General features: G+C 40.5%; 1 protein-coding gene and 1 pseudogene across 5 annotated transcripts; one reads left to right on the top strand and one right to left on the bottom strand.

Annotated features, from left to right (window-relative positions):
* Positions 1-13,354: 13,354 nt before the first annotated feature.
* LOC123388358 lies at positions 13,355-17,698 on the bottom strand (annotated as a pseudogene).
* Positions 17,699-31,283: 13,585 nt separating this feature from the next.
* On the top strand, positions 31,284-62,233 carry SLC30A4 (solute carrier family 30 member 4). 5 transcript variants are annotated; one of them, XM_045067964.1, is made up of 8 exons: positions 31,294-31,575; positions 31,705-32,218; positions 39,637-39,783; positions 52,274-52,427; positions 54,532-54,730; positions 55,687-55,792; positions 56,577-56,711; positions 57,662-62,233. In XM_045067964.1, the coding sequence occupies exons 2-8, from the start codon at positions 31,828-31,830 to the stop codon at positions 57,814-57,816; spliced, it is 1,287 nt and encodes a 428-aa protein (XP_044923899.1). In that variant the 5' UTR covers positions 31,294-31,575; positions 31,705-31,827; the 3' UTR covers positions 57,817-62,233. The 5 variants fall into 5 exon arrangements, with proteins under 5 accessions (XP_044923900.1, XP_044923901.1, XP_044923902.1 ...); XM_004751313.2 differs by lacking the exon at positions 31,294-31,575 and having other exon boundaries at positions 31,584-32,218; XM_045067965.1 differs by lacking the exons at positions 54,532-54,730; positions 57,662-62,233 and having other exon boundaries at positions 31,284-31,575; positions 56,577-56,708.
* The last annotated feature ends 9,532 nt before the right edge of the window (positions 62,234-71,765 follow it).

Genomic DNA, 71,765 nt, shown 5'->3' with positions numbered 1-71,765 from the left:
GAAGAGGCAGAGGGAGAGAATCTCAAGCCGACTCCCCACAGAGTGCAGAGTCAGGGCAGATGGGGCTTGATCCGAGGACCCATGAGATCATGACCCCAGCGGAAACCGAGACTCTGGGCTCAACTGACAGTCATCCAGGTGCCCCATGTGTAGTTTTGGTTTTGTTGTTGTTGCTGCTGTTTTTTGTTTTTAAATCACCATCCTTGCCTCCAGTTCCCATCTCAACCATCCCCCTTCAAGGACTTGGGGCTCTCCCTCGGGGCTTTCTTTTCACTACTCTTGTCTAGCTTCTACCTAATGTAATCATAGTAATTTGTCCTTTGCTTTAGAAGGGAATGTCCCAACGTGCCTACACCACCCAATCTCTAAAACCTACGGGGTGCCTGGGTGGCTCAGTGGGTTGAGCCTCTCCCTTCAGCTCAGGTCATGATCTCGGTCCTGGGATCGAGTCCCACATCGGTCTCTCTGCTCAGCAGGGAGCCTGCTTCCTCCTCTCTCTCTCTCTGCCTGCCTCTCTGCCTACTTGTGATCTCTCTCTGTCCAATAAATAAAATCTTAAAAAAAAAAAAGCAATCACAAGTAGGCAGAGAGGCAGGCAGAGAAGGGGGGTGGGGGTGGGAGAGAGGCAGGCTCCCGGCCGAGCAGACAGCTTGATGCAGGGCTTGATCCCAGGACCCTGGGACCACGACCTGAGGTGAAGACAGAGACTTTAACCCACCGAGCCACCGAGGTGTCCCTAGACACACATCTCTTCACCATCTTCATAACTCACTATGTGTTAGACTCCTCTGAGGACCACTCTGCCCTTTCCTTTATGATAACTGTACACTTTGCTTCTGATAATTTTAGTCCTACCACTTGGCCTCTGTTACGTTCAGATCCCATCATCCCCATGGATATCAGATAGCAAAGTCTTATGATGCCAGAGCTTACAGCTGAAGCCCAGCCTGCAGAAGACAGTCACCACGGAGATTCTCAATGATTCTGGTGCCATTTTTACCAGCACATTCTTTTTTTTTTTTTTTTTTTTTAAAGATTTTATTTATTTATTTGACAGAGAGAAATCACAAGTAGATGGAGAGGCAGGCAGAGAGAGAGAGGGAAGCAGGCTCCCTGCAGAGCAGGGTCCATGCGGGGCTCGATCCCAGGACCCTGAGATCATGACCTGAGCCGAAGGCAGCGGCTTAACCCACTGAGCCACCCAGGCACCCCTTACCAGCACATTCTTTATCATTTTAGAAAATGGATTCTTCTGCAGAACATAGTCAGCAAATGACTTTTTCAGACTTATATAATACATCCACTCTAGAATACACATATCTCTGAGACTTTTAATCCTTTACTATCTCCCAAAGCAGTCTGAATTTCACTTTTTATTTCACTTTTCCAAAGCTTCCTCAAAAACCATTCCTGCAGCAAATTAACACCGTTGCCCAGAGTGTTAAATCCTGTTAGAGAGAATGCTCTCGCAACCATAGATTCTTATTTATCCAACTTTTTATCCCACCCCCATTAACTAAATGTCCTTCGAATCCAGCCCCATGTATACTCTCCCAGCTCCTGCCAATACATGCTGGCTAGACGCTGCAGTTCCTTAGCATGTGGTCCATTTCCTCCCTGAGCAGCTATGGCATGTGCGAGGCTATGTTGTTACTTGACCCCAGCAATTAGTCTGATGGCTAGAAGGCAGGATGGGGGTTGATGTTCATGTTGTCTAATAAGGTAAAGGCCTATACATCATCTTCAAGTAGAGGATGGTAAGTGGCCTTTCATAGGAAGGAAAGGGTCCCTTCCTCAGGCCCAAAGGGTCCAGGGGAATCCAAGCATTCCAGATTTTTAAGTTCATCAATCCAGATGAGATACCCCATCTCCAGTTTCACGGTCCCACTCCTTCCCATTCATGACCCTAACCTTGGGGTAACAGACTTGGCATGGCTGGGAATTCACTCTTCTATGGAGTTTTGCTCCTATTTATAAAGTCCTGGGCTCAATCTTCAACTTTTGCTTCTATCTGGCTGCAGGATTTGAGAGTCTGCTTATATGCTGCCCAGAAGGTCCTCTGGCTTTCGCATTTCATCTTGAATTGGAGGTTAATTGCCCTCCGTATTTCATTGTTTGTTTGTTCTTTTCCTCCAATGCTTTAATAGCAGACAGCAAACATCATTTAATTCCATAGTCCTTGTAAGTACTACTTTTCCCAAACATCTCAAAGAACTGAGTTATTATGCCTCATGTCCCTTCCACTGGAGCCCTATCCCAGTTGTCAGTGAATCTGGGTTATCAGTGACATTTTTTGTCTAATAACTGCACAGCTGTGGCATGCCAGGCACTATCCAAACTCCACCTACCGCCACTGATGTGATCCTCCTTGCTGGCCAGCCAGTGGGCCTCGTTGCTAGGACAGCTTGGGCTCTGCTGTGGATGGGACTGTCTAGGAAATAGATTCTGAGGCACAAATTTGTATGCAGGAGGCTTATTGGAGTGCACTTTCAGAAACAATACCTGTCAGGAAGTGAAAGAATCCACTGCGGGCCATTCCTTCCATCTCACCTCAAACTCAACACATCCAACACAAAATTCCTTTTTTAAAATTTTTCCTTGTTCACTTATTTAAGTAATCTTTACACCCAACATGGGGGCTTGAACGCGCAAGCCCAAGATCAAGCATCACATGCTCCATCAGGAGCCAGCCAGGTAACCCATAACAAAATTCTTTGACATTCAAGCGCCATCACAATCTGGTCCCTACCTAATTGGGTTCTTGCCCTTCTGCACTCACTGATATCCTGCCTTTTCCACTGGTTATTTTCTAGATACACATACTCTTCTTTCTGGCTGGGATGCTCTGTTTAGCTTTCTCTGTTTACCAGAATTCATCGTCCAAATCGCATATTGCATGTCTCTCCATTTAAATCTTTCTTGGGGTGCCTGGGTGGCTCAGTGGGTTAAGCCGCTGCCTTCGGCTCATGTCATGATCTCAGGATCCTGGGATCAAGCCCCGCATCAGGCTCTCTGCTCAACAGGGAGCCTGCTTCCTCCTCTCTCTCTGCCTGCCTTTCTGCCTGATTGTGATCTCTATCAATCAATAAATAAAATCTTTTAAAAATAAATAAATAAATCTTTCTTAATGCTACTATCAGAATTAATCTCTTCCACCAGGTTTTGTTTATACCTCCAATGAAGCAATTACCATAGTCTGCCCTGTATTATGATTAGTGAATTTGTATCTTTCTTTCCCCCTAAGTTGTGAACTGTCTCAGGATTTGTCCGATCAAGTAGTTTCACTCATCTTTAGACATTCATTGCCTAGCTCCGTCTCTTGCCTGTGGTAGGATTTATATTAGCTAGGGTACATAGTCAATTGCTGTAACAAAGACCAAGGTAATATTGGCTCAGGCAAGATAGAAAAAAAGTCTATTTTCATCTCTCTCACACAGGGACATAGGGTTCCTTGTAGCTTATAACTCTGTCACCGCCTGAGTGTTAGCCTCATTTCTATGTCCTAGAGAGCCCCACAAGATAGCTGCTGAGTGGGAAAGAGAAGGAAGAGATTGAGAAGGAAGATAGAGAACCAGAGACTCCTTTTCAGTTGGCATTATCACTAGATGCTGTCAGCTAACTGAGGTCCAGTTCTCTCTCAATATGATGGCCTCTCCTCCCTCGGTAAGAATTTCTTCAAAGTCACTTTGGCCATACAGTGAGATTCACATGTCTGATTTGTGGCAGAAATAAGAAACAACTCAGGACTGACACAGCCAATAATAATTCCAAGTAATAGACACCTCATCTCTTAAGGCTTTTCTCTCTCTCAAATTATTATTTGTCCAAAACTTCTAGAGAAGCTGTGTTTCCCCTTCTATTTAAGGGGAAAAGACGACAGAGAATGGGAAGACAGACTCACAGAAAAGACTTAGGGGAAACTGTTGTCCCTCCTGCTTATACTATATTCTCTGTATTAACCAAATTTAATGGCTAGATTTATTAATGGGACTAGAGGATGTCAAATGTCCCCTCCATAATTCATTCATTTCCCTTTCCCCATCTCTCTTCTTCCTCCCCTACTCTTGTGCTAATTAATTAAAAAAAAACCTGGAGGCCCTAATTGTTATAAAAGTTATGCATATTTCTTATAATGAGGCATACCCCAAAGCTGGAACTAACCCAAATATCCACCAGAAAAGAACAAATAAACAAACTTGTCTATTCACACAGTGGAATCCTAGCAACAGAGAAAGGATAAAATTACTGGTACACACAAGAAAAAATCTTAAATTCATTATGCTGAACAAAAGCATATGGACACAGAAGAGTTCATTTTCTATGATCCCACTTACAATAAGCTGTAGAACTGGCAGAACTAACCCATAGTGATAGAAAGCAGAAAAGTGATTGCATGGCCCTGAGGGGAAGGGGGCTGGCTAATCAGAGGTATGAGGAAACTTCTGGCTTTTCTTTTTCTTTTTTCTTTTTGAAGATTTTATTTATTTATTTGACAGAGAGAGATCACAAGTAGGTAGAGCAGCAGGCAGAGAGAGAGGGAGAAGCAGGCTCCCCGCCGAGGAGAGAGCCCGATGCAGGGCTCAATCCCAGGACCCTGAGATCATGACCTGAGCTGAGGACAGAGGCTTAACCCACTGAGCCACCCAGGTGCCTCAAAATACATATAACATAAAATTTACCCTTTGAACTATTTTCTTTTTTATTTTAAAGGTTTTATTTATTTATTTATTTATTTATTTATTTGAGAGAAACAGCTGGGAGAAGGGGCAGAGGGTTCATCAGGTTCAAGCAGACTCCATGTTGAACATGGAATCCGATGCGGAGCCTGATCACACAGCCTTGAGTCACCACAGGAGCCAAAATAAAGAGCCAGACACTTAACCAACTGAGACACCTGGGTGCCATTTGTGAGTGTGCATTAAGTACATTCACATGGTTTTACAACCATCACCATCTTCATCTTCCCCAACTGAAATTCCATACCCATTAAATACTCTCAGGGCACCTGGGTGGCTCAGTAGGTTAAGCGTCTGCCTTTGGCTGCGGTCATGAGCCCAGAGTCCTGGGATGGAGCCCCACGTCGGGTTCTCTGCTCGGTGGGAAGCTTGCTTCTCCCTCTCCCTGCTGTTCCCCTGTTTGTACTCTCTCTCTGTCAAATAAACAAATAAAACCTAAAAAAAAAAAAGAAAAAGAAAAAAGCAACTAGCTCCCCCTCCCCCTCCCAGCCCCTGATAACTACCATTCTACTTTCTGTCTCTATGAATTTGACTACCCCATGTACCTCATACAAGTATAATCATACAATATTTGTCCACTTGTGATTGGCCTATTTCACTTAGCATAATGTCTTTAAAGTCTGTCATTGTTGTAGCACATATCAGAATTTCCTTCACTTTTAAGGCTAAATAATACCACATTGCATGTGTATTCCACATTTTTTTTTTAATCTACTCATCTGATGATGGGCACTCAGGTTGCTTCCACCTTTTTCTACATGAATAATGCCGCTATGAACATGAGTGTACAAATATTTGTTGAAGTTCCTGCTTTCACTTCTTTTGGGTATATACTCAGAATAGCTGGAGCATATGGTAATTTTAAGTTTAACATTTTGAGGAATTGCCATAACATTTTCCACAAGAGCTGCTCCATTTTACATTCTCACCACTAATGTACAAGGGTTCCAATTTCTCCACATCCTTGCCAACACTTGCTTTCTGTTTTTGTTGTTGTTGTTTTTAAATATTTTATTTATTTATTTGACACAGAGAGAGAGATCAGAAGTAGGCAGAAAGGCAGGCAGAGAGAGAGGGGGAAGCAGGCTCCCTGCTGAGCAGAGAACCCTATGAGGGCTCAATCCCAGGACCCTGAGATCATGACCTGAGCTGAAGGTGGAGGCTTAACCCACTGAGCCACCCAGGTGCCCCTGTTTCCTGGATGTTTGATAATAAGCCTTCCTAATGTATGTGAGGTGGTATTTCATTGTGTTTTTTATTTGAATTTACCTAATTATTAATGATGTTGAGCATCTTTTCATTTGCTTATAAGCTACTTGTAGATCTCCAGAGAAATGTTTAATCCAAGTCCTTTGTCCAATTTTTAATCAGTTTTTTTTTCCTTGTTGTTCTTGAGCCATAAGAGTTCTTTATATATTCTGGATATCAAACCCTTATCAGATATAATTTGTAAATATTTTCTCCCATTCCATTGCTTTTTTCTTTTCTTTTTAAAAAAATTTTTATTTCTTTTTTATTTCTTTTCAGTGTTCCAGAATTCATTGTTTTTGCACCATGGGTTGCTTTTTCACTCTGTTGATAGTGTGCTCTGATGCACAAAAGTTTTAAATTTTGAGAAAGTAGAACTTATGTATTTTCTTTTGTTGCCTGTGCTGTTGGTGTCATATTCAAGAAATCACTGATAAATCCAATATCATGAAGTTTTCCCCCTATGTTTTTATTTACGAGTTTTATAGATTTAGCTCTTACAGTTGTCTTTTTAAAAATATATTATTTATTCATATGAGAGAGAGAATGAGTGAGAAAGAGAGAGAGAGAGTATAAGCAGGGAGGGGCAGAGGGAGAGGGAGAAGCAGACTCTTTCCTAGGACTCCAGGATCATGACCTGAAATAAAGGCACTTAACCAACTGAGTCACCCAGGCACCCCTACATTTAGATCTTTGATCCATATTGACTTGATTTCTGTATATGGTATAAAATAAAGGTCCGATTTTTATTTTTTTTGCATTTGGATATCCAGTTTTCCCAGTACTGATTGTTAAAAAGACCTCCTATTCTCCGTTGTATGATCTTGATGTCCTTGAAAGTTATTTGGCCATATATACAAGGGCTTATTTATGGGCTCCCTATTCTATCCTATTCCATTATTACATATGTCTGTCTTTATGCCAGAATCTAGTTTAGATTACTATAGCTTTGTAGTAAATTTTGAAATTGGGAATTGTGGGACCTCCAATTTTGTTTCTCTTCAGGATTGTTTTGCCTAATCAATGTCTTTGGGGTTCCGTATGAATTTTAGGATAGATTTTTCTGTATCTGCAAAAAATGTTGAAATGTTGGGCCACCTGGGTGGCTCAGTGAATTGAGCATCTGACTCTTGATTTTTTGGCTGAGAGCATGATCTCAGAGTTGTGAGATCGAGCCCTCAAGTCAGTCTGCTTGGTGGGAAGTTTGCTGGAGATTCTCCCTCACCCTCTTCTCCTCCCCCTTCTGGCATGCATGTACACACACTCTCTCTCTCTCAAATAAGTAACTCTTTTTAAAGAATGTTGAAATTTTGATAGAGGTCACATTGAATCTATACATTATTTGGGTCATATTAACATATTAAACAAAAAAATTTGATGATGAAAAATTCTGTATCTTGTGATGATACATCAGTGTATCATTTTCCAAAATTCATAGAACTGTATGAAAATGAGTATATTATATTGCATGTCAATTATACCTCAATAGGGGCACCTGGTGGCTCAGCTGATTAAGCACACAACTCTTGATTTCTGCTCAGGTTACGAGCTCAAGGTTATGAGATCAAGCCCCACATTGGGTTCCCTGCTCAGTGGGGAGTCTGCTTCTCTCCTTCTCTCAAATAAATAAATTTTAAAAATCTTTAAAAATTAAATAAATTAATTAAAATCTTAAAATTATGTCTTGATAAGTTGATTAAAATCTTTTAAAAAATACCATAAACTGAGTGCTGGAGAAACCTGTGCCAATGGGCATAGAAAAGAAAAAAAGGAGCGCCCCCAAGAAAAGCCTATTCTCTCTCTAGCCAAAGGATCTGGAAAGGAGTAGACTAACAGAAGCCTGGACCCTGGGTTGTAAGTCATTAAGTCTCTCCTTAGAGAAACAACATAATCTATATCTTTTATCTTTGATTTTTTGGGGGATATTATATTCTCTGACCTTCTTCTACTTTTTCAATTCCCTCTTCTAAGTCTGTCCTAAGCCTTATTATCTTCTCCTAATTATCAGTAGGCTTCAGCCTCACTTAGCTAAAAGTAATAACCTTGTGCCCCCAATGTGACTCTCCAACCCACAAGCGAGCTCTGAATTATTCCTGCACCTTCAGGCCTCCTTGCCTTTTCTCAACCTGAAATATACTTCCTCCATCCATCAAAAATCTTCAAATCCCAGCTGAAAGGCACCGTGAGCTTTTCCCAGAATCTCTCAGTCAGAATAACTGCTCTTTCCTCTGTTCTGGGATTGTTTCATTCTGTCCTCTGCAAGGTCCTTTGGCCTAGGGATTGAGTCTGTTTATTTTAGATGTGTTACTTGCCAATGCCCCAGATAAATACAATGGATGAATGAATGAATAATTGGGTCTTCAAATTACAAAGACTCCTATAATTTAGAGGACTCTTATACCTTTATAAAGCTCCTATAACTGTATAGGAGACAGATTAAACATGAGAGAAAAGTACGGTCTATAAATATGTGCACAGAGCTGTGGGTATAGGGGAAGCCCAAATGTAGGTATGTGAGGTGTAGATATCAAGATATGTTCATGGAAGGAAACTCCGAGGTGCTGCGGGGGAAGCTTGGGGTAGATATGTGGGTGAGGAGGTGGAGAAAAATGTGGAGATAAAAGATCTGAAATAGTTGATATACCAGGAAATGGAAGGGCAGGTGTGGGACATTGAGAAGCAGTGAGTGTACCTGTGGGCAGTCCTAGCCTTTTGACTGCCCAACTTCACCTCACAGATACTTAGCTATTTTTATTTTATTATTGTTTTACTCCTATGGTTCTTGAAGATTTCTTCGTAAAATGAAAATAGCCCTGAGAAGCTCCATCAGTTAACATTTTAGTTACCAATTAAACCAGTATTTAAAAGCAATAGGGTGCGGTGGTCAGTTTTATACGTTGACTTGGTTAGACAATGGTTTCGCCAGTTACACAATCAAACACTAATTTAGGCTTTACAGTGAAGGCGTTTTGTAGATATGAATTAAATCCATAATCAGTAGATTTCAGGTAAGTAAGAGAGACTATTCTAGATGATCTGAGTGGGCTTGATTCAATCAGTTAAAGGGTTTTAAGAGAAGAACTGAAGTTTCTCTGAAGAGGAAATTTCTCTGTACATTTTAGCTGCTGGCAGGAGTCTCAGTCTTGCCCTACCAGTGTTCCTTGCCAGCTATCACAGTCCTAGAAGCTAGTTCTGTGCAATAAAGGTCTTAATAGCTATCACCTATTGGTTGGTTTTCTGACTGGGGTCTGGGGGCTAGGAGAGGCAAGGAAGGAAGAGGAGGAACAGCAAAGGGAGGGCTGACATAGTAGCTGATAATTCTACCCAAGGCAGGGTATATTCAGGGAAAATAAAGGGTCAAAAAAGACAGGAGCCAGAGGACACTGTGAGTTCAAAGTGAAGAAAGATAAGAAGGGTAGGGACACTGCGCCACGAACTCACTCTTCCGTGGCAGCTTTAATTATTGGCAGCAATAGGGGTGGAGAGGGAGCACTGACCTTCTAATGGAACCCAGTCTCTGCAGATTGTATAAGTTATTCCTCACTTATTCCTCACTTTTGCTACTTTGTGCATTTCTAATCTTTCGTGTAACAAGAGAGGTTCGTGCATACCTTTACAGCTAATGCTTCCAGGCTCATCTGCAAAGTCAAATGCTCCTGAAAAAGAAAAAGAAGGAAAGAAAAAAAGAAAAAAAGAAAAAAAAGGAAGGAAGGAAGGGAGGAAGAAAACAGAGGAGAGAGGGAATTGAGTTCCTTCTATATCTAGAGTGTTTCCCTAAACACCATGAATAATTCCAAGTTTCCAGAAGTTTGCCAAGTTTCCAGAAACTAGGTACATATTTGAATAACTTAATAGCAAGAATATAACTTCAAGTAGGTTATTTGGGTAAATAAACTTAAATAAGCAAGTTAGTAAAAAGATAGCAATGTATATAAGCTTTGAAAGAAAGAAAATCACCTTTGACTATAGTACAATCGTCAAGGGACTTTAAAGAGGCAACTACATAGGCATGACAAAAAAAAGAGGAATAAACAAAAAGTCAGATATCCCAAACTGGACCGACTTAAAATTGTACCAGATATTAAAGGAATTCGCAGTTGGATAAGAAATGTAACTTGTATTCATTTGAGAGAGAGAGAGCATACGAGCAAGAGAGCACAAACAGGGGGAGCAGCAGAGGGGGAGGGAGCCACAGACTCCCCACTGAGCAGGGAGCCAGATATGGAACTCGATCATATGGGGCGCCATCCCAGAACCCTGAGATCATGACGAGACTGAGGCAGCTGTTTAACTGACTGAGCCACCCAGGTGCACATCAAAAACACAATGTTTAATGAAAGAAGCCTACACTAAACAACGTATATTATGTGATTCCTTTTATATAAAGTTCTAGAATAGGAAGTATGGGTCTATGATATAAACTTATCAAAGCAATGGTTAATTCTAGGAGATAAGGAAAGGGTTCAACTGGAATGAGCAAGCAGAAACTTTTCAGGGCAATTATTTGCCATCAGGAAAATACATATTAAATGCAAGTTAGAACTACAATGAATTATTCCAATGAAATGATGCACAAGGGTAGGCATATAAATCAATGGGATAGAACTGAGAGTCCAGAAATAAACCCATACATTTGTGGTCAATTGTTTTTCTACAAAATGACCAAGACAATTCAATGAAAAGAGAATAGCCTTTTCAACAAATGATGCTGGGACATCTGGATATCCATATGCAAAAGAATCAGTTTGAACCCTTCCTTCACACAATACACAAAAATTAACTCAAAGTGGAGTATAGATTTATATGTAAAAGCTAAAGCTATAAAACTCCTTGGAGGAAAAAGAAGTCTAAATATTTGTAACTTTGGATTAAGCAATAGTTTCTTTTAATTTTTTTTTTTTAATCAGATAGAGAGAGTGAGTGAGCACAAGCAAGGGGAGAGGCAGGCAGAGGGAGAAGCAGTCTCCCCGCTGAGCAAGGAGCCTTGTATGGGACTGGATCCCAAGACTCTGGATCATGACCTGAGCCAAAGGCAGATGCTTAACCGACAAAGCCACCCAGGCATCCCAGGCAATAATTTCTTAGCTATCACACCAAAAACACAAGGGGAAAAAAAAAAAAAAAAGAAAGAAAGAAAGAAAAAGAAAAATACATAAATTAGAATTCATCAAAATTAAATGAAAAAAACTGACAATACCACATGTTGGTGAGGATTAGCAGTAACTTCTCATACTCTCCTAATGGAGGTATAAAATGGTATAAGTTTCTTATCAAGTTATACATATACCTATCCCATAACCCAGAAATTCTACTGTTAGGTATTTACCTAAAAGAAATGATGGATTAGGGCACCTGGGTGGCTCAGTGGGTTAAGCCGCGGCCTTCGGCTCAGGTCATGATCTCAGGTTCCTGAGATCGAGTCCTGCATCGGGCACTCTGCTCAGCAGGGAGCCTGCTTCCTCCTCTCTCTCTGCCTGCCTCTATGCCTACTTGTGATCTCTCTCTGTCAAATAAATAAATAAAATCTTAAAAAAAAAAATGATGGATTATCTATGAATGTTAACAAAATTCTTTTTGTGGAGAACGTTGTCAATCAGTAGCCCCAATGCATGGAAAGCCCTCAAGAAGACGACAGCAAGGAAAGTTCTCGTGCTATATGGGGGAAGAGTTAAACTAAGGATCCCTCCTTGGAAATCTTTGTCTTTAACAACTTAACTACCAAGATAGGTGAGTAAGCTTTAAAAGAAAAGGGGGGGGGCAAACTGATATTTATTGAGCACTTAGTATACGATGGACACTGTGTTACATGGTATGGTTAATCTCATTTAGTTTCCACTGGAACCCTAGTAGTGAATATTACAGTGATGTTGCCTTCATTTTACAAATGGAGTATCCAAAGAGAGTGTGCCCATGGTCACCCAGGTAAATTCATAATTATACATATCATGGCTTAAAGAAGTGAATCTGTCTCATTTATCTTTGGGTTACCAATATCTAGCACAAATTGATTACATAAATGACTGAATGAATCATCTAATGAATGGTAGAAACACTTGACTGATCTCAGAGAATACATACCAGTGGCTCTATGCTAACTCTAACAGCCCTCTTTTAAGACCCAAATGTATAATTCAAGGTTTTCTTGTGTTTTACACATAGATACTATAGAGCTCTAGCGTTGACAAACCAGTGAACTTTATCTTTCAAAATTCTAAATGTTAGCAAGACCCTTGAAGTTAAGTTACCGAAAATAAACAAAATGGGGGCACCTGGGTGGCTAAGTTGTTAAGCGTCTGCCTTTGGTTCAGGTCATGATCCCAGGGTCCTGGGATCGAGCCCCACATCAAGCTCCCTGCTTAGTGGGAAGCCTGATTCTCCCTCTCCCATTCCCCCTTGCTTGTGTTCCATTTCTTGCCTTGTCTCTGTCAAATAAATAAAAACAATCTTTCAGTAATTAATTAATTTTAAAAAAATCTTAGTAAGTTCTAGAGACCGACTCTACAACATTGTACCTGCAGTCAACAATAATATATCAACACTTAAAAATTTTTTGGTAGGAGGGTAAATCTTATGTTAACTATTCTTTCCACAGTAAAATAAAATACAAGAAAATGAATCGTCAAAAGGATTATTTTTGTGCAAAACTACTGTATTTACAAAAATGGCACAAAACTGAATTCAACAGTCAATGCACATGCGTACTTCCTTCACATCTTCAACAAAAGATATTCTGACACTATGGAATGGAATAAGAATACTGGCCTCAAAGGCAGCTGTTAAGCACGAGAGTCATGTAAGTTATAGCAGAATGGGCATATGTTGCCCAAGTAAAATTCTAATGTTAAAGTTGAAAGACATTTAGAGCCATTCAAGTTCAAGCACAAAGAAACAAATCTATCAGAGCCTCATCTATTTTTGTTGGAAGAATGTGACCTTCCTTCCATCTGGTTGTCTTAAATTTCTGTTTTATGAAATCCAAAAAGAAAATACAGAAGAAATCAATACAATAGAGGTTATATTAAATAAGAGTAACATACGAAGCTATAATTAAGATGAATTAAAGAAAGCCAAAAGATTACAATTTTAAAACTTGCTTTTAACTTGTTCAATCAGTCCTTCACTAGGAGTTAGGTAATATATACAATCATGTTCAAGTAGATTACTTTATGTTGCTCTAACATGTTCTCGTTATCAGTGCACTGTTAAAACTAATCAAAACTCTGCACACGTATATTCCCTTAAAATAGCAGCACACACTACCGCTACCTGCAAAGCTGTCATTCTCAAATGACTTAGTGAGTGAAAGGAAATAAAAAGCAGAGAAGTAACATATTAAGGAGAAATAATGGGAATTAGAAGATTCATGCAGTTCAGCTCTTTTGATCAGCCAGCCACTTGCTAGCCACAAGAGATGGTTTCTGTTGAGGAAGGTCCTATGGAGTGGGAATGTGGTCACCAGTGACTTCTGTCTTATCTAGAACTACAGTAGGAAGCTGCTTGTTCTTCATTTTTGTTGTTGTTGTTGTTGTGTGCGTGTGTGTTTAGGTAGGCTCCATGCTCAGTGTGGGACTTGAACTCAAAACCTTGATTCATTTTTGCTTTAACCATATTATAATCCCCAGAATCAAGATATTTTTTCCCTTTCTGCAATTGTTTCCTTAAGAAATCTGAACCTCGATGCTTTTGTCCCAGATGAGGACACCTTGTTTTTAATGTTGCTTCTTCAGTTTTCTCTACACTAATTACTGTATCTTCTATTTCCTTCTGCTCCTCTGTGGAGGCTGCCTCTGGGATGCACAGACATACTGCTCAAGTCTTAACCTGGCTTCTCCTTGCCAAAAGGATTCAATCAAGTATCAGGCTTAGTCAAGAACCCCAAATCCAGAACTCCAAAGTGTGGGGTGGATACCTTGTTACAATCACAAGATACTGAATTTGGAGATTTAAATCCCACACAACCTTGGTCAAAAAAAAGCAAAGGAAGGAAATCTAACACAAAAAGAAACATGAATCAGACTTGGTCAGCTCTGTTGTGACGTTAACACATGAGAGTGGAATGATCCCATCCACAGACTTCCCCTTTTCTAACGATATTAAGGAACAGTGAATTTCTTCACCACAAGTCAGTGTAAGATCCTGACCCTCATACATAACACAGTGCAATCACACTCAGCTCTCCTTTGACAAAAGGAAAAGGGAGAGTAGTCAGAACCACTGTAGCTTTGAAGGTGCAAAACAGTCCATTCATGTTCATGTTCAATACTTGCCCCTTGAAAAAAACCAAACCGTAACCAGAAGTGAAGAGAGGTAATCCTATCACAATCTTTCTCTCCTCCCCACCCCTCATCCTTACACTTTTGCGTCACTTTGATATGTGTCCTCCTAGTTTGGTGTGCACATACACCTGCACACAATATATTTATGCTTAGGTATTTCCTTAACCATAACATGTCGCCATCTGCCTTTTCTACTTAAGATCTGTGTAGGTGAACCTCGTGGTTTGTTTTTTGTTTTTTGTTTTTCCCTATTGGCTGCCAAGTATTACATATAACTACTTAAAAATCACTCATTGAGGGGACACTTTTCATTCTATTTTATTTCTTTTTTTCTACTTTTAAATGACTTTTTAAATTTATTGAAGTAAAACTTACCCATATTTTTAAAAATTCAGACTGTATTGGGGCACCTGGGTGGCTGTTGGTTAATCATCCAACTCCTAATTTTGGCTCAGGTCATGATCTCAGGGTTGTGACATTGAACCCCACATTGGGCTCCACACTCAGCACAGAATCTGCTTAAGATTCTCTCCCTCTCCCTCTGCCCTCCCCACCCCCAATCCACTCACACCCTCCCCACCCAAAAAAATTCACATGGTATAGACATGTCTAAAATGAGAAAGAAGGGACGCCTGGGTGGCTCAGTTGGTTACGCGGCTGCCTTCGGCTCAGGTCATGATCCCAGCGTCCTGGGATCTAGTCCCACATCGGGCTCCTTGCTCAGTGGGGAGCCTGCTTCTCCCTCTGCCTCTGCCTGCCATTCTGTCTTCCTGTGCTCACTCTCCCCCCCCCAGATAAATAAATAAAATCTTTAAAAAAAAAAAAAATAAAATAAAATAAAATAAAATAAAATGAGAAAGAAAAAGTCTCCTTCCTCCCATCCCCACCAACCACATCTCTGCCACACCCATTACTCAGGTTCCAACAAGTTTCTGTTTTAAGTTCTCTCAATTACCACTGAAACTGTATGTGATACATTTATACCCCTTTTGCTTGACTTATCAACTATAGATATTATTTATCAACTCCTCATAATGAAACATTAGGAATGTCTTGTTTAAATTAGTAAATACAGGGGTGCCTGGGTGGCTCAGTCTGTTAAACATCTGCCTTTGGCTCAGGTCCTAGGATCAAGTCCTGCATTGGGCTCCCCTCTCAGTGGGGGTGCCTGCTTCTCCCTCTGCCTGCTGCTCTGCCTGCTTGTGCTGTCCATTTGTCTGTCTCTCTCTCTCTGTCAAATAAATAAACAAAATCTTAGAAAAAAATTAATAAATTCGTAACACACAGATGAAAAGGAAGTAAGGCATTTCACTATTGAACAACTTTAGCCTGCTCTAATAATGACTCATCATTTGTGGTAATTCAGCCTGGTTACTACAAATAATAGTTTAATTAGGGAATTATACTAGCTTAGTAATAACTTGGATTTAGATACAGATAAACTCCTCCAGGAATACCTAAGTTCCTATCAGGGTCCTGCTGCTAGTTAACTCTGTGGCTATAAACACATGACCTCACCTTGCAGCGTCCTAGTTTCCTATCTCTTCAAATAGGAATGATAACTTTCTCACAGATCTGAATGAGGATTGAATTAATAAATCATGCCCTTGAACACGATTTGTAAAACACAGAGGTATCCTCAGCACCTTTCCCTTTAGCCATCTGTGTCCTTCCTGGGGTGGGTTCCAGGCAAACAAGGCAGAAAGTGGACCGACAGATCAGGCAGCAAGGTCAGGAATCCTCTCTGCACCATGCCTCGCTGCTTTGCAGGTTTCAAGCCCTTACAAGATCTGATAGAATGGTGGTTCAGCAGGAGTGGAAGCTGAACCAGCACTTGAGTCAGCAGGGTCTCTCATGTATCCCACGAATGAGAAGTCCTAAAGCAAAATGAGAAGCTGGAAGTAGGAGAACCAGATGCCTGTTGCCAGTGGCGGTCACAATAGACGCACCAACCCACTCAGTCTGGAGCAGGATTTAAGTGTCTGACCCAGGACAGGGCGTAAAACTGGAGAAGCCCGTGGATGTCAAAATCAGATGCCTTAGTCTCTGAGACAGAACCCAGAATTAGATCCTGAGGTAGAAGAGCAGAAGGGGAGAATGAGCTCCTAGCTGCAGACAAGAATACGTCACCATCTTGGGTGACCCAGTAGTCTTACGTTGAATTAGCTTTCTACATTGTATTCCTGGTTAAGGTAACTTGAACACCAAGGTAACCTGATTTTTAATTTTTCTGGAAATTACCGTCATTTTCTTTATATGTTTAATTTTTTAAAGATTTATTTATTTATTTTTTATTTGACAGACAGAGACCATAAGTAGGCAGAGAGGCAGGCAGAGAGAGTGAGGGAAGCAGGCTCTCTGCTGAGCAGAGAGCCCAGTGCGGGGCTCGATCCCAGGACTCCGGGATCATGACCTGAGCTGAAGGCAGAGGCTCTAACCCACTGAGCCACCCAAGTGCCCCTATATGTTTAATTTTTATATTAAGAAAAATTCCAAACACACAGAGGTACAGATATAGTAATAATGAGATTATAACATACAAAACATACAGATAGTATAAAATACCCATTACCCAGATTCAATCATTATCAAGATTTTCCCACACTTGCTTCACTTTCTTGCATTTTGAAAAACTAAAATAGTTTAAGGCAAATAATAGACCCAGGTCATTGCGTCCCCACTCACTTCAGTATGGCTCTCTAGAACATACGTACATTTTCCCACATACCCTCAATAGTCTGTTTTGTATTTATTAGTTTCTGTGAGCCAAGTTAATGGGAAATGACTATTTTCTTAGGGTGCCAACAAAATCAAGCTTCTGACTCTGATGCACAGGGGTGAATGCCACTGTGATCCAGGTCACCAGGATCCTTCTGTTTGAAATGGATTGTAAGGACTGAACTACAACAGTCCAGGTCCCCTTACTTCTCTTTTGTGTACACATGCACCCATTATGCATACACACACACACACACACACACACATAAGGGGAAAAGGAAGTAGATCATACATAGTATGTACATAGAATGTACATACACACATACATACATTCATACAAATGAAGTAGAACTTCCATACAGTAGAACAGCCAGTCACTGCAGCAATTCTGGTAGGCTTTCAAGATAAATGGGGATGCTACAGAGAACACAATTGCAAAGGTGTCCTCTCTGCTGGCTCAGGAAAAAAAAAAAAAAACAGGAACATCAGAAAGCTAGGAAAGTACTGGCTGTTGGAAAGGGAACTGAAAACCATAAGGCACACCAACAGAGACAGTATGTCATGTCAGGGCGAAATTCTGCTGGTTCCGCCTCACCACTTCTAGTGTATAAGAATCTCTCTCGTTCATCTTCTCTTGCCTTCCTCATTATATCCAATGGCCTCCTCCTGACCTGTGGGCCCCCAAGGCAGTGACTTCTCTTTCTTATCCTTTCTCTCCATCTTTCCTATCTCCACACCCTCCTCCCCAAGTGCCTCTTCCATTAACTCCCCCATGTCTTAATTTAAAACACTAGGGACACATTTTAAACACGAGGGACCCATTTCTTCAGCCTGCGGCATGTTCAGCACATAGCACTGAGTCTGGTATACAGCCTCTGCCATGATCTGAATGTTTGTGTCCTCCCAAAATTCATGTGTTGGAATCCTAATGCCCAGTGTGATGGTGGTAGAAGATGGAGCCTTTGGGAGGAGATTAGGTCACGAGGGTGGAGCCCTCATGAATGGGATTCTTATTCTTACAAAGGACATCCCACAGAGCTCCCTCTCCTTTCCCACTCTGTGAGGACACAGTGAAAAGGTACTGGCTATGACCCAGAAAGAGGGTCCTCACCAGAACATGACCCTGCTAATGCCTTGATCTTGGACATCCAAGCCTCTGGAACTGTGAGAAGCAGATTTCTGCTGTTGATATGCCACCCAGCCTGTGGTATTTTGGTATAGCAGCCCAAACAGACCAAGATAATCTGTTAAGAAAAATTGGTTGGATAGATGGATGGATGGTTGGATGGATGGATGGATGGATGGACGGACAGACAGACAGATGGTTTTAAGTGAAAGGGTACAACTTTAAAACCTACATGAGTTCTGATAGAACTTTACTATGACATTGAGGGATCATTTGCCAAAATGGTACCAGTCATGATAGCCGGCTGCTCCCCAGGAGGTTAGAAAAGTGGGAATGTGATACACATGCCCCCCCCCGCCCCCAGTACCACCAACAACCACTAAGCATAAGAAGGGAAGAAAATGTCAGAATGGAAAGATGATGGGCACTGGGCTGTGACAAACCTGAATGTAAGTCTTGACTCCACCATCTTCTAGTTGTGTGACCTTGAACAAAGTATTTAAATAATTTCATCTATCCCATGTATAAAATGGGGATAATCATATCTACTATACAAGGTTGTTATAAGGTTAAATTAAAGAACATATTTAACTAAGGGTCTTAGCACAGTGCTTGACACATACTGGGCTCAAAATATTATAATTTTTATTATATGAAAATATGTATTATCATTAAGAAATTTCTGGAGAGAACCCAGGAAGTTATGGTTTACTTGTGAAATAGGCAAGCTAAATACTTAAAATTAACTTAAGAGAAGGATGACAAAATGGTATCTCTCTTTTTTTTTTTAATTTGAGAGAGAGAATGAGTGGGAGGAGGAGCAGAGGGAGAAGCAGACTCCCTGCTGAACAGTGAGCACAACACAGGGCTCCATCCCAAGACCCTGGGATCATGACCTGAGCAGAAGGCAGACAACCGACTGAGCCCCCCAGGCGCACCAGACAAAATGGTATCTGTAAGGGCCTACTTAGCCAGAGCGAGCCATTTTGTCGTTTATGCAGTAAACTTAGATTGGACCTGCCCCTTCCCCCAAGAGAAAAGCGCTTAGAAACAGAACTGGTGAAATAGGACTGACCAGCGCCTGATAACGGAGCCCACATACAGGGACGAGTCTGGTCAGGTGGAAACGTCCAATCAGTAAAAGTGCATGTATTACCTTCCTACCCGCCAAGGATGAACCAGGCCAGGTGGAAACGTCCAATCAAGGGAAAGCGCACGTATTACCCACCAAGGAGTGTGAGCCCCGCCTTTTGGGCACCAGACAAAGGCGCCAATTCTAGCCAAGGTCATAGGCTGAATTAGATGACTACCATGGGGTAGAATGTAATTCATTTGGCCACCTGTGTGTGGCCAGGCTCAACCACATGGCCTTTACTCTATAAAAGTTAGTCTGTGAGACTGGGAGGGTCTCACAAGAGACGGCCCTGGCTGGTCAGCTTGATTCTCGATGCTTGGCGCAAAATAAAGCTTTGCTTGACCTTCACTTTGTATCAGTCTCATCCTTTCGTCTACGGACCCTTTCAGTATCTTTAAAGGGAAAACTTCCTAAATTAATTTACTTAATTTTTGAGGAAGTAAATCACATATAGGTAAAAGAGAACTGCTTGATATTATATACCTGAACACCTTAAGAAAACCTTGGACAGGGGCACCTGGGTAGCTCAGTGGGTTAAAGCCTCTGCCTTTGGCTCAGGTCATGATCCCAGGGTCCTGGAATCGAGCCTCGCATGGGGTTCTCTGCTTAGCAGGGAGCCTGCTTTCTCCTCTCTCTGCCTGCTTGTGATCTCTGTCTGTCAAATAAATAAAATCTTTAAAAAAAAGAGAGAGAAAAGAAAACCTTGGACAGATTTCCAAAGGAAAGCCTGAGATAAAAGTCCCGGAAAACTGGAATGTTTCATGAGGCAATGAGGAACTAAGCTCAGAAACAAAAACAATGGGTGGTACCTCCTGATTCCAGCCAGGGGAGGGAACTACAGGGCCCAAGTGACAGATGCTGGAAAGGCCTCTGATGTATGGCGGGCATAGTAGTTACATTTCTAATTCTGGCTTTCTCAAAGGAAACAGTGCAGTCTTCCTCAGGAAGGCGGAGTCCTGTGCACTGAGGGGATCTGACGTAGAGGCATCAGACAACTGTGGGGTTGACATCCATGAGAGGAAGTGGGGCAGGGGCCCATTAATCTAATAGTAACCAAAGCAAGCCAGGTGCCAGTCACATTATCTCATTTATATCACCACAACCCACTGATGGTAACTGTTGTCTCCATTTTACAGAGAAGGAAATTGAAGCTCAAGGAGATCTTATAATTCAAGTTCTCTCTGCTAGTAAGGGAAGGGGCCTGTTATCAAGAACAGTGCCTGCCTAATAAGCTAAGGTCTGCTGTGGCTCTGGTTCCTCTGTTTAACAGATGCTTACTAAGCACCTACTATGTGCCAGGCACAGAGTCAGGTGCAGGAGATAAGACCCCCCCCCCACCCAAGTCTCACGGAGCAGAGTCTAATAAGAGAGTTGGAAGCAGCCATTAGTCAAATAGTGCCACTAATGAAGATAAAATTACAAAGTGAGACATGAAGACACATCATAGATGTGTCTAGACTTGGGATGGGAGGGGTGCCATGGGGAAAAGTGGTTCTAGACTTCATCTAGAACTAATGAGGTAAACGAGTGGTGAAGAAAAGCATTCCATTTAAGACTATTGCCTATCATAACTATGGTCTAAGCCCCCAAACAATGCAACTTCAGTGTGGCTACAGCTCAGACGGTCTGAACTGAGGGTGTGGGGAAGTGTGGGCATGCGATCCGATTTCCATTCTGTAAAGTCCAAGGTATTTAAACACGCTTGAGCAACCCAAACAGACATCTCTAATGGGTTCTGGGACCCCAGCTACATTCCACCTGTATGAAGACAGTTGGAATGTCCAAACGTTGCTGCTTTAATAGTACATTGGGAAGCAGAGATTGATGGACCCAAGTAAAGAGACTGACTCCTCAAGCATCTTTGCTAGCAAGGGGCTCTCTAAGATATGTATATGTGATCAGGAGGAGGCAGCAAGCAGTAAAATCTCTAACAACACTTCTATCTAGTGATGGGTTAGATCAGGGTCAGCAAACTACAGCCCACAAGCCAAATCCAGCCTGTGCCTATTTCTGGGCAGACCTAGAGCTAAGAATGGTTTCTATATTTTTAAATGATTTTATTTTTTAAAGGAAAAGACAACCAATATTTTGTGACACGTGAAAAGCATATGAAATTCACATTTCAGCGCCCATAATTAAAGTCATACTCATTCATTTGTTATCATTTGTGCTGCTTTCACAAGAGCAGAGTTGAACAAATGCGACCAGCACCAAGGTATGCTGCAAAGCTGAAATTATTTATTATCTGGTCCTTTATAGAAGAAGTTTGCCAATCCCTGGGCTAGTCAGAAGAGCCTATAAATCTGACCATGTGGTCAGACAACTGACAAATGAGCTTTAGTGGGAACGAGTGCAAAGTAATGCACTTTGGGATAAAAATATCCTAACTATTTATAAAATGAAGACAAGGCTCTGAGCTATGAGGTCACAACTCAGAAGTCAGCACAACTGGAAGAACTAAAGGCAGCAACAGTAATATTAAGTGAACTTCCTGCCCTAGATGATAAAAATCAAACACAATGGCTAGAGTTGGTTATCTGAAGACTTCACCAGATGGGGGCCTGGGGAATGATTTCAGAAAGACTAAACTGAAATTCAACTAAGAAGAAAGCTTTTTATTTTTCACTTTCACTTAGAAATTACATATAGATATTGATGAGGGAATACAGGCAAGCCAAGGACAAAGCAGAAGCTGACACCCCACAACTCTGTTCCCACCCCCATAGATGTGACATTCCTCAGATACACCTGGCTTCCCTAAAGCTAAGGAAAGGGAAAACAAATAGTTAATTTATAGAGATCACAATCCTACAAGAGTTGAGTCTTCCTCCGCTTACAAAAAAGTCTTAGCAATTTACAAGAACAAAGCATCTCTATGAATAACTGAGGCATCAGAAGGAAATGTAGACACAATTAAATGTCCTTATGAACTGTGGCCCTGACAGATCCTAGGAGCAGGCCGTGCAGTGTTCCTCCAAGAAAGCTCCCAGCTATCTTCATGTTAATGCCTTGCTAGAGAGAAAACCACCTTAACTTGTCAAGAACAAGGCCTCCAGTAGCCTGTGGGTCGTCTTTAGCATTTGAAAGTCCTGTTGGACATTTGCTTTTTCCTTACCTCCTCCAACTCCCAAGTACATAATCAGCCACCCCTCACAACCCCAAGCAGCAGCTTTTTCTGCCCCTGGGTCCTGTCCCCGTGCTTTAATAAAACCACCTTTTGCACCAAAGACATCTCAAGAGTTCTTTCTCCGCCGCCATTGGCTTCGGACCCCACCCCACCAAATCTTACCTCTATCCCCAAACCACACCAGATATCAACAGTCTATATGTAATCTGGGGAAAATCAATAATAAAGAATTAGAATTTGTGCTGTGTATACAGGACTAATCTAGGATGGGTTATCATCTAGACTTTGTCTATTTAATTCTATAGTTCCGGTGCTACTTTAGTGACTAGCATATGATAAACAATATTTGTGGAAGGCAGATAGGAAACAAAGAAAGAAGGGAAGGGGGGAGGAGGGAAAGGAAGAGGGAAACTGGGCAGAATCTATGGGGTTTGAAAGCTAGATAGCATGTAGCCAGATACCAAGAAGGAAGAACATCCCAGCAGGGAACCAGGAGTACAAAAGGCCAGGAGAGGTCCTGAGGCCTATAAATAATGTCATTAAGATCCGCAGTCACCTTTGTTCTAGCTGTAAGGTAACTTGGTTTCTCATATTCATTGGTTTTGTGAAGAGGACATCCAGGGCAATAAGAGAGTTGTAGCCCCAGGAGATTTAATTTAATTACCTCACAGTAATTTTGTCAGTCTCCCCGGGCAGTTGGGTATGCACTGATTTCCCCAGCCTCATCCTCAGGCATCATTTCCATACCTGCGAAGCTATGAACTGATTTGGGGCCTCCGGGGCTCTAACAGGTTCTGGTGTCTTGGGGCCTCTGCCTGGCTGTGGCTGGTCTCTCTCTTGAACACCTCTGACCTCTTCCATTTCACTGTGACAGGAATCACACTCAGAGAATTCTGGAGAACAACCAGCCCAGTGTACCACTGAGCCCAAAAGGAACAAGGTATCCTTCCCAGGGAAGATACTCTCCCTGCCCAGCAATATCACGGTTACAGAATCTATTCTTGCCACAAGGTAAACTCATCCCAGTACACCAAAAGTTCTAGGTCTTGGGAATCCCTTCCATCCCAAGTAAACTGGGACAGTTGGTCACCTGCCAGCTGGGTTTCTCATTTACAATAGGCTTCTTGTCCTGCTCTTCCCCAGACTCCACCTGGGCCGGCTCCACTGTTTCTGCTACCATAAGCCCACTGTGAAGTCCACTTTTAGGCAACAGGCTTGAGCAATGGAAACCTAGGTCAGGTAAAAGGGCCCACAGGGACCACAAAGCTGAATGCAAATAGGCCCATCAGGGGACCCACCTCCAAACTGCCATAAACCCTAGCTGACTTAAAGAGAATTCTATCTGTTCCCACACCTCCTCACCTTCCCCCCCCTTAACTACAGCCCCATACCACAGCCCCCTGGGCAGACAGTCTTTCCTTTGCTGTCCTGCCCATTTGTATTCAATGAACTTCTATCTCCTCTGTTCTGCCATGGGTGAATTCTTTCACAGCCCCCACCTCCAGCTTCCACCCAATTAGGTGGCCCCACACCCACCAATCAATATTCAGAGAGCTCCTTCTGGGTCAGGGAAGGGAAGAGTAGGGGCTGGGTGGTCAGTGGGAACAGGATTAAGATCATAGATCTGGAGACACAGCAGAAGGGGTTCCCAGGGAACCTCGGAGATGAGGGAAACAAAGGCAGAAGGAAATGTAGGTACAATTAAATGTCCTCAGAACCTCAGAACAAATACTTGATGAAGGGAGAGTACACGGTTCCTCCAGGAGCCTCCCAACTGTTAAGGCCTCTCTAGTTGGGAAAACAACCTTAATGTGACAATAGCAAGGTATCCCTTCAGTTTTATTTAGCATATGAAAGTCCTTTTGGATGCCTCCTCACTTTTACCTCTCCCAATCCCAAAGTATATAATCACAATCCCAGGGTACTAGGCAGCAGCGGTAGCAGCCCTTCCCTCTTTCTGCCAAGGTTTCTGTCCCTGTGCTTTAATAAAATCACTTCTAGGATCCGTGGGTGGCTTGGTTGGCTAAGGGATGGCCTTTGGCTCAGGTAATGATCCCAGAGGATTGAGTTCTGCATCCGGATCCCTGCTCAGTGGGGAGTCAGCTTCTCCCTCTGCCCCTCATCCCCTCCCGCGCATGCTCTCTGGATCTGTCTCTCCGATAAAATCTTTTTTTAAAAAAATCACTTTAAAAATTTTTTATTTTATTTTATTTATTTGAGAGAAAGACTGTATGTGAGAGAGAGCACAAGCAGGGGAGCTGCAGAGGGAGAGGGACCCCCTGCAGAGGGAGAGGGAGAAATAGGCTCTAAGCCTGCAAAATCTGAGCAGGCGGCCAGATTGGGGGGGAGGGGGGCCTTGATCCCCGGACCCTGAGATCATGACCCCAGCCAAAGGCTGACGCTTAACCAACCGAGGCACCAGGCACCCCAATAAAATCACTTCTTTTGCACCAAAGATGTCTCAAGAATAATTTCTTGGAAAAAAAAATTCCTTCTTGGCAGTCGACTGGCTCTGGACCTTACCTACATTCCAATACGACATCATCAGCTGCTGGAGAGTTGGTCGTTAAGACTCCTGTCTTTCATCGGTGTCTGTGTGTTTCCCTACATACAAGGAAGATTAGAATGTACCTAGTAGGAAAATCCCTCATCATTTCCATAGTTTGGAGGTGAGGAAGACCTACTAAAGGGAAGGCTGCCTTAAACCCCATCTGTAAGTGAGCAGAATGTGAGTTAGTAAAATATAAATAACAAAAAGGAGGGTAAAACTTTGTGGGTCAGTATTAAAGAGCTGTAATAATTATAGTAATTTATATCTAATTACCATGGGGCATCGTGATTAGGAGGCATTATTGTGTCATGTAAATCATACACCAAGATCTTTGTGATTAGGGTACTAAAATCTGCTCATCCATGTGTGCTCCCACGGTCAGTTTAAAACCATTAGAGGATCATCTAGGTTGGCTTAGTCATGGTTTTTTTTTTTTGCTTCAGGGAATACAGGGAGTTAAATAGCAGGTGAATTTGCTACATTTGATTCTGGGAGGACCCATATAAGGATACTTAAAAAAAATTAATAACATCTTTATTTATAAAGGAGTTCTGGGAAAAACTCAAAACACTTTGCAGATTTTAATCTAAGTAATCCTCACAATAACCCTAGGAGGGAGCTCTTACACAATGGCCTTCATTGTTTAAAGCCACCAGTTGTTAGAGACCACAGAAGAGTCACTTGTCTGCAGTTGCTTCTCTTAGTTTTAATTCATAAACGTTATAGTGTTCTTTGAAATAAGTCTTGTATAAATATAAACTGAGTATTAGTGTATTAATCATCTCCCGATCAGTATGAGACAGACTAAGCTCACCACTAAGAATTTCTTAGAAACTATAGACCAGCTTCAAGAAATAAGAATGTTTGAGTGGAATTTAAAGTTATGAATGAACTCTCTATGATTAAGGCATTTTTGCATATCAATCCACATGAATTTACAAGGCTTCTTTTTTTTTTTTTTTTTTTAAAGATTTTATTTATTTATTTGACAGAGAGAAATCACAAGTAGATGGAGAGGCAGGCAGAGAGAGAGGAGGAAGCAGGCTCCCCGCTGAGCAGAGAGCCCGATGCGGGACTCGATCCCAGGACCCTGAGACCATGACCTGAGCCGAAGGCAGCGGCTTAACCCACTGAGCCACCCAGGCGCCCCAATTTACAAGGCTTCTGCTCTGAGCACAATGTTAGGTGCCCTGGACACAAAAACAACCTAGGATACAAATGAAGTAATAGTAACAGTAATGTGTGTGGTTGTGATCCAGAGATCTAACAAAGTCATAATATGCCTTTCACAAACCAAGGAGTTTCTGGAGTTTCACTCTCCTAGGAAGCGACAGATACCAGTGGAGGCTTCTGAACAATCAGCATTTGTCTGTACCCATGTTTTGCATTTTGGTTCAGATGGCATGGCCTTTAAGAGCTGTAAAGTAGGTAAGGTAAGGGAATGTTTTCACATGCGAAATCTCACTGGATTCTTACAGAGTTCTAGGAAATAGGTAGGACAAGTACTATTTTCCACTTTGCAGACAGAAAGTGAGTCTTGAAACAGGATGCTGCGAGGGATCATAGTGAAAGGATGGCAAAATTAGAGATGCCGAACAAGCTTCTCTTGTCTGAGGAAGGATTCCTGAAGCACATCCAAAGTCAGCCTTCCATGCTCACACCATCAGCTCCTGGAGCTTCGCTGCCACCTCCAGGCTCCAGGGCTGGTGTGCTTATGTCTTTAACCTGTTCCAGCATCTATTACCTTTAGTTTTAGCCAGACATGGTCAGAGAAATTCACAGGTGCATTTACTTCCAAAACTAAGGGAAGATAAAAACAAAGGTGTGAAAACAATGAACTTGTTTAGTGTAGGTTTTGGCTCACATGTTGCTTTGCCTGGCGGGATATATTGACGTGGCTCTCTCCTTTATGTCCTCTTTGTCCAAGAAGGAAACGTCCCTCTCCTTGGGCAATTCTCTTACTACTCTGTGTTCTTCCCCTCCCCTTGGAAGAGAGGTTAAACAGAATCTCCAGCTTCTCTGTTACCAGAGCAATCCACAAAAAGAAGAGATTATTAGACTCCCTGTAGTTGTGTGTCACATCACCAACCCTTGTCCATATGAAGCTGACAGCTTTCATCCCCTCCTGAAAAAGATGAGGGGTCACATTCCAAAAACATCCTTTGATAATCTCCTACAATCACCTATTCCAATGGCGAAAGGAGTTCTCAGGAAGAAGAATATGCAACATTTGAGCCTGTCAGTTAAGTGGCAACTTTTCCCATATTTTCATTAAAAAAATTTTTTTTAAGATTTAATTTGAGAAGGAGAGAGAGCGAGAGCAGAGTAGGAAGGAGGGGCAGAGAGGGGCAGGCTCCCCGCTGAGCAGAGACCACCCGCACCCCCCCCAAAACAGAGCTTGATCCTGGAACTCTGGGATCATGACCTGAGCAGAAGGCAGATCCTTAACTGACTGAGCCACCCAGGCACCACCCTCTCATATTTCCATTTTTTTTTTGTTAAAGATTTTTATTTATTTGCCACAGAGAGAGAGAGCGCAAGCAAGTACACACAAGCAGGCAGAGAGGCAGGCAGAGGCAGAGAGAGAAGCAGGTTCCCTGCCGAGCAAGGAGCCTGATGCGGGACTCGATCCCATGACCCTGGGATCATGACCTGAGCCGAAGGCAGCGGCTTAACCCACTGAGCCACCCAGGCGTCCCTCATATTTCCATTTTTGAAAACTTTTCCACTCCTACCCCCTTCCTTTCCAAGGATTTCACAGGGTGATGCTGAAGTCTGGAGGTGATGGCAAATCTTTGGTGTATGGAATGGGAATTTCTTCTAGTGTACTTCAAGGAGTCCAAGTACATTTCTGTTGATCATTCCATTTGTGTGTGGAAACAGACTGAGAGGATAATGTAGGCTAATGGTTGCCAGCATGAGTGGGGAGGAGGGGGAGAAGCAGGTTCTCTGGGATCGTGACTTGAGCCAAAGGCAGATACTTACTCAACTGAGCCACCCAGGTGTCCCTCTACTTTAAAAATATTAATAGTTGGCATTGATGGATCACTTACTATGTGCCAGGAACCATATATGCTATGTTGTTTTTTAAAAAAATATTTTATTTATTTATTTATTTGTCAGAGAGGGAGAGAGAGAGAGCACAAGCAGGGAGAGCAGCAGGCAGAGGGAGAGGGAGAAGCAGGTTCCCTGCTGAGCAGGGAGCCTGATGTAGGACTCCATCCCAGGGCCCTGGGATCATGACCTGAGCTGAAAGCAAACGCTTAACTGACTGAGCCACCCAGGCATTTCTGTATATGCTGTTTTACATACTTTATGTGCATGATCTCACTGAATCCTTCCGATAGCCCTGGGAAGTGGGTACTCTCATCAAGCGCCTTTTATAGGTAAGAAAATTGAAGCACAAATTGCTTAAATGGTTTGCCAGAGATTATAGGACTAAATGGTGAAACCAGCACGCACACACATGCAGTCAGACTTCAAGACCCATGCTTTGAATCATTAACTTCCTCATAGTGATGGTCTAAGGATTAAATGAGCCGATATAAATCACGTCTCTTGCAGAGGTGCTTGGCACATAAAAAAGCCTCAAGTAAATGTTAGATATGGTATTATTTTCAGCATTGTCATTTGTTCTGAAAAAGGTCTGGGCCAGAAAACAGGTTTTGACATGGGATATTGGGGCTACTCTAGTTTGACTGCCAGAGGTAAGTGTCTTTTAAACGTCAGACATCTACTATTACCTAAACAATTTGTGTATTATGAGTTGCCTGGTTAAGAGACGGGACAAATGGTTAGCAACTTTATCTATTTGCTCAGGCAGAAAAGTTCTCCGTACTGGAAAGAACTATGAAGTCTCATAAAAGAATGGCATGTTGAGCAATAGCTGAATTGTAGGCAGGACCAGATTATAAATGATTATATTTCAAAAGTTCATTTGTCTATTGTCATAAATTCTGAATACATAGAAATAAGGTTGCAAATGGTGGTTACATGCCAAGACTACTCACAGAAGTCTATTCAGCCCATTTTAAAGTTCAATGCTAGAAATCATGCCACTAGCTCAAGGCCAAACCTAGGAACAAGGGCCCATGTGATAAAATAAAAAGTCTATTTCCTGGTACAGAGGCAAGTTGAGATTATCTATTGCTCTGTAACAAATTATCCCTAAACTTACTGCATTAAAACAATAAACAATATCTCACAGTCTCTGTGGGTCATCTGGGAGCAGCTTAGTTGGCTGGTTCTGTTCAGGATCTCTCTGGGGTTTCAGTCAACATCTCCTGGGCTACAATCTGAAGGTTTAACTGGAAGATCTACTTCCAATGTGGCTCATTCACATGGCTCTTGGCAGGAGCTCTCCATTTCTCATCACCTGGGCTTTTCTTTGGGGCTGCTGAGTTCCCTGTGACATGGTAACCCTGACTTCCTCAGCACAGCTGATCCGAGAGAGAACAAGCAGGTAGCTGCAGTGCCTTTTATGACCTAGTCTTTTAAGTCACACATTGTCACTATTGTCATATTCTATTCATTCTAGGCCACATGGTATTCATTAAGAGAAGCTCACATTCAGTGGGAGGGAGATTAAGCTTTATTTCTGGATCAGATGAGTATCAGAATTTGTGGACATACATTAAAATCACTATCCAGTTTTTTATCTCCTATCACTCTGTTTAGATATCCAGTGATATAAAATAGTAAAAATAAATTGGGAGGCAGAACTGCAGCCCTTCCCAACAAGGCTTGCTGTAAGTATCCAAAACAAACCATGTTCTGCCTCAACTTTTCTTGAAAACGTCTATCCCCTTTCCTTGAATGGAATTTTATTTGAACAATTTACACCAAAGAAAGAGCAATCACATTCCTGACATATTTGCTTTATTTAAGTGTCTTTCTCATTAGCAGAATTTCAGCCAATGAAACAAACTGAAATGAAAAATAAAAAAAATTTACTCCTGAGTTGGATGGATTAAGATAGTTGGGGTTAGGAAAGCAAGGCTTAGTAAGCACTGTCCCTTCAGCTGATAATGACCTGAGCTCTCTGGTTACTGAATATCCTAGGTAAGGCTGCCCTCCTTGGTCATGGGAACCATGGCATCTCTGATCCAGGTTTCCTGATCTGACTCCCATGGCTGCAGCTCTGTAGGAATATGGGTTGAATTCAAGACTGATGGATTACTTGGGGAGTCCAAAAACATTTGATGCTCTGGCACCCGTGGGATGCAAGACTCGACAGTACCGTCTGAATCTTCAGAGGAAAAGGATGCTCCATGTGACTTTTTATTGTGTATTTTGTAACCTGAAACTTGGTAATCCATGTAGACTACTGTCAAAATACAACATCCATTAACACAGGGTAACTAGGAGTTTCACTACAATTCAACTCCAAGTGTTAGCTAGGGACTTGCTCTATGCGTTCCCCTGACAATGTTGCGGTTTTAAATCTTAAAATTTGAGTCTTAAACCTTTTTGAGAATATGATAAAAGCTAAGGGACTTAATTCAAGAAAATACATATAAGCTACGATATTTTGCACATGAGTTTAAGGCCTCCAGAAGCCCCTAAAACCTATCCAAGGAATCTGGATTAAGAATCTCTTAAGATAAAAAAAAAATAAAAAATTAAAAAAAAAAAAAGAATCTCTTAAGACATCAAGGGAGAAGAGGAGTGGGGAGGCTTATTGTCATTCCATTACAGCTTAGATCTAAATCAGCAACTACTACTCAGAACTCAGTTCTAAATTTGTAGTTATTAATAGGACCAAAGGCCAAAACGGAAACCCCTTTTAGATTTTGTGCTTGGGTTTAGTCCATGTTATAAATGGAGGGAAAAGGAACATGGCAGCGACCACCATACAGGACAAGACATTATCTGATGAAAAGCAATCGTAAATACAAAGGAGTTAGAATTGCTGACGACCTTGAGAGGGCCTTGCCCTCCCGAAGTTGACCTGACGGTGCAGCAAATTTTGCCAACTTGCCAGAGAAGCAGCAACTCGAGGAGAGAAAGCCGGTTGGTTTCTCGCTTGGCAAGAAAGCGCTAAAATCGTTTTCTGCTGCGGACCCGCAACCGAGGTCCTGACCCAAGATTCCAGAGGCCCTCCTCGGGTGGAGCGAGCGAGCTCCGGCAGCAACGCCCAGCCCCGGGCGGGCGGGACCGTTCGAATCTACCCACTTTGTCCGCAGGCCCGGCTTCATCCGCTCCTGCTTCTCCGCCTGGGGTGGCAAGGCTGCGCGGGAGACAGGGGTGTACCCCTGTGAGTGCCCCTCCGGCAGAGGCCGGCGCGCGGGGCTCCGCCGCCGGGACTGGGGAAGCACGGGCGGGGGCTGCGGCGTGCGAGCCCCTGCCCCTCCCCTCGCGGGCGCCGCAGCCCTGCGCAGCGGGCCTGCGTGTGCTCCTGCCGACCCCTCCTTCGCGCTCCTCGCCTGCGGCCGCTCCGGCGCACGCGCGCGGCCTCGCGCAGGGCGGGGAGAGGCGGTGGCCCCCGGCGCCCGGCCCCAAACCTGTCAGACCCGGGTAGCCGGCCTGGAGCTGCGGGCGTGGCCGGCGCGAGGACGGCGTCGCTCCCTGCGCGGCCCCGACCCGAGCTGCGCGAGTCGGCCCCGCCGAGCCGGCCAGGGGCGGGGAGATGAGCGGCGGCCCCGCGGCAGCGCCCCAGGTAGACGCGCCGCCCCCTCGCGGAGCCCGGGAGCCTCCGGACCAGCCCGTGCCCCCGCCGCCCGGGGCTTCGGAACTTGGGGGCAGTGTTGGGGCGCCTTTAATTTATAATGTGTTTCGTTTTCCGCAGCATGGGGAGGGACGCGCGGCTGTGCCATCGGGAACTGGCGCTCCGGTGAAGTAGGGGCTGCGGGAGCCGCCGGCCGGCCGCCTGCACCGAGCCGTTCGGTGCGGCGGCCGCTCAGCCTCTGCCATGGCCGGATCCAGCGCGTGGAAGCGCCTCAAATCTCTGCTACGGAAGGACGACGCGCCGCTGTTTCTAAATGACACCAGCGCCTTCGACTTCTCGGACGAGGTGGGGGACGAGGGGCTTCCTCGGTTTAACAAACTTCGAGTTGTGGTGGCCGACGATGGTTCTGAAATCCCAGAAAGGCCTGTTAACGGGGCGCACCCGGCCCTGCAGGCCGACGACGATTCCTTACTGGACCAGGACTTACCTTTGACCAACAGTCAGCTGAGTCTGAAGGTGGACCCCTGTGACAACTGCAGCAGACGGCGAGAGTTACTGAAGCAGAGAAAGGTGAAAACCAGATTGACCATTGCTGCCGTTCTTTACTTGCTTTTCATGATTGGAGAACTTGTAGGTGAGTTGTGTTGCCAACTCACTTTCCATTTACCTTGTCCCGAGGGTTGTTGTCCAGCTTTAGTTACACATGATTTGAGGTTGAAACTTTCTTTTCGGGAAGTTTGTTGTTTATCGAGATATTGATCCCGTGATAGGAGGAATCCACACAGTTCCAAAGTGCAGGTCAACATAAGTAAGACAGAAACTTTCAGAGATAACTTGGACTTTTTCATCTGGTTCTCCAAACACTGTGACACCTACTGTAAAGTTAAGGACGTTAGCTTCACTGTTTATCACGTAACTTCCTCTTTAAAAAGTTCTGATAAAACAACCAGGTTAGTTTTTGCATCGTTTAAAATAGTAAATGATCTAAGCGTAGAATCATAAAATTTTACAGTGTGAAGTGACCTTACTGAACACCTGCTCTTCCTTCTTTTTCACACAGAAGGAATCTGAGGGCCCAGAAAGTTAAATAAGTTGGGAGGACACTTAGCTGGTTAGTGGAAGAGCCACATCCACAGTCTCCAGCTGCTTGCTTTTTTCTCTGCATTTGACTTAAGTGGTCTCTTCATACTATTTCTTTTTGCATTTACATCCAAGAGATTTGCAAAATTAAATACTACTAACTGACTTTTAAAGTTTTTCATTATAGTAAGGATCTGAAAGGAACCAGAGGGCTCCCCCAGGGTTCATGAACTTGTTTTCACTTTTTAATTATTCAAGTAATACATTGTCACTCTAAATACATTCTTAGAGGTTAATTTCACAGTCACATTAGTGTAACTGCTAACTTCTCTTAATAACAGTTTACAAAAGTGACAATAAAGCAGGGAGATAATTCTGCCTTGTTGTTTCTTAATGATGAACCATTAGAAACAGAGGTGCCAGTCCAGAATAAGATATTGGCCAGAGGTTATATGTAGGAAAATTATATACATTTCCTACCTCATTTTATACATCTCCTCCCCAGTGCGCACTTCCGCCATGCTGGCCGCTTTTCTCCCTATGACTCACAAAGCTCTCTCCAGTCCATGAGGCCTTCAAACTGGCTGGTTCCTCCACCTCAGTGGCTTTTAAATTTTCTTGACCTAATTATAGTAAAAACTACGCTTAACGTTGTGACCCGGGTAGGCATGCATACATACATATGTATGGATGGATGTACACACACATACATATATGTGTAAATATATGTATAACTAAAACAAAAGTCCGATTTCTTGTGTTGCATTCTAGTATTTTTTCGGTACGGCCCCAGCCCACTTAATTGATTTTGTGTTCCACAAGTAGATCAGGGCCTGCAGTTTGAAAAACACTGCTTAACCTGGAGTGCCTTTTCCCAAATATTCTCTTGGCTGGTTTCTTGACATTCATATCTTACCCCAAAAGATACCTCTGAGAGACCTTTTCTGACGGACTGAAGTAAGTATCTCATTTCCCCTATTCTCTCCCCAACTTTAAAATCCCTCAGCATCTTGAAATCATCTTGTATATTCACTTGTTTGATATCTGTCTTCTTCCACTAAAATAAAAGCTACATTCCCAGGAACAGAATAGACCTCCAGTAAACTTTTGTTGAATTAATTTTTATTGTGATAGAGAATTATAAATGCTTAAGCTATAAAGAAAGTAAAAGGCAGGTGTGAAATTGTGGCCAGGTAAGACATAGCCTCTATAAGAGACTAAGATTCAATGACTTGCTCAAATTCACATAGCTAGAATATTGAGTCAGTCAGACTTAGTGATTTTTTTTTTTTAAGATTTATTTATTTGAGAGAAAGAGAGCACGTGCACACACATGAAGTAGGAGGGAGCAGAGGGAGAGGAAGAGAAGCAGACTCCCTGGTGAGCAGAAGCCCTACCCTTGGCATCTCCATCCCACAGTGGCTGGCTGACTCACCCAGGTGCCCCAGACTTGGTAATTCTTGAAGTTAATATTTTGTATTTGAAGTTAAAAATCATATTAATCACAATTGTCCCCCTTAAAATTAATTTACTTTATTTTACCTAAGAAAAAATTATTAAGATAAAATTGTCCCGACATACCATTTTTGAAATCTCTTATTTGGTAAATGTTGTTTTGTGAAAGCCAAACTAAGTATTTTACTTAAAATATTGATTTTATTTTCAAAGATAAGAATCTTTCGTTAAATAATACAGAAAAGCTAATGGGGGCACCTGGGTGGCTCAGTCTTTAAGCCTCTCCTTTCAGCTCAGGTCATGATTCCAGAGTCCTGGGATCCAGCCCCCATATCACACATCCCATTGGGCTCCCTGCTCAGCAGAAGGCCTGTTTCTCCCTCTCCTGCTCCCCCTGCTTGTGTTCCTGCCTTCCCTGTCTCTCTCTCTCTCTCTCTCTCTGTCAAATAAATAAATAAAATCTTTTAAACAAAATGCTAATAGGATAAGCATTAACAAATATTCAAGGTGTTACATAGAATTAAATTGTATATAGTAGAGCATATATTAAAGTGTATCAAAAGCACTTAGAAAAAAGGCATCTTATGTAGAAGTATGGAGTAATTTTTAAAATGAAATAATTTATTTTTATTTATTTATTTATTTTTTATTTGACAGAGAGAGATCACAAGCAGAGAGGCAGGCAGAGAGAGAGAGAAGGAAGCAGGCTCCCGGCTGAGCAGAGAGCCCGATGCGGGGCTCGATCCCAGCACCTTGGGATCATGACCTGAGCCGAAGGCAGCGGCTTAACCCATTGAGTCACCCAGGCACCCCTAAAATGAAATAATTTAAAGATCTGAAAGGGAAGACTTGATTTTGAATCTTGGCTTTGTGAGACTTGAGATAGGTCCATTCTTTTCTTCCTTTCATTCAGCAAGTATTTTTTGTGTACTTGCTCTATGCCAGGCACTATATTAAGTATTTGGGCTATATAATTGCAGACAAAACTATTATGGAATCTACTGTCTGAAGCACTTAGTTTAATGGAGGGCACAGATGTTAAACATATAGACAAATAAATTTAAAATCCATATGGCCTTAAGTGTTATGAAACAAAAGAACAAGGTACTATACGATAGAGTAACTAGTGGCACATAGTTTATGTGTGAGCCAGGTGCAATTAAACCAAAAGGTAAGAGTTACTCAAGTAGAGGAGTGGAGGAGTTTTCCAAGTGAAGAGAACAGCATGTGCAAAGGTCCTAAAAACCTTCAATTCTTTAAAAGGACCTAAAAAGAAGGCAAGTTTCACCGGAATATAATAATAAGTAAGAGGGAAGGAGCCCAGACCACCAGATCAGCCAGTTCTGATAGACCATATTATGAGTATAGTTTTAGGTCTAAGTACAATGAATAGCCAATGAAGGCTTTTTAAGTGGAGAGCGATATGATGGGATTTACCTTTTTAAAAGATTATTCTGGGCCTTTTGTGGAGATGGGTTGGAGGGTGCAAGAATGGAAGCAAGTAAACTATTGCAGAGGTCTAGACAAGAAATCATGGCTTGGACTGATGTGGATGGAGAAAAATGTACTGACTGAGAAATATTCTAGAGGTAACATTAACAAAATTGACTATTGGCTTAGATGTGGGGGTTGATTCTGAAGTTTCTCACCTAAGAAACTGAGTGTATGGAAATGCATATCATCTGTTAGGCAGGGAGAAAATACAAAGCAGGATTTAGGCACGGGCTCAAGGGTTGGTTTCGACATGTTCATTATCGCATGTACATAAAGTAGCCAGTAAACATGTCTCGTGAGCTTTAGATATGAGTTTATAGTTCAAAAGAAAGGTCAAATTAAGAGATACAGTGTGTAGTGCTATCGGAATGGAAAAAAACATCTAAAGAGTCTTTTTTGAGGAACTCCAACTTTAGAAGTCAGGCAAAAAAACAAACAGGTATTCCAGAATCTAAGAAATTAAAGTATTTCCAAGTGAAAATAAATAAGGTAAAGCTGCTGAGAGGTCTAATGAGATGAGAACTAGACTATCCTTTGGATTTAGTAATAGTTATTGATTAACAATTGCATTTTTATTGGGAGTGAAAAAGCTTGAAGAATGAATGCAAACAGACTTCCTGATAAAGATGGCAAATGAACTCCTATATCTAAATGTACTTTTTCCTGAAGCCTCTCAAACTACAATAAAGGGATTTCTAAAGGTATATATTTTTATAGCCATATATCCATCCACATCTCTGTCTGTGTATGTGTATGTATGTCTGCATAGATGGGGAAAACTGGAGAGGAAATAATAACATAAATTTAGCAAACTAGAAAGGAGATAGATAAAAGAAATAACTGACTTAATAGACCCAAGAAAGCCCCCTGGCAAGCAAGTAGTTGGGGAATGCCAAGAATCAACCCAGTTTACACTAATTCATCAGAAACACCTAGAGAATTTATTAAAACACACATTGTTGGGTGAGAGCTTCAAATTAAGTCTGGGATAGGGCCCAAGGATTTGGATTTCTAAGTTCACAAGGGATGCTGATACCAGGGACCATATTGAGAACTGCTGCACTTCAGAATCCTAAGTAGGCCCCGAATTGTTTGCACCTGGTACCCCTAGAAACGTGGGTGAAGATGAAAACTAAAATAAGGAAACAAGTTAAACAGATACAATAATTATATAGTTAGTATCCACAGAAATAAGAGATATGTATCTACAAGAATAGGCTGTTTTTAAAAAAATTCAAAATAAAGAGCTTTTGAACAATAAAAACAAAAAACAATTTGAACTCCATAAAAAAGTTATAAGATGAACTAAGGTAATCTCTCAGAGTAGAGCAAAACAATAGAAATGGATAATAGGAGAAAAAACACAAGAAAATTAGCATATCAATCTAAACTCCAGGTAATAGGAATTTGGGAAATTGAGAAAACAGAAGAAAAGAAATTGTCAACAATATAGTTTTTAAGAAATTTCCCCAGAACTGAAGGGTTTACCTTTCCAGGTAAGAAGAGTAAACAAAAACCCAGCAAAGTGGGCGAAAATAAAGCCATACTGAGGTACATCCTTGTGAAATTTCAGAATACAGGGAGCACATTGTTATCTATTGCTTCAGGCAGCTGCAGTGTTAAACAATTCCCTCTGATTGTTTTTTGACAAACATTTCTTAGGGTTTGCCTAAGGCAGATCCCCAAGTCAAGTCAAAACAGCCTTACTTGTATGATTTTCCAGGGAAGTACCAGGCAGATCAAATAATGATAGTTCTTTGGGAATGGGGCTTGTAAGGAGCTCTAACCACATTTTAACCTGCCAGGCTAGTTTTCACTATGGTTGCTGCTTGTTGGTTTTCAGATCAACCACAGAGCAGGAGAGAGGGAGATGGGTCCAAGGCTACAGAAGGTTCACTGTTCTGATGAAGATTCAGTTGTTTTCCTTGAGTGAATACTACCTATAACAGCCTCTGGTTAATTTCCAGAGTTCTAAAAAAGTTGATATGGACCATTTTCCCTAGGTTCTCATTACTTCCATAGAGGAGATGATTTTCAGAGGTCCTTATTCTGCTATTTTTTGCTGATTATCAACACATGGCTCTTTAAATTTAGGTTAACTAAAATTGAATAAATCCCTCAGTTGCCTTACCCATATTTCAAATGCTGAAAAGCTACTGTGACTAGTGGTTCTTCTGGACAGCACAGATAAAATATTTCCATCATCTCAGAAACTTACTGGACAGTACAGCTATAAGGTGTTATCTTTATTTTATAGATAAGGAAACTGAGGCACAAAAGTATTAAGTAACTTTCTAAGAGAGTCTCAGAGAGTCCAAAACCCCATGTTATTAGTCACCAACTTACATTTTTCTCAGTGATTTCCAGCTCTTTAAAGTCAAGGGAATACATTAAAAAAAAAAAGTGGTATTTGTATAGAGCACACTGGAGTAAATGGATGTGATTATAAGATCACTAACTCGGTCTCCTGCTGCTCTTGCCTCTGCATATCATGCCATTAAAGAGGGGAACAACAACTCAGCACACTTATGTGTCATAATACCCTAGTCAGGAAGTTAATTGTAACAGTGATGCTCAAAATTACCAAGACCAGAAGCATCCACATCACCTTGGGAACATGTTAAAAATGGAAATTCTCCTTTAAAAAAAAAAAAAAAGGAAATTCTCAGGCCTCATCCAGCCCTCTGGAATTAGAAATTCTGGGAGTGGGGGACCTAGGGTGGCTCAGTGGGTTAAGCCTCTGCCTTCAGTTCAGGTCATGATCTCAGGGTCCTTGGATCAAGCGCCGCATCAAGCTCTCTGCATAGCAGGGAGCCTGCTTCCCCCTTCTCTCTGCCTGCCTCTCTGCCTATTTGTGATCGCTCTCTCTGTCAAATAAATAAAATCTTAAAAAAAAAAAAAATTCTTGGAGTGGGGCAAGCAATTTGGTGTGTTTAACCAGGCGATTCTGATACACATAAAGTTTTGTTATAAAAAGCTTATTCAGTGAATGGTGCTAGGACGTTGGTTAACCAATAGTAAAATGACATATATATACACACACACACACATATATACACACACATACACAAAAAGAATTTTATATATTATATATACATATAATGCCTGGAAAATCAACATTAAAAATTTTATTCTAAATACCACCTTTAATCTCTCTGAGACACTGCTGTCTGTATCCAAGGGAATCCGTTAATCTTTATCCTTCATTTTGAACTCATGTACTTTTTTAAAATAATTTTTTAATTTTTTATTAACATATAATGTATTAGCCCCAGGGGTACAGGTCTGTGAATCACCAGGTTTACACACTTCATAGCACTCGCCACAGTACATACCCTCCCCAATGTCCATAACCCAACCACCCTGCCATGTACATTTAAAAAATTTCTTAAGTTTAATTTTGTGGTCAAACCTTCACAAACAAGTATCTACCTTCAGCTTTCTTGTAATATTTAGATATTATGGCCATTAATTTCACTAATAGTAGGATTAGTAGGTTGAGTAAAAGCTGCAGTGCTAAAACAAAATTTCTGTGTTAGAGCCCAGTTTAATGGTTCTTAACTTTTTTTCAAGATTTTATTTATTTATTTGAGAGAGAGAGACCATGAGCTCAAGCAGGGGACGCAGCAGAGGGAGAGGGAGAAGCAGATTACTCGCTGAGCAGGGAACCTGACATGGGGCTCGATCCCAGGACCCTGAGATCATGTCCTGAGCTGAAGGCAGACAGTTAATCAGCTGAGCCACCCAGGTGCCCCGGTTATTAATTTTTTTAAGGTCATCGACTCTTCAGAGAATCTGTTTATAGAAATGGACATCTTCACCACAAAAATACACATATTTAATGTTCGGTATAAAATTTCAGGATATCTTGATTTAATTGTAATAGGATAAAGATTTGGTTAAAAGCTGATGTTTTGTAGGATGTTACATATTTTTGGTTTGCTTATGTTTATTATTTTAAACATTATTCTAATTATTCATTATTTTAACTTATTCCTTCTTCCCTCTCACCTTTACCCCAAGGTGGATACATTGCAAACAGCCTAGCAATCATGACAGATGCGCTTCATATGTTAACTGACCTAAGTGCTATCATACTGACCTTGCTTGCTTTGTGGCTCTCTTCAAAATCACCAACCAAAAGATTCACTTTTGGATTCCACCGCTTAGGTAGGTAATTGGGAGTTTCTTTCGGTTTATAAGATTTCATAGTAAAACCACAATGAACTATAACTAGCCTCTGAGTAACTGAAGTCTTTCTGGTGATAACCTATTTGAATAAAGCAGATGAAAATAGATAAACATGATTTATTCAGATACATATACTCCAGGGTACATTCAGTCTAGTCAGCTAAACAGTTTACACATACCCAATAATACAGTAATCACTAACTGTTGTTCCCTATTTCCTGAAGATGTTAACAGAAAAAAGTTTACCTTATAGTTTATTCAAATAGGCAAAACCACATGGGTTTATGCTAATGTGTATTAGCTTCTTTCGCTATACTTTGGGTATTTCAACCAAAGCTACATAGCCCAGATCTTAAGCAGTACTATATGTTTCACATATACTGTGTGGCTAAGCTTCATTGCTGCCATTTTATCATCATAATTCTGTAAATGCTGATAAGGATTCTTTGCTTGACCAAAGTTTATTCAGGAAACTAAACCTCCCGAGCCCATCTGTGCACTTCTTTAAATAATCCTGTTTTAGCAAGAACCCTGCTAAGTCAGTTGAACAGAACCCACACTCTCAGTATCTGGTAGGTCATCTCAGAGGTGATATCTCATTGCACTGGCCTGTCTCTAGTGAAAATTCTCTTAGGTCAGTTTAGCCAGAATCCCCCTCAACCCTTATGTTTCCTCTTAGTAATTTTCCATCCACTGACTTGCCGATAGAGTATTCAGAGCTGAACCCAATCTCACCCCACCCACTGCAGAGTTCTATTGCACTGGTCCTGTACCTTTCTTCATAGCTTCCCCTCTTGAATAAAGTCTTCTTTACCATGTGTTGACAAGTGTCATTAATTTTTTTTTCTTTAATAATGTACATGTTTTTATTTTCCTATTTTGAATAAATATTAATATTTGAGAGGTTAAAATCATACATTGTTATCCATACAACTCTTTCTCTGTTACTGTGTTTTTAGATTTTTTTTTTACTTATTTTAAAAATATGTATGAAACAATTTACTTGAACTAGTATGTGAAATGCCATATGTTCGGATGTCATTTGATTAGAATCCAGAAGTTGACATTTAGGTAGCTTTAATAAAACCTGTCTTAAAGATCCAGAATTAACAACTTGCAGTTTAATTTTGTAGAGACACTGACCTTCTTGGCTAATACATGAGTAAGTTCCTCCCCTTCTTGGTTACTTTTTAGGCTCATCATAACTCAGCATCTAGGTCTTCTAAAATTTAGTCACTGGGCCTTCTATGTAAAACTCCATTGTGCCTGAAAGGCTCTATCTCAACTAGCTATCCAGATCATCAGATTGGGACATTCTCTGGCACCCCACCTTCAGCACTCTGAGCTGCTTGCTGTACCAGAGAGTTAATGCCCTGACGTGTGTCTGTGATTTTTTTTTCCCACTTCACAGTGCAGCCACTGCTTACCAATGTACTGTACAGTCATTTCTTAACTGATTGCATTGGGCTTTTTGAATAAATTCAAGATTACTTTCAAACTTTAATTTCTTGTGATTTAAACACCTTCAATTTAAGATCTAACATTCAAACATAGCATCAAGGAATGGGGGTTTTACCTTCCACCACTGTTTTGAAAGAGTGTTTCATTTTGTCCTGCAGCTCTTAACCTTTTAGGTTATAGACCCCTTGGACCATTAATGAAAGTAGTAGAATCCCCCCCCCCCCCAAAGAAACATTCAATAACAGAACATAGAAAGTCCTACATATAATAAGAACACATAATCATGAAAATCCTATTAAATATCAAAGAAATACTTTATCTAGTCACTTCATTTCTTCATACACAACAAGCACTGTGAAAAGAGAGAAAATAGGACTGACTGTTCCTGTTTATCTCTGCAAGTTTCTGTAGAAAGTCAAATATACCTTTTTCCTTAGAAGTACAAAGTTTACAATTATGGATTAGATACCAGCATTTGACTCATCTCTTCTGAGAGTTCATTCAAATAAAAACAGCAGAGAGAAGCAAGTCACCAGTAAACACCTTTCGGAGTTAGAAGATAGATGGGAGGGGGCCAAAGGAAGAAACAAGCCAGGAAGTTGCAGCCCAGTGCACACTGAGCCAGGAGCTGGCAGCCCCACACTTCTCCATAGAAGACTCAGGGATAGAGCTGAGCAATAGTGAGGACTGGGGCTGAAAACAAGAACAGTTAACTGAATGACTATAAGTGGGAAACTGCTCACACTTGTCCATTCTGTTCCTACCTTCCTATCCCCACTCAGGTAGCCTGCATTTTCCCCCCATGCAAAGTACCATATAGTTCTTGAAAGATCTTGAACAAAATGTCTGGGGAGAGCTGAGGCTTGTAGTGTGGAAGTTGATGTTCCAAAATAAGTCTTTTTCATATTAGAATTCAGGGTTTTGCACATGTAATGTGTGGTTCCCCTCCTCCAAAGTAATACATTTGTTTTAGTCTGCCCTGCCTTGCACCCCTTATTAGTAACCATTTTAATTAGTTTATGGCTTATCCTTCCTCATTTTCTTTTTGCAAAGAACCGTTTCCTTGTCCTTCTGCCCTAAATGTAAATGGACAACCAACGACCTTTTAGCAATAAGAAAAACAGAAAAATTAGTCCTAGAGGAAAGAAAGGTGACTTTAGAAGCAGAAGCAAATGTTTTAAATCATCTTATTAATATACTCAGAATAATAAGACAGTAAAATATTTTGAAAAAGAAGCATATAAGAAAAAGGTCTTTGAAATGTTACTGCTAAATTTTTTCTAAAAATTCAGTACACAGACTAGAAAATATAATCGAAGTCTTAGGATATATAGAACAAAAAGATAAAAACAGGGGGAAAGTTTAAAGCTTTTATAAAAGAACAATTTAGAAGGTCCAAAGATTGTGCTTATTAAGAACCTCAGGAAAATGTTAAAAAAAAATAAAAGGGAGTGACTTCATATAGGCTTCCCTTTGGTGTGATGAGCATGTTCTGGAATTAGAGGTGATTGTGTCGTAACCTTGTGCACTGAAACCCACTCATCGGTGGTGCACTTTAAAATTATTAAACTGGAGAATTTTATGTGGGTGAATTTTATCTAAATTTTTAAAAATTATCTTAAAAAGGAAGAGAGTTACTGAGCTACAGGTGGGTGAGTATTTCCCAAAGCTAGGGAGGGACTCAAACCTTTACACTAGAAGGGCCTTATGGGATCTTCATTTTCTTTGTATTGCAAAATTTTATGAGGATTTTGCAGATACAGAACTTATTTCACTTATTCTGCTCTTTGGGGAGGATTAGAGAGACAGCAAGGATATGTAGAATTGAATAAAGCTGTAAACCACAGCAGGGGCTGTCTTGTGTTCCACAGAATATACTGCTCCATGAGTATTCTTTTCAAGCTCTGTGAACCTCTAATACCAAGACTTGGGGATTCAGGTCCTAAAAAACGGGGCAGAAAAAGTCCCCCTAAGAAACTTCTGGTGTTACTGTTGTTGAATTTTGTTTTGACATTGTGGATTATGGGGGGGAGGTTAGGACAGGAGTTAATTTTTTTCTTTGTTGATCTGTTTTGTAAATATGTAAAACTTATGTTGCAAGAATCAAAAATGAGTTATTAAAAGAAAGGATTTACTCAAGAAGCTTTATTTTCATTCTGTCCCCTCCAACCCATCCTCTAACCCCATTCCTTATTAGTAATGATTTTTAACTTGTTTCTGGCCTACCCTTCCAGCATTTCCTCTTGAAAGTATAAGTGAATACATACATATATACCATACTGCCTACCTTATCCCATCCCCTGCCACCCTGTCTTATGCAAAAAGGCAGCATACTGTGTACCCAGTTCTTGACCTGGAAGTGTGTGTCTGTGGATGATAGATACTAGTTGTACCAATCCTTAAATTTATTTCCTTTCTGTTTGCTTCTAACAGTTTATACAATGCCTAATAGGATTTATCACATTTTATAGCTATTTTCATGAAACCATATCTTGTTCTAGACCATGAATGAAGTAGGGATGGAAACAGATAATATTAAATAAACTTTTTATGTCTGGCAGTAATAAGTGTGCAATATGAGATTATTAGCTGAATTATTGCTTATGCAGGCTAAGTAAATAAATAATATTATTCTGAGTAAATAAGGACATGAAAACTATGAGGCAGATCATTTAATATAGCTCAGGAACGTCCAATCACTTGTGTTTAGGGTAAATTAAACCAGTTTCCAAACTAGGAGTAGGGATATTTTTGAAATTTGAGGACTAAAATATCTGGGACTTGAGAACATTTATCTGTAGTTCTGAAACTGTGATCATATTCACAAACTACACTATAAAAAGTTATTTGATTCATAACATAATGGGGTGGAACAGCCAGTCTTCTCGGTCCCTTCAACTAAGTAAGAAATTAGTTGGGAGTGTTTCCCCCAGATGTCAGTCAGAAACAGTCCTATTTGTTTTGGTACTTTCCACTTTTAAAGTTTTGGGAACAAGTTGTCTTTGGTTCAGATCTGAGATCTGCAGTTTTACTAACTATATGACCTTTTAGAGATGACTTAATCTAAGTACAAGGTTTTGGGGGTTTTTTGGTAAAATATGAATGATAATACTTGAATACGTAATGTGGTAAGGTCTAAGTACCTGAGGTGGTAGACCTGGCCCAGAATGAATTCCCAATAAAAGTTCCAATCTTGTTTCCTTCCCTCTTTTGCCTGCCAGTATATCACTCTGCCCACACTTTTTGCATCTCTCAGATGCTACACACTCCAAAATTATATGTCTTCCCTCCCCGCTAATTCCCTCCCCTCAGAATTCTTCTCTGAGCATAACTGTCTCAGCTAAGTAGTGGGAGAAAAGTAAGGTGATTCACCCTGATGATTAAGCAGCAGTTTTAGAGCTGTGCTTTTAAACTCAGGTCTTTGGTAATATGTTTTTAAGATTTATTTATTTATTCCAGAGAGATAAAGGGGGGAGGTACAGAAGGAGAGGGAATCTCAAGCAGACTCCCCACTGCATGTGGAGCTCCACATGGGGCTCAATCTCCACCCGAGCCAAAATCCAGAGCTAGACGCTTAAGCTACTGAGCCACCCAGGTGCTCCTTTTGTTAACTTTTTTGGAACTGTGACTAAATTTATTTTCACACAAATCATTTAGTGAAGGTGAGAAAGGTGGTTTTAGATTTGAAGGGAGTACCAAATAGCTGCCTCAGGAGTCTGTTCCATTCTGGTAGTACATTCCTTTCCTTCACGTGAGCTCACAGATTGTGTAAAGTCATTCAGGTTTTCCTTTTCTTTATCAAGTGGCAGCTCTTTTGTGGGAAAAGAGAGAGCAGGCTAGAAACCATATATGAGCTATTTTTAAGTGCCTTGATTTATTTGACTGTGGGTATGTCCTCTTACCCTGGAAGTTAATAAAACCTAGAACTTAATGAAACACACTGTAGCAGAAATCCTACAGATCCTTAGGAGGAACAGACTATTTCCCAGACAAAGGGGAATTGCTATTCGAAAGAAAACAGTACAATCCCCTTGCTTTCTACTTTTATTCTCTGTAGATTATGAGCTTAATTGACTTTTATTTATAAGGCTTTTCTTCCATTTCTTGGGCTGAAGAAGCTTCAAGGATTAGATAAAGATAGAGATCATGTAAAAGGACTTAGTAAGAGTTGTTTGTATTTGAAATAAAAAAGCAGGATTTACATTTTGGTAATGCAAATCATCAGCCTAGGTTAGCGAAGTAACAGTGCGGAGTGTAATAAGCAGAGTGTAGTTCCACTCAGCAAAGACCTTAGCAGACATGGCTAGATGATGGTTCTTCTCCTGTAGGTATACAGTTATAAAGCTAATTCTGTGTCATTTGCTATTTCATTCCCTGTTGCTAAAGGAACAGAAAGTATTCAGCTAAAAAATTTCTCTTCCCCATACATGCAGCCATGGTTAGTCATTCATTTTAATAACGTCCTCCCACTCCTGACAAGGGTTATGCCAGTTAATGATTCACATCTTAGTGAGAATTCATATCACCTAAACATCTGGAAAAGAATAGATACCTCCTAGAAACTGGAGTTTTTGCTGAGACAGAAGGAAGACATGAGTGAGGTGGTCCATGTTGGATAGTCAAGAGTCCATTTGAGAGTGCTGGCCATCTTGGGTATGGGGTAGAGGGAGTGGTGAGAAGGCATTAGAGGGGCGCCTGGGTGGCTCAGGCATTAGGCATCTGCCTTTGGCTCAGGCTCATGATCCCAGGGTCCTGGGACCAAGCCCTGCATCAGGCTTCCTGCTCAGTGGGGAATCTGCTTTCCCTCTCCCACTCCCCCTGCTTGTATTCCCTCTCTTGCTAAGTCTCTCTCTGTCAAATAAATAGAACCTTTAAAAAAAAAATTGAAAAGATTATTTAGAATAGGAACTGAAAGGCTCCAAACATGGCAACCTACTCTTGCCACCGGAATACCAGGCTAAACTGCAAAGTCTGCTTTGCAGTCTGCCACCTGGTATTCCGGTGGCAACAGTAGGCCACTAAAAAGTGATGTCTTTAGCCTAAGTGCATGCAGTAGGATTGTCTGTGGCTGAGTTGAAGTACAAATATGAATTCAGAAATCCTAGGCAAATCTAGCACAGCCCACTGATTTTCCTTCTTTTTCCTTCCTATCTTTTACTGGAAGGGTTTCAGTTGTGGAAAAAAAGGAAGTACAGGAGAGACTGTGTCTCCGCTCTCCTTCCCTATTCATTTTTTTAAACCACTGAAACCTGTTTTTAGATGTTTGCTCTAGTTTTTGAGACAGCAGAAAGACAAGCATTATGGAATTTAAAGGAAATATACTCATTATTGGCATCCTAGCATTAGCGAAGTTAACACTTATGATAGGCCAGTACATTTAGGCAGCACTCCTGAAAAACAGTATGTTTGGGCTGAGTGTGGTTTATGTAATTGAAGCAAAGGGATACTCATTCACTGAATAGGTGCTCAATAGTTACCTGTTGATTAAAGGAGTAATACTGTAGGCTGGGGAGATAGGCAGTAAATATGTACACAAATGCAGTAAATTCCTAGAGTACTTCCTAGAGTAAATTCTAGGAAGCAAAGAATAAGGTACTATAATGGAGAGTAACAGGAGGACAGAGAAGGACTCAGTGTTTATTATATGAACCTTGAAAACCTCTAGTTTTGGAAATTTATAGATGTGTTAAAATATGCAATAAACATTTTTCATATTTTCTAGTACTATCAAAACTTGACATTCATCTCTGTTTTCTCCCATTTGATTTTTTTCTTACCATTTATGAGTCATTTAAACCAAAACTGCCTATTCTCTGGATGTGAAATTCAGGGTATATTTTGGTCTTAATAGATCATTGACCATAAACATGTGTTTATATTTCAGCTGAATTAAAAGACCTAAGTGATGTTATAATAAAAAACACATATTCACTCATCTTACTCCCTCCTCCAGTGCTCCAGTTCAGTCAGATGAAGTGATTTAATTATTTGTGTGTAATGTAGCAAAATATGTTGGAACTACTATAATAATAGATTTTCTAGAATTTTCATAAAAATCTCTTTCAAGAGTTTTTCATTTATGATAAATTTCCATTTAGTCAAGTTTATCTAAAGCTACTGGGGTCCTAACTTTCATGGAAATCTAGGGTTTCAGTTGTGAAAATTCTGGGTCTTCTTTCAAAGATGAAAAATCCATGCTGTTGTGTTCTCCTTTGTGTTGAAAAACTTTTTTGTATGTTATGTGACCAGAGACTAAGCAAAAGCAAGAATGAGAAGACTGGAGCAAGTCAGAATTTGGTTGTTGATGGAAAGTTTCCCTTTCTTTTAAATGTTGGGAGGCAAAAACCTTGCTTGTGTTTATCTACATTCTGTCATGTTAAAAAATACTTTGAAAGGGGTGCTTGGGTGCTCAGTTGGTTAAGCATGCAACTCTTGATCTTCAGCTCAGGTCATGATCTCAGGGTTGTGAGATTAAGCCCCTTATCAAGCTCTGCGCTGAATTTTTATAAGTAAAGCGTATTGCTTTATAATTTTATATTAATAATTTGATTAAGTCATCTTTTTTTTTTCAAGATTTTATTTATTTCTTTGACAGAGAGAGATCACAAATAGGCAGAGAGGAAGGCAGAGAGAGAGAGAGCAAGGGAAGCAGGCTCCCCGCTGAGCAGAGAACCTGATGCGGGACTCTATCCCAGGACCCTGAGATCATGACCTGAGCTGAAGATTCTTCTTAAGATTCTCTTGTTCTATGGGGCACCTGGGTGGCTCAGTGGGTTAAAGCCTCTGCCTTTGGCTTGGGTCATGATCCCAGCAGAGAGCCTGCTTCCTCGTCTCTCTCTGCCTGCCTCTCTGCCTATTTGTGATCTCTGTTTGTCAAATAAATAAATAAAATCTTTAAAAAAAAAAAAATTCTCTTGCTCTGTCCCTCTCCACACCACACCCCCTTCCTTCTTCTCTTAAAACAAAACCTATGAAAAGAATTATAAATGCTAATTTGTCCTATTCATGATATTTTACCAGTTTAATTTATTCACAGTGAAAGAGCTTTTATCAAAATAAATGATCATATTACTACTACTAGGATTTTTAGCTATGTAGTATTATCTGTGCCTTTTACTTCTCAGTTATAAATCTCAGGCCTAAAAATATACATAAATTTTTTCTGTTTTTGCATTTATCAGTATTCTGTCTAAGACATTTTGACAGGTGATTAGAATAAAAAATAATAGCCGAATGTCTTTGCTTTTCACCAAGGGGTTGAGACACAAGTCACATTTCTTACTAATTGCTGGAAAAGGGATATCATTGATATCAGCATCCTAATATGTCACTTTGGCAGTTTCTAGGAATCAGCTGAATTCCATTACTATTAACTGTGGGTAGACATTGGGATCCCTTTTATGCTACTCACATGGCTAAAAACTGGTGTGGAAAACTGCAGGCTGCAGGTGTCTAGTGGGCCTTCTAAGTGTGGGAGTCCTCCCTGCCGAGGATCTCTGTTCATGCTTTAGTCTGACTTTCATTTTACTTTATTTTGAGATAAGATAGTTTTATTTCATTGGTTTTGCTTTATATGAAAGATCACTAAAAGGTGATTTTAAGTGTTTAGGAAAATTATCACTAGGATATGGAGTTGCCAGATTTGGGTGTGTGGCCTGGGAGGGCACACACACATTCTTGCAGGACTCCCAATATGTCTGAGATATTGCATGGGACATACTTATACTAAAAAATTATTCACCTGAAATGCAAATTTAACTAGATATCCAGTATTTTATCTGGCATACCTACTAGTGTAAGTTATCATTTATCATCCAAACCAGTACACTTTTGAGAGTGAAGTAGGGCTTTTTAAATAATTATGCCAGGACAATGGTATAATTAATAAATTGGGACTATTCCAGGAAAACTATAAAGTATTATTAACTTAATTATAGGGAGTTTTGAAAGAATTTTTAATTATTGGTTTTAGATTTTCATAAATAATCACAACTTAAAGACAAAGTTAATGGCATAAACTTATATAGCCATGAATTTTTATAAGCGTATTGCTTTATAATTTTATATTAATAATTTGATTAAGTCATCTTTTTTTTTTCAAGATTTTATTTATTTCTTTGACAGAGAGAGATCACAAATAGGCGGAGAGGAAGGCAGAGAGAGAGAGAGCGAGGGAAGCAGGCTCCCCGCTGAGCAGAGAACCTGATGCGGGACTCTATCCCAGGACCCTGAGATCATGACCTGAGCTGAAGGCAGAGGCTTAACCTATGAGCCACCCGGGCGCCCTGATTAAGTCATCTTAAAAACTATCTGACTTCATTGGTAGCTTCAACCTTGACACATGATTAAAGTTCTCTTTTCTGGGAGGGTAGAGGGGAAGAGTTTGAGAAGAAGAATTGGTTTTGTTGTTGTTGTTGTTGTTGTTGTTTTTAAGTAAATTCTACTCCCAACTTAAGGCTTCAACTAACAACCCCCAGATCAAGGGTTACATGCTAGCCAGCCAGGTGCCCCAGAATGGTATTTATTAAATACCATTTTTAAAGGAAATTTCTCTTACCTTGTGAGTAAAATGAAGCTACCACTAGTATATGAACTTCACAGTTTAAAAATATTTTATTTTTTTTAATATATGTGTTCTTTACCATCAGCAGTTATAACTTAAGAGGAGAAATTCCATGCATTTTCTGTCTTGTATTTGGCTTAATTCTTCTCTTCTAACCAATTTACTTACTATTTTTTGGGATTTAGTAAATAACCTATTACTTACATTTAGCCTACCCTTCTTAATTGTATAGCCTTTATCATCTCCCCTTGTTCAACCTACCTAACCTCATTCAGCAAATCCATCCATCAGTATTTGCTACATGACAACCACTCTGTTGAGTGTCACAGTAAGTGTGATGTGGAATGGAACTGGTCCTGTCCTCAAGCTGCTGAGAGTCTGCACTTGATGTGGTAGTTTCTCCACAGCTTTGTGTATTTCAGAGTGTCCTTCCTGGGTTTTAGCCGTATGCGTCTTTTGAAGTGGGACAATTAGTATGTCAGAAATAAGTGTACCATGGTTTTGAATAGGAGCTTTATGTTGTATTATGCCAGTGTTTGTTCTGCTAATGCACAGAATTTTATTGGAGTTTTAGCTACATTAGTGAGATGTGTTCAGGAAACAGCTAATAACTGCTACATAATTTTTCTGTGCTGTAATTTATGCATCAAAATGAAAATGTATCAAAGCTCAATATATTTGAACTGCCTGGAACCTTTGAGCAATGACTTGACTCAGATAACAGTTTCCCAGATTGTTTTACCTTTAACGAGATTACTCTCTGGTTTCTCTAAAGGAAAAATTTTCTTTAAAAGTATTTTCTTGCTTTTATTATTTTGAGTGTCAATAGTTGTTTTATATTTTATATATATACTATATACTTTTTATATATAATATATTTTTTATATTATAATGTTAATTATTTTAAAATGTAAATATTTTCCATTGTCCTATTGTGTATCTTGAAAAGATATAAGATTATCTCTACTATATACTTACGTGGTAAAAGTTTATATGACATAAAAGCATATATAGTGCAGTCATCCCTGTCTCCCAGTCAGCCATTTTCTTCATAACCAGTTTTTTATCAGCATTTTGTATATCCTTTCAGAGATTGCATGTACAGATATCATGTATATATAAGATATAGCTCTCTCTCTATATATATATACATACTCCTTTTTCTTTTCACATATAGTAACATGCCATACACACTTTGCTTTTTTCACATAACACTGTATCTTGGACAGTACCCCTTATCAGAACATAAAAAGCTATATATCCCCTTTTTAACAGCTGCATAGTATTGCGTGTTATAGGGCCCTCTCACTTTCTTATTGTTTGCTATTTTATACAGTGCTTCATGAATAGCTTCATAATATACCTCATTTTGTACATATGCAGTTCAGTTAGCATGAATGTGTGTATCATTCCAAGAAGAAGCATTGCTAGGTCAAAGTGCATTCATGAATACTTGTATGCCTTGTTTTTCTTTAGTCTAAAGGTAATATGTGTTTGCGGTAAAACTTAAAAAATTTCAAACATTACTGAAAAGAATAAAATGAAAACTAAGTTTCCAAAGCTCTAGTCCCACTTCCTAGATGTAACACTCTCTTGTCTTGTGATTATCAATTTGCATGATTTTTTTTCAACATAAATGGCTTTATGATATTTCACTATATGGATATATCATATTTTATCCATTAAGTTCTTCGTTGGTGGACATTTAAGATGTCTCTAGATATTTTTTGATAATAGTGAATTAATAGTGAAAAACTTTATAGGTATATCTTTGCATATATATCATGAGTTCTATTGAATAGATTCCTAGAATCAAGGAACACATGCATTTAAATTTTTGATTCATTTTACTAACTGCTCTCCAAAAAGATAGTTCCATGTGACATTTCCACCATTATATCCTTGCAAACTATAGCTGTTAACAAACTTTTTAATATTTACCAATTTAGTAAGAGACAAAGAATAACCATATTCTTATCTGAATTTCTTGTAGTGTGATTGATTTTGATAAATTGGTTTTTCTGTTAATTTTCTGTATATTAGTATTTATGTCCTTTATCCATTTTTGTTATGGGTTCTTCACTTTATTATTAATTTGTAAATGTACTCTTTTACTGGGAAATTAGTCTGTGAGCATGCATGTTACCAATAATTTTTTTTCAGTTTTTCATTTTTTTGCCATGTATATGGTCTGTTAAATATACACAGTTTGACCCTAAAGAGATGAGGAGGAAGGTGTGGAGTGGGGAGAATGAATTAGTGGAGAATCCAGAGCAAACTACTCAACACTTTTTAAATTAAAAAAATAACATGAAAGAAATTAAATACAGTGTTTTTAATCTCTTTGGAGGAAGGATATAAATAAAAGATTGTACAATATTTAGTTTGTATGAAGTGTAATAACCGTGCTACAGATATATTTGTTGTTTATATTTTTCCCTCCAGAGGTTTTATCAGCTATGATTAGTGTGCTGTTGGTATATGTACTTATGGGATTCCTCCTATATGAAGCTGTCCAAAGAACTATCCATATGAAATATGAAATAAATGGAGATATAATGCTCATCACTGCAGCAGTTGGAGTTGCTGTTAATGTAATGTAAGCTTTATTTTAAATAAAAGTATAAAAGCTTTATTTTTTAGAATAGTTTTAGGTTCACAACAAAACTGAGCAGAAGGTACAGAGATTTCCTGTATACCTGCTGCCTTCACACACGCATAGCCTTCACCTTTATGAATGTCCTCCCTCAGAGTGGTACGTTTGTTACAGTGGATGAACCAGCAAACCAGCATTAACACATTACCCCACAATATCCCTAGTTTACATTCGGGTCCATTCTCTTGATATTGTATATTCTGTGGGTTTGGACAATTTTATGATGATATGTATGAACCATTCTGGTATCGTATACTGTATATTGTTTTCAATTAATATTTTATTAATTTTTAATAAATTAATATTTTAAAGTTCTGTGAACTTAGAGACTATTGTACATGCATTCACTAATGTGCAGTGGTATCTTTATGTATCTTAAAATTATATGTTATGTTAATTTTTCTTATAAATATTAGTAAAACATTGATGGAATTCTAAATTCCTCATTAGTTTGCTCAGTTATACTGAAGTTTGACAAATAATTTGGAATTTAAGTGGGACGAAGTTTTTTTTTTTATTATAATTAACAAGACTTTTTTAAACTACAAACTTTTTCCCTAAAAGCTATGAAATTTTTAGGTTATATACTTATTTGGACCAGTAGTCAGAAAACTTTTCTGTAAAAGGCCGGATAATAACTATTTTAGGCTTTGAGAGCCATGTAGTTTCTGTCACAACTGCTCAGCTCTGCTGTTAGAGAACAAAAGTAGGCACATTTAATACGTAAACAAATGAGCACTGCTGTGTCCCAATAAAACTTTATTTACAAAAACAGGCAGCGGGCCACATAGGGTTTACAGACTGTGGTTTGCTAATCCCTGCCCTACTGGCTTCCATTCCTATTAAAATAAATCAGTCCTGGGACGCCTGGGTGGCTCAGTTGGTTAAGCAGCTGCCTTCGGTTCAGGTCATGATCCCAACGTCCTGGGATCGAGTCCCACATCGGGCTCCTTGCTCAGCAGGGAGCCTGCTTCTCCCTCTGCCTCTGCCTGCCATTCTGTCTCCTGTGCTCACTCTCTCTCTCTGACAAATAAATAAAATCTTTAAAAAAATAATAATAATAAAATAAAATGATTCAGTCCTTACCACAGCCTTTTAAACAAAATCCTGTGTACCTTTCTCATACCTTAGCATTCTTGCTCAGTTTATTTATTTTTAAAATTTATTTATTTATTTGTCAGAGAGAGCAAGAGAGTGCACACAAGCAGGGAGAACAGCAGGTAGAGGTGAGAGCAGGCTCCCTGCTGAGCAAGGAGCCCCATGTGGGACTCAGTCCCAGGATCCTGGGATCATGACCTGAGCCAAAGGCATATGCTTAACAGACTGAGCCACCCAGGCGTCCCTTCTTAATCACTTTAATGTACCACAATGGCTGTCCTGCTTTTTTGAAACACGTAGAGCACATTTTCATCTAAGAGCCTTTGCCCCCGTATTCCTTCTGCCTAGAGCACCACCACATGCTGCTTCCTGACTTGATCCAAGTCTCCTCTCAGAAGGAATCTCAGGCCTCTGACAGACTACACTCCCCCAGCACTCCATCCCCTCGCAGCGCTTTACTTCCCTTCAAAACATTTGCATTGCCTGGCAGTCTATTATGTATTTATCTGTTTACTTCTCTGCCTTCTCTGCTGGAACATAAGCTCCATGGGGATAGGAATATGTCTGTCTTATTCACGGGTTTTTTGTTTTTTTAAGATTTTGATTATTTATTTGACAGAGACAAGTAGGCAGAAAGGCAGGCAGAGGCGGGGCGGGGGCGGAGGAAGCAGGCTCCCTGCTGAGCAGAGAGCCCAATGTTGGGCTTAATCCCAGGACCCTGAGATCATGACCTGAGTCGAAGGCTGAGACTTAACCCACCAAGCCACCCAGGCGCCCCTTATTCACTGTTTTGATGCCAATACCTAAAACAATACCTAATACATAATAGGTGCTCATATATATATTAAATGAATGAGTTCCATGTTGCCTCATTAGTGTCTGATTTGTAACAAATCCTTTTATCAACAATACTAGGAAGAATAATAATGTTTTCTTTTATTTTTGACAGAATGGGTTTTCTGTTGAACCAGTCTGGTCACCACTCCCATTCCCACTCCCTGCCTTCAAATTCTCCTACCACAGGTTCTGTGTGTAGACACAACCATGGGCAGGACAGCCTGGCAGTGAGAGCTGCGTTTGTACATGCCTTGGGGGATTTGGTACAGAGTGTTGGTGTACTAATAGCTGCATACATCATAAGATTCAAGGTAATATGATTGCTACTTTTTCTATTTTAAATTATATTTAATTTCAATATTAAGAATATTAACATAATTGTCTTTTATCAATATACTGGATACCAAAGCCAGTCTTACTCATTTTGCATTTGGGTAGGCTTAATTGAGCCATCAGTATAGCTCTTTTGCTAGCACTAAACACAATAGTATCATTTCACATAGTAGCTTGTCTGTAGCTGGCTTCCGGACTGCCTTCACTGGATAACTCAGTTTTAAGCCATGTCACTGAACTGCTAGGTACTGGAATGTACACTGGACTAGAAATCCAGAGACTGGAATGTACACTGGACTAGAAATCCAGAGACTGGGGTTCTAGTCTTGGCTCTGCTGTTAATGCTTTGACCTGAGCTAGTCCCTCCTCCTTTGTAGGAGAAGCTTAGACCAGATATGTGGCTGCTAAAAGTCCTTCCAGCTCTGATATTCTATGGTTCTGGGTGGAAGATTTAGAGAAGGCACAGAAGAAAACAATAGAACAAATGATTAAACTTCTGGAAATATGTCTTAGAAGGAAAGGCAAAAAAAAAAAAAATTTTTTTTTTTAAACAGTCTAGGAAAGAGTGAAGATGTTTCTCAATTGCAGTATTCAAAAATAAAGGTATTCTTGGGCGCCTGGGTGGCTCAGTGGGTTAAGCCGCTGCCTTCGGCTCGGGTCATGATCTCAGGGTCCTGGGATCGAGTCCCGCATCGGGATCTCTGCTCAGCCGAGAGCCTGCTTCCCTCTCTTTCTGCCTGCCTCTCCATCTACTTGTGATCTCTCTCTGTCAAATAAATAAATAAAATCTTAAAAAATAAATAAATAAAGGTATTCTTTAGTCCTGGTACAGAAGACTAAAGAACAGGGGACAGAGTATTGCTTGTTTCTGCTTTACAGTCTATTTTACATTGGTCTATATTTAATCACACAATTTTGGTCTGTTACTTTTCAGCCAGAATACAAGATTGCTGATCCCATCTGTACATATGTGTTTTCATTACTTGTGGCTTTTACAACATTTCGTATCATATGGGACACAATAGTTATAATACTAGAAGGTAAGATCTCACTTTCATATCCCCAGTGTGGGTTTCTTACTGCCCTTAATCAAATTGGGGGTGGGGGGCACTCTAGAGTAAGAGTCATGTCTTTTCTTTTCTCTTTACTGATGCTTATTGGGCTACGGTTAAACCACTTCATGTGTATATAACATATAAGAATTGATGTACTCTTCCCTCTGTTACCCATTTGATCCTTACAATAGCTAAGGTAGGTAGGTAGGGTGGACATTATCCCCACTTACCGACGAGGAAATTGAGCTTCAGAGGGGTTATATAACTTGCTTACTTAAGGTAATGCTGCTAATAAACTGTGGAGTGAGGACAGAAATACAACTCTTGATTCTTGGTATAATTATGTTTAGTGATTTATTCATTCTTTAATTCCCATTTAACTTGCTACTTTGTTATATTTTCAACCTCCCTCCTTAAAATCCTATGACTGAGTGTGTAAGTTCTCAACACCAGGTTCATCATCATTGGATATTCTCTTTTTTCCCTTTTTTTGTGTATCCTAGCTTATTTGTTAAAGGAAGTATTCAGATTTGATATTTCTTTTTAGAGAGAATGAACATTCTAAAAGTTATTAACCTCTTATACATATCTTGCTTTATGTGTGCATGGTTTGTCTTAAGGTATTAAGATATTTTAAAGTGTCCATTTAAAGTGAATTTGATAAAGCCATTTGGTTTCTTTGGGGGAAAACAAAAAGTTCTGTCAGTAATGTATAACTTTCTTCCCCAAAATAAACTTTACTTTTAAATGATATATTCTAAACTAACAGGTGTACCAAGCCATTTGAATATAGACTATATCAAAGAAGCCTTGATGAAAATAGAAGATGTATATTCCGTGGAAGATTTAAATATCTGGTCTCTCACTTCAGGAAAACCGACTGCCATAGTACACATACAGCTAAGTATGTTGCTGACAGTAAATGCTGGGGTTGATGGACTTTAGTATTAAACATCTGTGCTTATAATTAAGTAGGAGGACTTTTCTGCTGTAAATAATTGCTTTAAGGGGAGGGACCAGGCTTTTCAAAAGGTGAGTGACAGATCAGTAACAACAGCAGAGCAATAATTTTTGATCTCTAAGATGAGACTTTTTTTTTTTTTAAGATTTTATTTATTTGAGAGAGAGAGAGAATGCACAGAGGGGCAGAGGAAGAGGGAGACTGCTGAGCAGGGAGCCTGGGAACATGACCTGAGCCAAAGGCAGACACTTAACCAACTGAGCCACCCAGTCACCCCTAAAATGAGACGTTACAAATTGATTTTTGCCTTCAGATTAAGGCATGAAGAATATTTACCATCCTTTTTCTACAATAAGAAAACCTGTTTTTATTTCTTAAAGTCACTTTGCAGATTGATGCTTTTTATTTATTAAAGTAATAGGCAGGGGCGCCTGGGTGGCTCAGTGGGTTAAAGCCTCTGCCTTCGGCTCAGGTCATGATCCCAGGGTCCTGGGATTGAGCCCCACATGGGCTCTCTGCTCAGCAGGGAGCCTGCTTCCTCCTCTCTCTCTGCCTGCCTCTCTGCCTACTTGTGATCTCTGTCTGTCAAGTAAATAAATTTTAAAAAAACTTAAAAAAAAAAAAGATAAAGTAATGTACATATGGGTTTTTTTTTAGGCAAAAGACTTAATTGATGTCTAGTATTCTTTCTCTACCTGTGAGTGGACTGGAGGGATTGAAATATGAGAAAGCATCCTGGCTTTGGAGACTGGTGTACTTCTCTAACAGAGTAGCTTCAAGAGGGGAGAAATCAAACTAATAAAAATAGGTGCAGTGTATGCTGAGTTTGTTATTCCCCTATGTCATTGTAGCTTTGTACACTGAGTAGTAATGATATTTTCTTGACATTGCAGTTCCTGGAAGTTCATCTAAATGGGAGGAAGTACAGTCCAAAGCAAAGCATGTATTATTGAACACATTTGGCATGTATAAATGTACTATTCAGCTTCAGAGTTACAGGCAAGAAGTGGACAGAACTTGTGCCCATTGTCAGAGTTCCAGTCCTTAACTTTATACATTTTTGGGACTACTGCCTTATTTATCCTGCAGTCACAGACCTGAGAGCAATAAATGCACACGCCTGAATGAGACAATGGAATCCCTGCCAGCTGTGTCCATATCAAGCACAGGTCTCTCAGAACAATCACTCCAGCCGGACAGTGCTAGTTTCTGTTTAATGGTAAAATGAGACTTCACCCTGACTTTCAGAGGAAGATGTTTCCAACACTATTTACAGAATAAGATGTGACTCTACAGATACCTCAAAGAAGACAATCCAAGACCACACTTCATTAATTATGACAGAGTACATGTCTTAAAGGAAGCATCAAGAATTCAGTATTTACATTTAAAAATCCTTTTTAAAGACCATTTTTTATCAAGCCAGTGCTGGAAAACTGAATTTTTTTTTATTATGTAATCTTGACATCCAGCTTCTGGAATTTGACACCCAGCTCTCTTTTTACAGAAATTATTTCTCAGCAGATTTCAGAAAGTACTAGACGTTATCCAGAGAGTGGAATAAGCATGTATTCCCATGTTTCAGAAATGTTTTACTTCACAAATAACTTAATGTTATTATTATAGTTATACTTTATAAACAGTTTTTGCCAGATGTTATGGGGTTTTGCATCTCAAAGTTAACATTTTGGGTTATTTGCAATGTTGATCAGAACTAAATCTTTACATATTGTGATCACTGTCATGACGATTATTTAGGAAATATTTTCAGTACTATTCTGAATGGCAGAAGTTCATCTTAAACTCCAGTTATGATATGATCATGTAAAACAAAATACAGGAGTAAGGATGGAGTGTGGAATGTCAGATTTAAGTCTTCCTGAAATCACTTTTATTGTTCATGGAATTATCTTTACTTAAGACTAGGAGGAGACTGCAAAATGTGAACAGTGATCCTCTGTCCTTTCAAGAACTGAAAGTTTGCTTGGTACCTTGCTTCTGGCCTCCTTATCAGTTAGTCAGTTTGTGCCCTTTCAGGGTAAAACTCTGGAGGACTAAGGGTCAGTTTGTAATGCCCATCTTTCACATGTGTATTAAGCACATTCCTTCAGAGAGATTTTTGTTTGATTATATGAGTCAGGGATTCTCCAGGGACTCCAGAAACCCTAAGATATAATTTTGAGGTTTTCCAATAATACCATAGCAGAAATGCCCAAAGAGATAGGGAGAAGACATTATTCTGAGAAAAAAAAAAAAAAAAAGAAGAAGAAAGAAGAAAAAAGTCAAGGGTTTTTGACCTAGTGTTTGTGTTTTCTTAAAGCACAGGAATAGGGGTGGACATTCAGTCTGTGGTATGGGGAGGTTAAACATGAAACTGTCCAAAGGAATGCAATCTAATTGGTAACAGTTGTGTTAAAGAGGCAGCTGTGAATATTCGTTCCATTTTGCAACTGTTGGTTTTGAAATTATCTTTATGCACTTTAAGAGTCCATTTTCACAGGGACAGTTTCTTAACCAAGAATGGCTATGGCTCTTGGAGTTCTCAGAGACCCAAGAGTAGCGTACAGTGTAGAACAGACAGGTTGTGAATTGAAAGCCGACGTAAACATGCTGATGACTTAACAATATCAAAGAAGGATAGGAAACAGATTTCATCTTTCTACCAAGTACCTCACTATAAGTAAACCGAAGATAAAACCTGAATTTACCTAAGAGAGGATTATGAGTTGGTATCCCCCCAAAAAGGGTTGAGGAGGGATAATTGTATCTAATAAAACCCAGTAAGTGTTTATGGAATTGAATTTAAAATCAACTTTAGGGGATTCTTACTGTGAATCCATTTAAAAATAATGATTTGAATTTATCAGAATTTGGGTGGTATATAAACTGTTAATACAAATTCTCATAATAGGGAAGGCAAATAAGAATAAATGAGAAGCACTTCAGTGGACGTCTGGGCATTTATGGACTTTAGGGTACCTAGCACAAGAAGGGAAAAGAATAATCATTATATACTAATGGATTTTCATATATTTGTAGTTGTTTCTTATGTCTACTGAGCTTGTTTCTTGTAAACTTCCCTTTGTCTTGAGTAGGTATATCTTTTCATATCGACCTGTCCTTGAAAATTTACTTGATAAAAGAGTCTGAAATCCACTTGAGGACTGAAAAGGAGCTTTGTGTAAAAGGCAAGAAACACGGAAAACTTACGTAAATCTTAATGACTGTGTTCTATTTAAAGTGAGGTACACATGAAGTTTCCTGTCTTTGTCTTTTGTAGCAAGAATTACAGATTTTGTACTTTACTGGGTCTGTGGAACTGAGAATTGATAGATTTCACTTTTTATTACTTGACAAAACCCACAAAGGAGGATATGAATTTAGCAGGTACGACCAGGGGACCATGGTCTACCTCTGATAAGAAGCCTTGTGTCTGTCCCTCACCTGTTGAGCTGCAACCCTGAGTTACACCCCCAGCAAGCCCTCACAGGAAGAGCTCTCCACCATCCTGTGACAAGCGGTGGGGATTTGTGGATAAACACCTAGTGTGGTTGATTTTGCACTGGGCAGTTCTTCAGTATGATCTATTTTAATTAACATTTCCAAATAATCAGAGTTAACTTGTGTACTTAAAACCTGTGTTTCACAACTCTGGCCAGAGGTAGCATTTTGATTTTAGGGAAAGACCTATTTTTCATTAACGACCATGCTGCCTTAGAAATCTCATGTGAGGAAGAGGGTTGAATAAAGTATCTTTCAGAGGGCTTTGAAATGCCGAATCACAAGCAAATGGAATTCGCACATACACTTTCCATTAGCTGTGCCTCGTGTAATGTGAGCCCAGATTTTCGCAGCTCTCAGCTCCCATCAGTATTGTTTGCCAAATCACAGGAGCTCCTGTTTTACTGTTTTCCTTACAAATTTTGGTACTTTATTTCCATTTTCTAAAATGAATTTTCCTGCTCTTAAAGGTCTCAGTATTCTGGCTCTGTCTCTTGAACCCAGGTCCTCACTGACAGTGTTTGTCTTTTCAGTAGAATTTTCCCAGACTAGACACACAGGATTAGACACACGAGCTTCCCTTTCATTTTAATGTGAGGAAAACCATCTTTCAGAAACAAAGTATCACTTATAAATGTATTTCTAGGTGAGGAAGAATGCTTTTTTTTAACAGCTGCTTGTCCTGATCCAGATTTCTCTGCACACTGAACTTTAAAGAATAAGTATGATAGAAATAAGCTATACTATAACCATGAGTGAAGATCATTTCTAGTAAGAAGAGTCTGGGTCTTGTTTCTCAAACAACCATTCTCATTACTTTTGAAGATACAGTCATTTGCTTCTGAAACAAGCACAATTAGCTAAATTTATTTTCTTTTTCCTTTTTTTTTAATTTTTAATAGCCCAGTGCAGGGCTTAACTCATGACCTTGAGATCAAGAGTCAGTTGCTTAACTGACTGAGCCCCTGGGTGCCCTAAATTAATTTTCTTTTTATGAATTTATATAAATTGGCTCACCATAATGAATAGTGTGTTCCTACAGAATTTGAGCCCCTTTGGCATAAGGTTGTAGGCAATTCTGCTGTTGACTCTACCTACAATAAATTTAAAGTTATAGAATATGTTAATTGATACAAGACTAGTTCATTTGGCTCAGTTTGTCTTTGAATCAAGCTCAGTTCATGAGCCAGTTGAGTATTAAGTCACAAATGAATAGTGACATCTTGCTGTGTGCTGTGTTGAGGGGAGGTGAGTCTCAATTCCAAATGATTTAAGTTTTATTTCTAACTACAGATCTGTCCTGTGAATCTTGCCAGACAGGGCATGATATTTATTTTACAGCTCACCAATCGGGGTATTTTTCCGATGTTGGCAGGAACGTGCAAATTAGAAGAAATTGTCGTGGGGGAATCCCTCAGTATTGAATTGTATATGCGCATTCAGGCCATCCTGTAATTGATTTCTCGCTTACAAAGGGTTTATGCTGTTCTTCTAATCATATTGTAAGGACCAACAAACATTTTCTGATTTTTGTAAGACTGGAAAGCATTTATGGAGACTTTCCCAATTAAATCTATGACAGTGTCAATTTATAATAATGTAATTAAGTATATTCTGATGTAACTGCAACACAAAATTGAAATGGCCAGTAGTATGTCAGCTTTGCACCTGGAAGATACTGTATATTTGGAAAGCTTTTGCTTCTCTAAAAAAATATATATGTTATTAAGTAAGCCATATCACAGTTTAAGAAATTGTATATACTTTTCCATTTGCCCTTTCAGAAACCAGGTATTTTGCATATGATTGATTTTGGGAAGATTTTGAAGCTGGGGTTTGCCCACGTAATTTAAGATCAAAGTATAGTATATGTATTGTATTTGCAATTTTCAAATTGTAATTTCCTATACATTTATTATTGTTTTGCCGTGTGGTTTATTAAAAAATGAAAATATACAATCCCCCTTAAATCTCTGGGTTTTTTTTTCATTGATTAAATAGTAGTAGGCCTTAAAACAATAATAATCTTTAAAAGCATTAGACAGTGGATTATAACCTAACTAGTCTTACCAACTCCAATGGTCATGCCCTCTTAGACGTTTAAGAAATAAACCTGAAAAAACCTTCCCGATAAGGAGAAAAAGATATTAAAAGAATCTGTAACTTTTTCTGTCTGTCATTTATGATATCCCTGCAGCCCCAGCAACAGTGGCAGAAAGGGAAGAGCAAGGCTCCTGCTCCAGTAAGGTTGGTGCGGGCCTTTGTGAAGTCTGGGCGCGCTACCTGCTGACCCTCCGGGAGTGTAGACAAGGGCTCGGTCTGAGCACTGTGCCTCATGGGCCAAGTCTGGCCTGCAGCCTGATTTGTGCAGCCCAAGGAGCTCAAAATGGTGTTTATAGTTTTTAATGGCTAAAAAAAAGTCAGAAGAAGAATATGATGTGAAAATTAAGTTGAACTTTATATTTCAGTGTAGGGGGTTCAAACACAGCTCTGCTCCTTTGATCAAGTGTCGTCTGTGGCTGCTTTCATTCTTCAATGGCAGAGTTGAGGAGTTGGGACACGTATAACATATTTGCTATCTGACCATTTATAGGAAGTCTGTCCGCCCCTGGTGTACACGCTGTTGTTCTCTTTGAAGGCTATCACTTTTGGGTGTAGCAAACTTCCAATCTGGCATGGATATTTCTGAGACTGGCTAATATGAAGGTCACCTGAGCCACTAAAGGTTCTTCCCCTCCCCTTTTTTCTTTTCTATATCCTCCTTGAAGTTTGGGGCAGAAAGAGGAAAAGAGTAGCAAGATTTCAAACATTTTATGCCATATGCCCTAAATGTTTACTAGCAAAGCAGTTTTCTACCCCAAACACCAGGATCGTTTAAGAATACTTTTCAAGGGGGCGCCTGGGTGGCTCAGTGGGTTAAGCCGCTGCCTTCGGCTCAGGTCATGATCTCAGGGTCCTGGGATCGAGTCCCGTATCGGGCTCTCTGCTCAGCGGGGAGCCTGCTTCCTCCTCTATTTCTCTGCCTACTTGTGATCTCTCTCTGTCAAATAAATAAAATCTTTTTAAAAAAATAATACTTTTCAAGGGGCTCCTGGGTGCCTCAGTTGGTTAAGCATCCAACTCTTTTTTTTTTTTTTAAGATTTTTATTTATTGGGGCGCCTGGGTGGCCCAGTGGGTTGGGCCGCTGCCTTCAGCTCAGGTCATGATCCCACGGTCCTGGGATCAAGTCCTGCATTGGGCTCTCTGCTCAGCAGGGAGCCTGCTTCCTCCTCTCCCTCTCTGCCTGCCTCTCTGCCTGCTTGTCATCTCTCTGTCAAATAAATAAATAAATCTTAAAAAAAAAAAAGATTTTATTTATTTATTTGACAGAGGGAGATCACAAGTAGGCAGAGAGAGAGAGAGAAGGGAGGAACAGGCTCCCTGCTGAGCAGAGAGCCCAATGCGGGACTCGATCCCAGGACCCTGAGATCATGACCTGAGCCAAAGGCAGCAGCTTAACCCACTGAGACACCCAGGTGCCCAAGCATCCAACTCTTGATATCAGCTCAGGTTGTGAGTTCAAGGTGGTGAGACTGAGCCCTGCATTTGGCCCCATGCTCTGTGGGGAGTCAGCTTGGGATTCTCTCCCTTTCTCTCTGGCCCCTTTCCCTGCCCTCATCCTGCATGCCTGCATGCTCTTTCAAAAATGAGTCAATATTTAAAAAAATACTTCCCAATATAAAGTTTTATTTACTTGATTTTATTTTTTCACTTAAGTTAGGACAAAAAAGGAATTTAAAATGTATTTATGTCGAGTACCTTATGTAGTTTGTGCCAACTGGGAGCTCACAAGTGAAAAATAATATTTTATCTGCTAAATAAGATGAAAATTGGGGAGTTCTGGCTGGCTCAGTTGGTTAAGTGTCTGCCTTTGGCACAGGTTATGATCCCGGGGTCCTGGGATTGAGCCCCACATTGGGGTCCCTGCTCAGTGGGGAGACTGTTTCTTCCTCTTCTCCCCATTTGTGCTCAGTGTTGCTGTCTCTGTCGCTCTTTCTCAAATAGAATATTTAGAAAAAGAAAAGATGAAAATTGGTTATTGGGCTTTTAAAATATGTCCTCTCAATTTTCCAGTCAGGGAAAGATATATCTATTTATGAAATATTTATGAAATATGAAATAGATGAAAGATACATCTATTTTTGAAAATAGTAATGAAATATAGTTTAGATAAGTTGTACTAGGGAGATGTTAGATATTATTTGATTGCTTATCTAGCTAGAGCTATCTAAAATGTGTCAATTTTTTTGGTCCACATCAGATACTAAAATAAATTCTAAGCTGGGGTAACAGCTTTATAAATTTTTTATTTATGCCAAACTTTCAGTTTTATTTACTATATCAGAATAATGTTCATTTATAACTCATTCCAACTATGACCTGTTATTATTGCTGGAGGCTATGAAATAGCCTCTTAATTAATTAATTAATTTATTTGACAGAGAGAGATCACAAATAGGCAGAGAGGCAGGCAGAGAGAGAGGAAGGGAAGCAGGCTCCCTGCTGAGCAGAGAGCCCGATGCGGGACTTGATCCCAGGACCCCGAGGTCATGACCTGAGCTGAAGGCAGCAGCTTAACCCACTGAGCCACCTAGGTGCCCCTGAAATAGCCTTTTTAAGCAGCATTCTGGTTTAAGGCTCTCATGTGACTTTTACAGAACATGAACTATAAAGTTTGGCCTAATGGGTATTACCCAGTAAATCTGGGGATGATGCTTCGTAAGTTACCAAATAGCTTCCATGTCTCCTTTCCTGAACTTCTCAAAAATTCATTCTGGTTTGACTTTCAGATTCCTATTGTCTATGTTTTACTTGCCAGTTTCTGCATGTTGGTTTATGGGGTTTTGTTGTGTGGGTTTTGTTGTTGTTGCTTTCACACTTCTCTTCACTGTAACAAAATGTCATGGAAAAAGTGTGCGGGGGTTGGTTTTTTTTACAAACTATATCGAGCTATTTCTTGGTAAGAAAGTAGAATTTTTAAAAAAAGATTTTATTTATTTATTTGACAGAGAGAGAAAGAGGAAGAATGCACAAGCAGGGGGAGCAGCAAACAGAAGCAGAGGGAAAAGTAGGCTCCTTGGTGAGCAGGGAGCCCTATGAGGAACTCAATCCCAAAAGACCCTGGAGTCATGACCTGAGCCAAAGGCAGATGCTTAACCAACTGAGCACCCTGGTGCCCCAGATATTTTCTTTACTGGAAATTTTCAGAGACCTCATGACTGCAAGGACTACCCTAGGGCAAGTGAGACCTCTGTTCCCTTGACTTTCCTAGGATTGCAAATCTGACCCCACCTTCCTCTCTTACCTTTCCTCTACTTCCTTCCCAGAGAAATCCAGCTGATAGTGTGAATTATTACAGGGATATTTGCCTCTAGACAATGATGCTAGTCGGGGCATGAAGAAGTGGGGTGAAGATGAGAGTTTCCTGGAGTTCCATGCATTAAATCACAGTCACCTGGGAAGGCTATGAGCAAATCCTAGTTTCAATAGGCTCTTAATCACTTTACAGTTTGCCTGGAGTTTCAGCATTATCTGAACACAAGCCCATTCCATCCTCTCTTTGCTTTGTTGTGTAAGAATATTTTCCAGGGGCGCCTGGGTGGCTCAGTAGGTTAATCCTCTGCCTTCAGCTCAGGTCATGATCTCAGGGTCCTGGGATAGAGCCCCACATTGGGCTCTCTGCACAAGCAGGGAGACGGCTTCCCACCTCCCCCCCGCCGCCCGCCGCCTGCCTCTCTGCCTGCTTGTGCTCTCTCTCTCTGTTTCTTTAAGAAAAAAAAGAAAATTTTCCAAAGTGCAGCATATTTTTTAAAGATTTTTTTTTTTTTTTTTGTCAGAGAGAGAGAGAGCGTGAACACAGGCAGACAGAATGGCAGGCAGAGGGAGAAGCAGACTCCCTGCCGAGCAAGGAGCCCGATGCGGGACTCGATCCCAGGATGCTGGGATCATGACCTGAGCCGAAGGCAGCTGCCCAACCAACTGAGCCACCCAGGCGTCACTGCAGCATATTTTTTAAAGTGCCAAGACAAAGTATTATATATTTTATAGATAGGTAGATAGATAGATAGATAGATATCTGGTTATATATACATCCAGATAGATAGATAGATAGATCTGGTTTGAGAAGCATTCTCATCTTTAAGATACCATGATATTGAAATTGGGACGTCTCAAAAAGTTGGTTCAGTTGGTTGGAATTTTTTATAAAGATATATATTTTTTGGAATTGATCTTTGAAGACCATCTCCTCCCTACTGAACATGTTATAGAAACATGTTAGAATAAAAAATTCCTAAGGATTTTTCAAATTAAACAGGAAAGGAAACAATATTATGTTTTTGGAGAGCATCTTAGGTCATACCCTCACTCCTACAAATATAAGATCAAACTCCCATTAGGGATAGCTTGAGAAACTCTGGCTGGTAGGATAAAATCCATCCTCTTGGTAATGATATACAAAATCTTTCTGATTTGGTGACTGCTCACTTCTCTACTGACAGTTCCATCCTTTCCACAACTATTACCCTACCCCGCCATATGTCAGCCATAACAAACCACAGTCAACTTTTGGTTAATGGGGGAAATATGTGTTAACATTTTTTTTTGAGATTTCAGACACTGTACTGTGCATTTCATTAGGTAATTCTCGTGATGGTATTTTGAGGAATATTATAATCATCTTACAAATGAAGAAACTGAGACCAGGAGAAGTTAAGTGCCTTGACAAAAGTCACGTAGGTAGAGTCATAATGCAGAAATAGAAGGTCACAGACAACTCTTAAAATTAGTTATAATTAGTAAACAAGTGATACACAAGGGATCCAGTGTAGACTACTGTAGTCAAAATCACAACCAAGTTTTAGATAATAGATGTATAAAAATAATGTAAGTATAATAGTTCAGGCGCACTCAACTTTTTACAATTTATATGCATGCTTGGCCAAAAAGTAGCCAGAATTTTACTCTGTTTCTTAGCTGAGTTCTTGATTTTTTTTTTTTTTTTAAAGATTTTATTTATTTATTTGACAGAGAGAGATCACAAGTAGGCAGAGAGGCAGGCAGAGAGAGAAGAGGAAGCAGGCTCCCTGCCAAGCAGAGAGCCCGATGCGGGACTCGATCCCAGGACCTGAGATCATGACCTGAGCCGAAGGCAGTGGCTTAACCCACTGAGCCACCCAGGCGCCCCTTTAAAGCACTAGAATGGTACTAAACCAGGTCTCAGCATATTGTTCTCACTAGCATTTCCTCTCTTCACTCCTCAACCCTCACAGCCATGATGGGGAAGTGTTGGGACCCAAGCCACAGGGGCTGGGCTCCTTCTGGCCTTCCCTCAATAGGGGGGAAGCACTTCCTGCTCCCAGGACAGTGCACTTCCGTGTCCACACCTGGTCTTGTTTGTGAGGACGAGGGGCTGTTTCACATTATAGTCAACATACATGGGGATCCACAGGTCACAGCCATCCCAAAATCTCTTTTTTTTTTTTTTTTTTAGATTTTATTTATTTATTTGAAGAAGAGAGAGCTCAGGTGCACACACAGCAGGAGGAAATGCAGAAGGAGAGGGAGAAGCAGATGTCCCACCAAGCAGGGAGTCAAACACAGGATTTGATCCCAGGACCCCACAATTATGACCTGAGCAGAAGGCAGACACCCAACCAACTGAGCCACCCAGGCGCCCCCATCCACCAAATCTTAAGTCAGTGCTTACATTGCTTGGGGAGAGGGAAAGGTAGATAAATCAAGGAAAAGGGGTGGTGCCCAACAATGGACCATCACCAAGACAGGATTGAAATGACCAAGAAACAGCTGAAGAGATTCTATGTTGGGAAACAACAAAAACACAAGCCTCCAGTAATTCACAGAAATTTCCAGGAAGTCAGTGAACTTCCCACAAGCCATGGAATTATGGGTTAAAGCTGATCTCATCTGGGTTGTGAGTGGGTAAGATCTAGTAGATATCTGGGTTAGTAACTAGGAAGCTCCAAACCAAAGAGATGCTTTCCTTCTGAGCTCACACAGAGGTATGGACTCAGAGCAAGCTGTTTAGATTTCTATCCTGACCCTCCCTCCCTAACAGTGAGATTTTGGGAAAACTTATTGAACTTTTCTGTGCCTCAGTGTTTCTGTCTGCAAAACAGTAGTATTAATTGTCCCTACCTCATGTGACTTTTATGAGGATTAAGTGAGCTATCTCGTGGAAGTGCTGAGAATACATCATTATCATCAAAAGTTAATCTCTTCACAAATGCACTGCCTAGGGCAGCTGGGGTGGCTCAGTGGGCGGGCATCATGATCCCAGGGTCCTGGGATTGAGTCCCACATCGGGCTCCCTGCATCTGCCTCTCTCTGTCTCTCATGAATAAATAAAATCTAAAACAAAACGAAACAAAACAAACAAAAAAACACTGCCTTTTTTTTTTTTTTTTTTTTTTTTTTTACTTGACTAACTGAGCAGTGCTGGTCTTGCAGCTCCGAGAACAAGGCAAATTTGTTAGCCTCACTCCTTTGCCCCTTCTTTATCTGAAAGATCATTTCCCCAACTTCTTTACCTCACAAAACTCATCTCATCCTTAAGGGATCTCCTTGGGCATCATCTCCTCCAGAAAGCCTTCCTTGCTCTCCCTATGTGAATTAGGAGCCCCTCTTCTGTGTCCTCCTCCCCCATTTGGTCGCTGTGGGAGCCACCACTGTCTGATCAACCCACAGGCCTCTTGGGGGAGGGACCTAGGTCTTCTGTTCGAATCTCCAGTGTTGGAGACGCAAGAGGCCTGTGTGGATGTTGGAAAGTATACATCCACTAAATATCTATTTTTGTATGAAATTTCTTAAGTAGCCCTAAGAACCCCTATCATCAATGCTGTAATCTCTTTCCCATAACATAACTGAAACCTTAGCATAAAATGGCTCCTCTGAAAAAAAATGTTCCAGACTGGCCATCTTCCAATAACAAAGACTTAGTTTCTTTATACTTAGAGTATGTACAATTACAGCACAGCTATTCAAGAACTTCTGATTATTTTCCGTATCGTTTTAAGATTACAAGAGAAATTAGACCCTCTCCTGAAACACCCACAGACAATTGCATAATTAACTGCAACTAAATTGCTGTTAACAGCTAGCAGTTATCATCACTCCCAGAACCTGCTCATCTCCAGGAGCACAGAGGTAGTAGCAGTTCCTGTCAGTTCCCGTCTTGCTGGTGACGGCTTGTTCCTTTAACAAAGACGCCTTATTTTTAGAAGATGAACAGCAGCTATTTTCATCTTGAAATTGGGGAACAGCTCACACTCCTTTGAAAGTCTTGATGGAGTTTAAATCAATCTATTCTCACTTTACAACGTTATCACCGAGCATATAGGAGCACACTGGAGCAAGAGGCAGAAGAAAAAATTCTGGTCTCAGCTCTGGTAGGTGTGTCTCATTGGACATTTGTTGAACCTCAGTCTGGCCGTCTGAATACTACTACTACTACTACTACTAATAATAATAATAATAAAACACTGACTGAATGTTAGCACTGTATACGCCAGGCACTGCTCTAAGAGATTTTCGGGTATTCAGGAATCTTACCAAACAACCCTATTTTATTGCCCTGGTTTTACAGATGAGGAAACTGAGACAAGGAGAATTGAAGAAACTTGCCCCAGGTCAGCCAAGAAGTGGCAGAGCTAGGATTCAAATCCAGGCAGGCTGGTCCAGCCTCCACACTCTTAGACTTTCCGGTGAGACGGGAGCTTGGACGGACCTCCCGAATGAGCTCATGCAGAATTTCATGATGCTCTCGGAGCACCCACGGGGGCTGCCTGCATGCACAGCTATGTGGATGGGATGAACGTGAGGAGGACCACAGCAGGAATGTGCCTGCTTCATCAAGAATTGGGCAACTGGGGACGCCTGGGTGGCTCAGTCAGTTAAGCCTCTGCCTTTGGCATGGGTCATGATCCCTGGATCCTGGGATCGAGTTCTGCATTGGGCTCCTTGCTCAGCAGGAGCCTGCTTCTCTCCCTGCCTCTGCCTGCCACACAGCCTGCTTGTGTGCTCTCTCTCTGACAAATAAATAAAATCTTACAAAAAAAAAAAAAAAAAAAAAAAAAGAGGGACGCCTGGGTGGCTCAGTCTGTTAAGCAGCTGCCTTCGGCTCAGGTCATGATCCCAGCGTCCTGGGATCAAGTCCCACATCAGGCTCCTTGCTCCGCAGGGAGCCTGCTTCTCCCTCTGACTCTGCCTGCCACTCCGTCTGCCTGTGCTCACTCTTGCTCTCTCTCTCTCTCTCTGACAAATAAATAAATAAAATCTTAAAAAAAAAAAAAAAAGAATTGTGCAACTGGATGGACAGGTTACCTTAACTCTGACCCCATCTCTTCCGGAACTGCCTGAAGCTTACTAACATTTTTGACAAATAGAGACCCCAAAGGGGCTATGCTCTGCCTCTTCTCTGCTGTGCTTTGTTGGTGAGAAGTTGAGAGGTGGCATAGCGTGATGGCAAGGAGAAGGTTTGGATCCAGCCTGTGGGGATTCAAATTCAGCCCTGTGAACTTAATCACTGTGAACGGTTATGCTGTCCATAAAATGTCTAGCACTGTGCTTGCTGGTCAATAAATTGTCATCTCCTTCCTTGGCTCCCTGCTCTGGGAGAAATCACAAATGTTCCTACTGGACATATCTACTTCATATAACTCAGGTAGACTCTCACACCAGGGATTCACTGAAGGATGGAAAGCAACTAAATGTTATCTGAGATTTTATGTCAGGTCATTTCATACCCATCTGCCTTTTCTCAATGGGGCAGAAGTGACCCCAAGTTTATATTCAGGTTCCATCAGTATGAACTGAGGTTGATTACTTGACCTCTTTGGGATCTGTTTTATGTTTTTGTTTTTGTTTTTGTTTTTAATTAAAGGGAGGTCTTAATGCTAGCTGGTCTCAGGCACATGCTGGGGGCGCACTGAATGGTGGCTGCAGCTGCCGTTATTCCTACATTGGTGTCCTGAGCTTCTCTGGCCTCGCTAGAAGCTTTCCTGACATCCTAAAAACAACTCCAAAGTCATAACTTCATCACACAATGGAGATGCAGGATCTGCTCCCCAAGTGAGTCAGTCACAACCACCCCAGCACAGATCATGCTGTCAGTTCAAGGAGGACATCTTACTGCGCCCCCCTGCCTTCCACCGAAATCCTGGGCTCATGGCTGCTTCTGGGCAAAGCCTCCACAGGCAGAAACTGTGAGTCATGAGCAGAATGACCTAAAAATTCTTAGGAAGATTCTTGGTGCAATACACCCACACCCACTAACTCAGGACCTAAAAATAGTTTTCCTCTAGTGGGAAACATCAGTAGAGATGTGTCTATATCACGTCAAAGTGACAGTGAAGGCTCAGATTCTAGGGAGTTCCCATGAGCTGATCACTCCCTGTAGGGCCCCCACCCTGTCCCTAGGACAGGCACAATTAGTCCTA

Source organism: Mustela putorius, unplaced genomic scaffold, assembly GCF_011764305.1.
Source record: "Mustela putorius furo isolate JIRA1106 unplaced genomic scaffold, ASM1176430v1.1 tig00003898_pilon_pilon_pilon, whole genome shotgun sequence".
In the NCBI taxonomy this organism is placed as follows: Eukaryota; Metazoa; Chordata; class Mammalia; order Carnivora; family Mustelidae; genus Mustela; species Mustela putorius.
This window is presented reverse-complemented; position numbering and strand designations above follow the sequence as displayed.

Coding starts and splice junctions, on each gene's coding strand:
- SLC30A4 (XM_045067964.1), top strand. CDS start 31,828: ATGGCCGGATCCAGCGCGTGGAAGCGCCTCAAATCTCTGCTACGGAAG. Junction 52,428..54,531: donor GGAGTTGCTGTTAATGTAAT/GTAAGCTTTATT, acceptor TATTTTTGACAG/AATGGGTTTTCTGTTGAACC. Junction 55,793..56,576: donor AATAGTTATAATACTAGAAG/GTAAGATCTCAC, acceptor CTAAACTAACAG/GTGTACCAAGCCATTTGAAT.